Source organism: Petromyzon marinus, chromosome 59 (assembly GCF_048934315.1).
Source record: "Petromyzon marinus isolate PM22_M1 ecotype Great Lakes invasive population chromosome 59, UKy_Petmar_22M1.pri1.0, whole genome shotgun sequence".
Taxonomy (NCBI): Eukaryota; Metazoa; Chordata; class Hyperoartia; order Petromyzontiformes; family Petromyzontidae; genus Petromyzon; species Petromyzon marinus.
In genome coordinates this window covers 14,264,788-14,336,876 of record NC_133725.1, presented here as the reverse complement: position 1 = coordinate 14,336,876, position 72,089 = coordinate 14,264,788, and the positions used below count along the sequence as shown (strand labels likewise).

The window sequence follows — 72,089 nt, the reverse complement described above, 5'->3', positions numbered from 1 at the left end:
CGTGAAGAACCAGTGACATCTACATCTAAAGAACGTGAAGAACCAGTGGCATCTACGTCTACAGAATGTGAAGGACCAGTGGCATCTACTTCTACAGAACGCGAAAAACCAGTGACATCTATATCTCCAGAACGTGAAGAACCAGTGGCATCAACATCTGTAGAACTTGACGAACCAGTGACATCTACATCTACAGAACGTGAAGAACCAGTGGCATATTCGTCTACAGAATGTGAAGGATCAGTGGGATCTACAGCTACAGAACGTGAAGAACCAGTGGCATCTACATCTACAGAAAGTGAAGAACCAGTGGCATCTACATCTGCAGAACGTGAAGAACCAATGGCATATTCGTCTACAGAATGTGAAGGACCAGTGGCATCTACATCTACAGAACGTGAAGAACCAGTGGCATCTACATCTACAGAAAGTGAAGAACCAGTGGCATCTACATCTAAAGAAAGTGAAGAACCAGTGGCATCTATGTCTACAGAACGTGAAGGACCAGTGGCATCTGCGTCTACAGAATGTGAAGAAGCAGTGGCATCTAAATCTACAGAAAGTGAAGAACCAGTGGCATCTACATCTGTAGAACGTGATGAACCAGTGGCATCTACATCTACAGAACGTGAAGAACCAGTGGCATCTTCATCTACATAACGTGAAAAACCAGTGGCATATACATCTGCAGAACGTGAAGACCCAGTGGCATTTACATCTACAGAACATGAAGAACCAGTGGCATCTTCGTCTACAGAACGTGAAGGAACAGTGGCATCTACATCTGCAGAACGTGAAGAACCAGTGGCATCTACATCTACAGAACGTGAAGAACCAGTGGCATCTACATCTGCAGAACGTGAAGAATCAATGGCATATTCGTCTACAGAATGTGAAGGACCAGTGGCATCTACATCTACAGAACGTGAAGAACCAGTGGCATCTACATCTACAGAAAGTGAAGAACCAGTGGCATCTACGTCTACAGAACGTGAATGACCAGTGGCATCTGCGTCTACAGAATGTGAAGGACCAGTGGCATCTACATCTACAGAACGTGAAGAACCAGTGGCATCTACATCTACAGAAAGTGAAGAACCAGTGGCATCTACATCTAAAGAAAGTGAAGAACCAGTGGCATCTACGTCTACAGAACGTGAATGACCAGTGGCATCTGCGTCTACAGAATGTGAAGAACCAGTGGCATCTGCGTCTACAGAATGTAACGAACCAGTGGCTTATACATCTACAGAATGTGAAGAACCAGTGGCGTCTACATCTACAGAACGTGAAGAACCAGTGACATCTACATCTGCAGACCGTGAAGAACCAGTGGCATCTACATCTGTAGAACGTGAAGAACCAGTGGCATCTACATCTACAGAACGTGAAGAACCAGTGGCATCTACGTCTACAGAATGTGAAGAATCAGTGGCATCTACATCTGCAGACCGTGAAGAACCAGTGGCATCTACATCTGTAGAACGTGAAGAACCAGTGGCATCTACATCTACAGAACGTGAAGAACCAGTGACATCTACATCTAAAGAACGTGAAGAACCAGTGGCATATTCGTCTACAGAATGTGAAGGATCAGTGGCATCTACAGCTACAGAACGTGAAGAACCAGTGGCATCTACATCTACAGAAAGTGAAGAACCAGTGGCATCTACATCTACAGAAAGTGAAGAACCAGTGGCATCTACATCTAAAGAAAGTGAAGAACCAGTGGCATCTACGTCTACAGAACGTGAATGACCAGTGGCATCTGCGTCTACAAAATGTGAAGAACCAGTGGCATCTGCGTATACAGAATGTAACGAACCAGTGGCTTCTACATCTACAGAATGTGAAGAACCAGTGGCGTCTACATCTACAGAACGTGAAGAACCAGTGGCATCTACATCTGCAGAACGTGAAGAACCAATGGCATATTCGTCTACAGAATGTGAAGGACCAGTGGCATCTACATCTACAGAACGTGAAGAACCAGTGGCATCTACATCTACAGAAAGTGAAGAACCAGTGGCATCTACATCTAAAGAAAGTGAAGAACCAGTGGCATCTATGTCTACAGAACGTGAAGGACCAGTGGCATCTGCGTCTACAGAATGTGAAGAAGCAGTGGCATCTAAATCTACAGAAAGTGAAGAACCAGTGGCATCTACATCTGTAGAACGTGATGAACCAGTGGCATCTACATCTACAGAACGTGAAGAACCAGTGGCATCTTCATCTACATAACGTGAAGAACCAGTGGCATATACATCTGCAGAACGTGAAGACCCAGTGGCATTTACATCTACAGAACATGAAGAACCAGTGGCATCTTCGTCTACAGAACGTGAAGGAACAGTGGCATCTACATCTGCAGAACGTGAAGAACCAGTGGCATCTACATCTACAGAACGTGAAGAACCAGTGGCATCTACATCTGCAGAACGTGAAGAATCAATGGCATATTCGTCTACAGAATGTGAAGCACCAGTGGCATCTACATCTACAGAACGTGAAGAACCAGTGGCATCTACATCTACAGAAAGTGAAGAACCAGTGGCATCTACGTCTACAGAACGTGAATGACCAGTGGCATCTGCGTCTACAGAATGTGAAGGACCAGTGGCATCTACATCTACAGAACGTGAAGAACCAGTGGCATCTACATCTACAGAAAGTGAAGAACCAGTGGCATCTACATCTAAAGAAAGTGAAGAACCAGTGGCATCTACGTCTACAGAACGGGAATGACCAGTGGCATCTGCGTCTACAGAATGTGAAGAACCAGTGGCATCTGCGTCTACAGAATGTAACGAACCAGTGGCTTATACATCTACAGAATGTGAAGAACCAGTGGCGTCTACATCTACAGAACGTGAAGAACCAGTGACATCTACATCTGCAGACCGTGAAGAACCAGTGGCATCTACATCTGTAGAACGTGAAGAACCAGTGGCATCTACATCTACAGAACGTGAAGAACCAGTGGCATCTACGTCTACAGAATGTGAAGAATCAGTGGCATCTACATCTGCAGACCGTGAAGAACCAGTGGCATCTACATCTGTAGAACGTGAAGAACCAGTGGCATCTACATCTACAGAACGTGAAGAACCAGTGACATCTACATCTAAAGAACGTGAAGAACCAGTGGCATATTTGTCTACAGAATGTGAAGGATCAGTGGCATCTACAGCTACAGAACGTGAAGAACCAGTGGCATCTACATCTACAGAAAGTGAAGAACCAGTGGCATCTACATCTACAGAAAGTGAAGAACCAGTGGCATCTACATCTAAAGAAAGTGAAGAACCAGTGGCACCTACGTCTACAGAACGTGAATGACCAGTGGCATCTGCGTCTACAGAATGTGAAGAACCAGTGGCATCTGCGTATACAGAATGTAACGAACCAGTGGCTTCTACATCTACAGAATGTGAAGAACCAGTGGCGTCTACATCTACAGAACGTGAAGAACCAGTGGCATCTACATCTGCAGAACGTGAAGAACCAATGGCATATTCGTCTACAGAATGTGAAGGACCAGTGGCATCTACATCTACAGAACGTGAAGAACCAGTGGCATCTACATCTACAGAAAGTGAAGAACCAGTGGCATCTACATCTAAAGAAAGTGAAGAACCAGTGGCATCTATGTCTACAGAACGTGAAGGACCAGTGGCATCTGCGTCTACAGAATGTGAAGAAGCAGTGGCATCTAAATCTACAGAAAGTGAAGAACCAGTGGCATCTACATCTGTAGAACGTGATGAACCAGTGGCATCTACATCTACAGAACGTGAAGAACCAGTGGCATCTTCATCTACATAACGTGAAGAACCAGTGGCATATACATCTGCAGAACGTGAAGACCCAGTGGCATTTACATCTACAGAACATGACGAACCAGTGGCATCTTCGTCTACAGAACGTGAAGGAACAGTGGCATCTACATCTGCAGAACGTGAAGAACCAGTGGCATCTACATCTACAGAACGTGAAGAACCAGTGGCATCTACATCTGCAGAACGTGAAGAATCAATGGCATATTCGTCTACAGAATGTGAAGGACCAGTGGCATCTACATCTACAGAACGTGAAGAACCAGTGGCATCTACATCTACAGAAAGTGAAGAACCAGTGGCATCTACGTCTACAGAACGTGAATGACCAGTGGCATCTGCGTCTACAGAATGTGAAGGACCAGTGGCATCTACATCTACAGAACGTGAAGAACCAGTGGCATCTACATCTACAGAAAGTGAAGAACCAGTGGCATCTACATCTAAAGAAAGTGAAGAACCAGTGGCATCTACGTCTACAGAACGGGAATGACCAGTGGCATCTGCGTCTACAGAATGTGAAGAACCAGTGGCATCTGCGTCTACAGAATGTAACGAACCAGTGGCTTATACATCTACAGAATGTGAAGAACCAGTGGCGTCTACATCTACAGAACGTGAAGAACCAGTGCCATCTACATCTGCAGACCGTGAAGAACCAGTGGCATCTACATCTGTAGAACGTGAAGAACCAGTGGCATCTACATCTACAGAACGTGAAGAACCAGTGGCATCTACGTCTACAGAATGTGAAGAATCAGTGGCATCTACATCTGCAGACCGTGAAGAACCAGTGGCATCTACATCTGTAGAACGTGAAGAACCAGTGGCATCTACATCTACAGAACGTGAAGAACCAGTGCCATCTACATCTAAAGAACGTGAAGAACCAGTGGCATATTCGTCTACAGAATGTGAAGGATCAGTGGCATCTACAGCTACAGAACGTGAAGAACCAGTGGCATCTACATCTACAGAAAGTGAAGAACCAGTGGCATCTACATCTACAGAAAGTGAAGAACCAGTGGCATCTACATCTAAAGAAAGTGAAGAACCAGTGGCATCTACGTCTACAGAACGTGAATGACCAGTGGCATCTGCGTCTACAGAATGTGAAGAACCAGTGGCATCTGCGTATACAGAATGTAACGAACCAGTGGCTTCTACATCTACAGAATGTGAAGAACCAGTGGCGTCTACATCTACAGAACGTGAAGAACCAGTGGCATCTACATCTGTAGAACGTGAAGAACCAGTGGCATCTACATCTACAGAACGTGAAGAACCAGTGACATCTACATCTAAAGAACGTGAAGAACCAGTGGCATCTACGTCTACAGAATGTGAAGGACCAGTGGCATCTACTTCTACAGAACGCGAAAAACCAGTGACATCTATATCTCCAGAACGTGAAGAACCAGTGGCATCAACATCTGTAGAACTTGACGAACCAGTGACATCTACATCTACAGAACGTGAAGAACCAGTGGCATATTCGTCTACAGAATGTGAAGGATCAGTGGGATCTACAGCTACAGAACGTGAAGAACCAGTGGCATCTACATCTACAGAAAGTGAAGAAGCAGTGGCATCTACATCTGCAGAACGTGAAGAACCAATGGCATATTCGTCTACAGAATGTGAAGGACCAGTGGCATCTACATCTACAGAACGTGAAGAACCAGTGGCATCTACATCTACAGAAAGTGAAGAACCAGTGGCATCTACATATAAAGAAAGTGAAGAACCAGTGGCATCTATGTCTACAGAACGTGAAGGACCAGTGGCATCTGCGTCTACAGAATGTGAAGAAGCAGTGGCATCTAAATCTACAGAAAGTGAAGAACCAGTGGCATCTACATCTGTAGAACGTGATGAACCAGTGGCATCTACATCTACAGAACGTGAAGAACCAGTGGCATCTTCATCTACATAACGTGAAGAACCAGTGGCATATACATCTGCAGAACGTGAAGACCCAGTGGCATTTACATCTACAGAACATGAACAACCAGTGGCATCTTCGTCTACAGAACGTGAAGGAACAGTGGCATCTACATCTGCAGGACGTGAAGAACCAGTGGCATCTACATCTACAGAACGTGAAGAACCAGTGGCATCTACATCTGCAGAACGTGAAGAATCAATGGCATATTTGTCTACAGAATGTGAAGGACCAGTGGCATCTACATCTACAGAACGTGAAGAACCAGTGGCATCTACATCTACAGAAAGTGAAGAACCAGTGGCATCTACATCTAAAGAAAGTGAAGAACCAGTGGCATCTACGTCTACAGAACGTGAATGACCAGTGGCATCTGCGTCTACAGAATGTGAAGGACCAGTGGCATCTACATCTACAGAACGTGAAGAACCAGTGGCATCTACATCTACAGAAAGTGAAGAACCAGTGGCATCTACATCTAAAGAAAGTTAAGAACCAGTGGCATCTACGTCTACAGAACGTGAATGACCAGTGGCATCTGCGTCTACAGAATGTGAAGAACCAGTGGCATCTGCGTCTACAGAATGTAAGGAACCAGTGGCTTATACATCTACAGAATGTGAAGAACCAGTGGCGTCTACATCTACAGAACGTGAAGAACCAGTGACATCTACATCTGCAGACCGTGAAGAACCAGTGGCATCTACATCTGTAGAACGTGAAGAACCAGTGGCATCTACATCTACAGAACGTGAAGAACCAGTGGCATCTACGTCTACAGAATGTGAAGGACCAGTGGCATCTACTTCTACAGAACGCGAAAAACCAGTGACAACTATATCTCCAGAACGTGAAGAACCAGTGGCATCAACATCTGTAGAACTTGACGAACCAGTGACATCTACATCTACAGAACGTGAAGAACCAGTGGCATATTCGTCTACAGAATGTGAAGGATCAGTGGCATCTACAGCTACAGAACGTGAAGAACCAGTGGCATCTACATCTACAGAAAGTGAAGAACCAGTGGCATCTACATCTGCAGAACGTGAAGAACCAATGGCATATTCGTCTACAGAATGTGAAGGACCAGTGGCATCTACATGTACAGAACGTGAAGAACCAGTGGCATCTACATCTACAGAAAGTGAAGAACCAGTGGCATCTACATCTAAAGAAAGTGAAGAACCAGTGGCATCTACGTCTACAGAACGTGAAGGACCAGTGGCATCTGCGTCTACAGAATGTGAAGAAGCAGTGGCATCTAAATCTACAGAAAGTGAAGAACCAGTGGCATCTACATCTGTAGAACGTGATGAACCAGTGGCATCTACATCTACAGAACGTGAAGAACCAGTGGTATCTTCATCTACATAACGTGAAGAACCAGTGGCATATACATCTGCAGAACGCGAAAAACCAGTGACAACTATATCTCCAGAACGTGAAGAACCAGTGGCATCTACATCTGCAGAACGTGAAGAACCAATGGCATATTCGTCTACAGAATGTGAAGGACCAGTGGCATCTACATCTACAGAACGTGAAGAACCAGTGGCATCTACATCTACAGAAAGTGAAGAACCAGTGGCATCTACATCTAAAGAAAGTGAAGAACCAGTGGCATCTACGTCTACAGAACGTGAAGGACCAGTGGCATCTGCGTCTACAGAATGTGAAGAAGCAGTGGCATCTAAATCTACAGAAAGTGAAGAACCAGTGGCATCTACATCTGTAGAACGTGATGAACCAGTGGCATCTACATCTACAGAACGTGAAGAACCAGTGGTATCTTCATCTACATAACGTGAAGAACCAGTGGCATATACATCTGCAGAACGTGAAGACCCAGTGGCATTTACATCTACAGAACATGAAGAACCAGTGGCATCTTCGTCTACAGAACGTGAAGGAACAGTGGCATCTACATCTGCAGAACATGAAGAACCAGTGGCATCTACATCTACAGAACGTGAAGAACCAGTGGCATCTACTTCTGCAGAACGTGAAGAACCAGTGACATCTACATCTACAGAACGTGAAAAACCAGTGGAATCTGCATCGACAGAACGTGAAGGACCAGTGGCATCAACATCTGTAGAACTTGACGAACCAGTGACATCTACATCTACAGAACGTGAAGAACCAGTGGCATATTCGTCTACAGAATGTGAAGGATCAGTGGCATCTACAGCTACAGAACGTGAAGAACCAGTGGCATCTACATCTACAGAAAGTGAAGAACCAGTGGCATCTACATCTGCAGAACGTGAAGAACCAATGGCATATTCGTCTACAGAATGTGAAGGACCAGTGGCATCTACATCTACAGAACATGAAGAACCAGTGGCATCTACATCTACAGAAAGTGAAGAACCAGTGGCATCTACATCTAAAGAAAGTGAAGAACCAGTGGCATCTACGTCTACAGAACGTGAAGGACCAGTGGCATCTGCGTCTACAGAATGTGAAGAAGCAGTGGCATCTAAATCTACAGAAAGTGAAGAACCAGTGGCATCTACATCTGTAGAACGTGATGAACCAGTGGCATCTACATCTACAGAACGTGAAGAACCAGTGGTATCTTCATCTACATAACGTGAAGAACCAGTGGCATATACATCTGCAGAACGTGAAGACCCAGTGGCATTTACATCTACAGAACATGAAGAACCAGTGGCATCTTCGTCTACAGAACGTGAAGGAACAGTGGCATCTACATCTGCAGAACATGAAGAACCAGTGGCATTTACATCTACAGAACGTGAAGAACCAGTGGCATCTACTTCTGCAGAACGTGAAGAACCAGTGACATCTACATCTACAGAACGTGAAAAACCAGTGGAATCTGCATCGACAGAACGTGAAGGACCAGTGGCATCTACATTTACAGAACGTGAAAAACCAATGGCGTCTACATCTGAAGAACATGAAGAACCAGTGGCATCTATATCTGTAGAACGTGAAGAACCAGTGGCATCTGTGTCTACAGAACGTGAAGGACCAGTGGCATCTACATCTGCAGAACGTGAAGAACCAGTGGGATCTACATCTGTAGAACGTGACGAACCGTTGGCATCTACATCTGCAGGACGTGAAGAACCAGTGGCATCTACATCTACAGAACGTGGAGAACCAGTGGCATCTACATCTGCAGAACTTGAAGAACCAGTGGCATCTACATCTAAAGAAAGTGAAGAACCAGTGGCATCTACGTCTACAGAACGTGAATGACCAGTGGCATCTGCGTCTACAGAATGTGAAGAACCAGTGGCATCTGCGTCTACAGAATGTAACGAACCAGTGGCTTATACATCTACAGAATGTGAAGAACCAGTGGCGTCTACATCTACAGAACGTGAAGAACCAGTGACATCTACATCTGCAGACCGTGAAGAACCAGTGGCATCTACATCTGTAGAACGTGAAGAACCAGTGGCATCTACATCTACAGAACGTGAAGAACCAGTGGCATCTACGTCTACAGAATGTGAAGAATCAGTGGCATCTACATCTGCAGACCGTGAAGAACCAGTGGCATCTACATCTGTAGAACGTGAAGAACCAGTGGCATCTACATCTACAGAACGTGAAGAACCAGTGACATCTACATCTAAAGAACGTGAAGAACCAGTGGCATATTCGTCTACAGAATGTGAAGGATCAGTGGCATCTACAGCTACAGAACGTGAAGAACCAGTGGCATCTACATCTACAGAAAGTGAAGAACCAGTGGCATCTACATCTACAGAAAGTGAAGAACCAGTGTCATCTACATCTAAAGAAAGTGAAGAACCAGTGGCATCTACGTCTACAGAACGTGAATGACCAGTGGCATCTGCGTCTACAAAATGTGAAGAACCAGTGGCATCTGCGTATACAGAATGTAACGAACCAGTGGCTTCTACATCTACAGAATGTGAAGAACCAGTGGCGTCTACATCTACAGAACGTGAAGAACCAGTGGCATCTACATCTGCAGAACGTGAAGAACCAATGGCATATTCGTCTACAGAATGTGAAGGACCAGTGGCATCTACATCTACAGAACGTGAAGAACCAGTGGCATCTACATCTACAGAAAGTGAAGAACCAGTGGCATCTACATCTAAAGAAAGTGAAGAACCAGTGGCATCTATGTCTACAGAACGTGAAGGACCAGTGGCATCTGCGTCTACAGAATGTGAAGAAGCAGTGGCATCTAAATCTACAGAAAGTGAAGAACCAGTGGCATCTACATCTGTAGAACGTGATGAACCAGTGGCATCTACATCTACAGAACGTGAAGAACCAGTGGCATCTTCATCTACATAACGTGAAGAACCAGTGGCATATACATCTGCAGAACGTGAAGACCCAGTGGCATTTACATCTACAGAACATGAAGAACCAGTGGCATCTTCGTATACAGAACGTGAAGGAACAGTGGCATCTACATCTGCAGAACGTGAAGAACCAGTGGCATCTACATCTACAGAACGTGAAGAACCAGTGGCATCTACATCTGCAGAACGTGAAGAATCAATGGCATATTCGTCTACAGAATGTGAAGCACCAGTGGCATCTACATCTACAGAACGTGAAGAACCAGTGGCATCTACATCTACAGAAAGTGAAGAACCAGTGGCATCTACGTCTACAGAACGTGAATGACCAGTGGCATCTGCGTCTACAGAATGTGAAGGACCAGTGGCATCTACATCTACAGAACGTGAAGAACCAGTGGCATCTACATCTACAGAAAGTGAAGAACCAGTGGCATCTACATCTAAAGAAAGTGAAGAACCAGTGGCATCTACGTCTACAGAACGGGAATGACCAGTGGCATCTGCGTCTACAGAATGTGAAGAACCAGTGGCATCTGCGTCTACAGAATGTAACGAACCAGTGGCTTATACATCTACAGAATGTGAAGAACCAGTGGCGTCTACATCTACAGAACGTGAAGAACCAGTGACATCTACATCTGCAGACCGTGAAGAACCAGTGGCATCTACATCTGTAGAACGTGAAGAACCAGTGGCATCTACATCTACAGAACGTGAAGAACCAGTGGCATCTACGTCTACAGAATGTGAAGAATCAGTGGCATCTACATCTGCAGACCGTGAAGAACCAGTGGCATCTACATCTGTAGAACGTGAAGAACCAGTGGCATCTACATCTACAGAACGTGAAGAACCAGTGACATCTACATCTAAAGAACGTGAAGAACCAGTGGCATATTTGTCTACAGAATGTGAAGGATCAGTGGCATCTACAGCTACAGAACGTGAAGAACCAGTGGCATCTACATCTACAGAAAGTGAAGAACCAGTGGCATCTACATCTACAGAAAGTGAAGAACCAGTGGCATCTACATCTAAAGAAAGTGAAGAACCAGTGGCACCTACGTCTACAGAACGTGAATGACCAGTGGCATCTGCGTCTACAGAATGTGAAGAACCAGTGGCATCTGCGTATACAGAATGTAACGAACCAGTGGCTTCTACATCTACAGAATGTGAAGAACCAGTGGCGTCTACATCTACAGAACGTGAAGAACCAGTGGCATCTACATCTGCAGAACGTGAAGAACCAATGGCATATTCGTCTACAGAATGTGAAGGACCAGTGGCATCTACATCTACAGAACGTGAAGAACCAGTGGCATCTACATCTACAGAAAGTGAAGAACCAGTGGCATCTACATCTAAAGAAAGTGAAGAACCAGTGGCATCTATGTCTACAGAACGTGAAGGACCAGTGGCATCTGCGTCTACAGAATGTGAAGAAGCAGTGGCATCTAAATCTACAGAAAGTGAAGAACCAGTGGCATCTACATCTGTAGAACGTGATGAACCAGTGGCATCTACATCTACAGAACGTGAAGAACCAGTGGCATCTTCATCTACATAACGTGAAGAACCAGTGGCATATACATCTGCAGAACGTGAAGACCCAGTGGCATTTACATCTACAGAACATGACGAACCAGTGGCATCTTCGTCTACAGAACGTGAAGGAACAGTGGCATCTACATCTGCAGAACGTGAAGAACCAGTGGCATCTACATCTACAGAACGTGAAGAACCAGTGGCATCTACATCTGCAGAACGTGAAGAATCAATGGCATATTCGTCTACAGAATGTGAAGGACCAGTGGCATCTACATCTACAGAACGTGAAGAACCAGTGGCATCTACATCTACAGAAAGTGAAGAACCAGTGGCATCTACGTCTACAGAACGTGAATGACCAGTGGCATCTGCGTCTACAGAATGTGAAGGACCAGTGGCATCTACATCTACAGAACGTGAAGAACCAGTGGCATCTACATCTACAGAAAGTGAAGAACCAGTGGCATCTACATCTAAAGAAAGTGAAGAACCAGTGGCATCTACGTCTACAGAACGGGAATGACCAGTGGCATCTGCGTCTACAGAATGTGAAGAACCAGTGGCATCTGCGTCTACAGAATGTAACGAACCAGTGGCTTATACATCTACAGAATGTGAAGAACCAGTGGCGTCTACATCTACAGAACGTGAAGAACCAGTGCCATCTACATCTGCAGACCGTGAAGAACCAGTGGCATCTACATCTGTAGAACGTGAAGAACCAGTGGCATCTACATCTACAGAACGTGAAGAACCAGTGGCATCTACGTCTACAGAATGTGAAGAATCAGTGTCATCTACATCTGCAGACCGTGAAGAACCAGTGGCATCTACATCTGTAGAACGTGAAGAACCAGTGGCATCTACATCTACAGAACGTGAAGAACCAGTGCCATCTACATCTAAAGAACGTGAAGAACCAGTGGCATATTCGTCTACAGAATGTGAAGGATCAGTGGCATCTACAGCTACAGAACGTGAAGAACCAGTGGCATCTACATCTACAGAAAGTGAAGAACCAGTGGCATCTACATCTACAGAAAGTGAAGAACCAGTGGCATCTACATCTAAAGAAAGTGAAGAACCAGTGGCATCTACGTCTACAGAACGTGAATGACCAGTGGCATCTGCGTCTACAGAATGTGAAGAACCAGTGGCATCTGCGTATACAGAATGTAACGAACCAGTGGCTTCTACATCTACAGAATGTGAAGAACCAGTGGCGTCTACATCTACAGAACGTGAAGAACCAGTGACATCTACATCTGCAGACCGTGAAGAACCAGTGGCATCTACATCTGTAGAACGTGAAGAACCAGTGGCATCTACATCTACAGAACGTGAAGAACCAGTGACATCTACATCTAAAGAACGTGAAGAACCAGTGGCATCTACGTCTACAGAATGTGAAGGACCAGTGGCATCTACTTCTACAGAACGCGAAAAACCAGTGACATCTATATCTCCAGAACGTGAAGAACCAGTGGCATCAACATCTGTAGAACTTGACGAACCAGTGACATCTACATCTACAGAACGTGAAGAACCAGTGGCATATTCGTCTACAGAATGTGAAGGATCAGTGGGATCTACAGCTACAGAACGTGAAGAACCAGTGGCATCTACATCTACAGAAAGTGAAGAACCAGTGGCATCTACATCTGCAGAACGTGAAGAACCAATGGCATATTCGTCTACAGAATGTGAAGGACCAGTGGCATCTACATCTACAGAACGTGAAGAACCAGTGGCATCTACATCTACAGAAAGTGAAGAACCAGTGGCATCTACATATAAAGAAAGTGAAGAACCAGTGGCATCTATGTCTACAGAACGTGAAGGACCAGTGGCATCTGCGTCTACAGAATGTGAAGAAGCAGTGGCATCTAAATCTACAGAAAGTGAAGAACCAGTGGCATCTACATCTGTAGAACGTGATGAACCAGTGGCATCTACATCTACAGAACGTGAAGAACCAGTGGCATCTTCATCTACATAACGTGAAGAACCAGTGGCATATACATCTGCAGAACGTGAAGACCCAGTGGCATTTACATCTACAGAACATGAACAACCAGTGGCATCTTCGTCTACAGAACGTGAAGGAACAGTGGCATCTACATCTGCAGGACGTGAAGAACCAGTGGCATCTACATCTACAGAACGTGAAGAACCAGTGGCATCTACATCTGCAGAACGTGAAGAATCAATGGCATATTTGTCTACAGAATGTGAAGGACCAGTGGCATCTACATCTACAGAACGTGAAGAACCAGTGGCATCTACATCTACAGAAAGTGAAGAACCAGTGTCATCTACATCTAAAGAAAGTGAAGAACCAGTGGCATCTACGTCTACAGAACGTGAATGACCAGTGGCATCTGCGTCTACAGAATGTGAAGGACCAGTGGCATCTACATCTACAGAACGTGAAGAACCAGTGGCATCTACATCTACAGAAAGTGAAGAACCAGTGGCATCTACATCTAAAGAAAGTTAAGAACCAGTGGCATCTACGTCTACAGAACGTGAATGACCAGTGGCATCTGCGTCTACAGAATGTGAAGAACCAGTGGCATCTGCGTCTACAGAATGTAACGAACCAGTGGCTTATACATCTACAGAATGTGAAGAACCAGTGGCGTCTACATCTACAGAACGTGAAGAACCAGTGACATCTACATCTGCAGACCGTGAAGAACCAGTGGCATCTACATCTGTAGAACGTGAAGAACCAGTGGCATCTACATCTACAGAACGTGAAGAACCAGTGGCATCTACGTCTACAGAATGTGAAGGACCAGTGGCATCTACTTCTACAGAACGCGAAAAACCAGTGACAACTATATCTCCAGAACGTGAAGAACCAGTGGCATCAACATCTGTAGAACTTGACGAACCAGTGACATCTACATCTACAGAACGTGAAGAACCAGTGGCATATTCGTCTACAGAATGTGAAGGATCAGTGGCATCTACAGCTACAGAACGTGAAGAACCAGTGGCATCTACATCTACAGAAAGTGAAGAACCAGTGGCATCTACATCTGCAGAACGTGAAGAACCAATGGCATATTCGTCTACAGAATGTGAAGGACCAGTGGCATCTACATCTACAGAACGTGAAGAACCAGTGGCATCTACATCTACAGAAAGTGAAGAACCAGTGGCATCTACATCTAAAGAAAGTGAAGAACCAGTGGCATCTACGTCTACAGAACGTGAAGGACCAGTGGCATCTGCGTCTACAGAATGTGAAGAAGCAGTGGCATCTAAATCTACAGAAAGTGAAGAACCAGTGGCATCTACATCTGTAGAACGTGATGAACCAGTGGCATCTACATCTACAGAACGTGAAGAACCAGTGGTATCTTCATCTACATAACGTGAAGAACCAGTGGCATATACATCTGCAGAACGCGAAAAACCAGTGACAACTATATCTCCAGAACGTGAAGAACCAGTGGCATCTACATCTGCAGAACGTGAAGAACCAATGGCATATTCGTCTACAGAATGTGAAGGACCAGTGGCATCTACATCTACAGAACGTGAAGAACCAGTGGCATCTACATCTACAGAAAGTGAAGAACCAGTGGCATCTACATCTAAAGAAAGTGAAGAACCAGTGGCATCTACGTCTACAGAACGTGAAGGACCAGTGGCATCTGCGTCTACAGAATGTGAAGAAGCAGTGGCATCTAAATCTACAGAAAGTGAAGAACCAGTGGCATCTACATCTGTAGAACGTGATGAACCAGTGGCATCTACATCTACAGAACGTGAAGAACCAGTGGTATCTTCATCTACATAACGTGAAGAACCAGTGGCATATACATCTGCAGAACGTGAAGACCCAGTGGCATTTACATCTACAGAACATGAAGAACCAGTGGCATCTTCGTCTACAGAACGTGAAGGAACAGTGGCATCTACATCTGCAGAACATGAAGAACCAGTGGCATCTACATCTACAGAACGTGAAGAACCAGTGGCATCTACTTCTGCAGAACGTGAAGAACCAGTGACATCTACATCTACAGAACGTGAAAAACCAGTGGAATCTGCATCGACAGAACGTGAAGGACCAGTGGCATCAACATCTGTAGAACTTGACGAACCAGTGACATCTACATCTACAGAACGTGAAGAACCAGTGGCATATTCGTCTACAGAATGTGAAGGATCAGTGGCATCTACAGCTACAGAACGTGAAGAACCAGTGGCATCTACATCTACAGAAAGTGAAGAACCAGTGGCATCTACATCTGCAGAACGTGAAGAACCAATGGCATATTCGTCTACAGAATGTGAAGGACCAGTGGCATCTACATCTACAGAACATGAAGAACCAGTGGCATCTACATCTACAGAAAGTGAAGAACCAGTGGCATCTACATCTAAAGAAAGTGAAGAACCAGTGGCATCTACGTCTACAGAACGTGAAGGACCAGTGGCATCTGCGTCTACAGAATGTGAAGAAGCAGTGGCATCTAAATCTACAGAAAGTGAAGAACCAGTGGCATCTACATCTGTAGAACGTGATGAACCAGTGGCATCTACATCTACAGAACGTGAAGAACCAGTGGTATCTTCATCTACATAACGTGAAGAACCAGTGGCATATACATCTGCAGAACGTGAAGACCCAGTGGCATTTACATCTACAGAACATGAAGAACCAGTGGCATCTTCGTCTACAGAACGTGAAGGAACAGTGGCATCTACATCTGCAGAACATGAAGAACCAGTGGCATCTACATCTACAGAACGTGAAGAACCAGTGGCATCTACTTCTGCAGAACGTGAAGAACCAGTGACATCTACAGAACGTGAAAAACCAGTGGAATCTGCATCGACAGAACGTGAAGGACCAGTGGCATCTACATTTACAGAACGTGAAAAACCAATGGCGTCTACATCTGAAGAACATGAAGAACCAGTGGCATCTATATCTGTAGAACGTGAAGAACCAGTGGCATCTGTGTCTACAGAACGTGAAGGACCAGTGGCATCTACATCTGCAGAACGTGAAGAACCAGTGGGATCTACATCTGTAGAACGTGACGAACCGTTGGCATCTACATCTGCAGGACGTGAAGAACCAGTGGCATCTACATCTACAGAACGTGGAGAACCAGTGGCATCTACATCTGCAGAACTTGAAGAACCAGTGGCATCTACATCTACGGAACGTGAGGGACCAGTGGCATCTACATCTACAGAACGTGAAGAACCAGTGGCGTCTACATCTACAGAACGTGAAGACCCAGTGACATCTACATCTAAAGAACGTGAAGAACCAGTGGCATCTACGTCTACAGAATGTGAAGGACCAGTGGCATCTACTTCTACAGAACGCGAAAAACCAGTGACATCTATATCTCCAGAACGTGAAGAACCAGTGGCATCTACATCTGTAGAACTTGACGAACCAGTGACATCTACATCTACAGAACGTGAAGAACCAGTGGCATATTCGTCTACAGAATGTGAAGGACCAGTGGCATCTACATCTGTAGAACGTGACGAACCGTTGGCATCTACATCTGCAGGACGTGAAGAACCAGTGGCATCTACATCTACAGAACGTGGAGAACCAGTGGCATCTACATCTGCAGAACGTGAAGAACCAGTGCCATCTACATCTACGGAACGTGAGGGACCAGTGGCATCTACATCTACAGAACGTGAAGAACCAGTGGCGTCTACATCTACAGAACGTGAAGACCCAGTGACATCTACATCTAAAGAACGTGAAGAACCAGTGGCATCTACGTCTACAGAATGTGAAGGACCAGTGGCATCTACTTCTACAGAACGCGAAAAACCAGTGACATCTATATCTCCAGAACGTGAAGAACCAGTTGCATCTACATCTGTAGAACTTGACGAACCAGTGACATCTACATCTACAGAACGTGAAGAACCAGTGGCATATTCGTCTACAGAATGTGAAGGACCAGTGGCATCTACATCTACAGAACGTGAAGAACCAGTGGCATCTACATCTACAGAAAGTGAATAACCAGTGGCATCTACGTCTACCGAACGTGAAGGACTAGTGGCATCTGCGTCTACAGAATGTGACGATCCAGTGGCTTCTACATCTACAGAATGTGAAGAAGCAGTGGCATTTAAATCTACAGAACGTGAAGAACCAGTGGCATCTACATCTGTAGAACGTGATGAACCAGTGGAATCTACATCTACAGAACGTGAAGAACCAGTGGCATCTTCATCTACATAACGTGAAGAACCAGTGGCATATACATCTGCAGAACGTGAAAAACCAGTGGCATCTACATCTACAGAACGTAAAGAACCAGTGGCATCTTCGTCTACAGAACGTGAATAACCAGTGGCATCTACATCTACAGAACGTGAAGAACCAGTGACATCTACATCTAAAGAACGCGAAGAACCAGTGGCATCTACATCTGTAAAACGTGACGAACCAGTGGCATCTACATCTGCAAAACGTGAAGAACCAGTGGCATCTACATCTACAGAACGTGAAGAACCAGTGGCATCTACATCTGGAGAACGTGAAGAACCAGTGGCATCTACATCTGTAGAACGTGACGAACCAGTGGCATCTACATCTACAGAACGTGAATAACCAGTGGCATCTACATCTACAGAACGTGAAGAACCAGTGGCATATACATCTGCAGAACGTGAAGAACCAGTAGCATCTACATCTGTAAAACGTGACGAACCAGTGGCATCTACATCTGCAAAACGTGAAGAACCAGTGGTATCTACATCTCCAGAACGTGAAGGACCAGTGGAATCTACATCTACAGAACGTGAAGAACCAGTGGCATCTACATCTGCAGAACGTTAAGAACCAGTGGCATCTACATCTGTAGAACGTGACGAACCGTTGGCATCTACATCTGCAGAACGTGAATAACCAGTGGCATCTACATCTACAGAACTTGGAGAACCAGTGGCATCCACATCTGAAGAACGTGAAGAACCAGTGGCATCTACATCTACGGAACGTGAGGGACCAGTGGCATCTACATCTACAGAACGTGAAGAACCAGTGGCGTCTACATCTACAGAACGTGAAGAACCAGTGACATCTACATCTAAAGAACGTGAAGAACCAGTGGCATCTACGTCTACAGAATGTGAAGGACCAGTGGCATCTACTTCTACAGAACACGAAAAACCAGTGACATCTATATCTCCAGAACGTGAAGAACCAGTGGCATCTACATCTGTAGAACTTGACGAACCAGTGATATCTACAGAACGTGAAGAACCAGTGGCATATTCGTCTACAGAATGTGAAGGACCAGTGGCATCTACAACTACAGAATGTGAAGGACCAGTGGCATCTACGTCTACAGAAAGTGAAGAACCAGTGGCATCTACGTCTACAGAACGTGAAGGACTAGTGGCATCTGCGTCTACAGAATGTGAAGAAGCAGTGGCATTTAAATCTACAGAACGTGAATAACCAGTGGCATCTACATCTGTAGAACGTGATGAACCAGTGGCATTTACATCTACAGAACGTGAATAACCAGTGGCATCTTCATCTACATAACGTGAAGAACCAGTGGCATATACATCTGCAGAACGTGAAAAACCAGTGGCATCTACATCTACAGAACGTAAAGAACCAGTGGCATCTTCGTCTACAGAACGTGAATAACCAGTGGCATCTACATCTACAGAACTTGAAGAACCAGTGGCATCTACATCTGCAGAACGTGAAGAACCAGTGGCATCTACATCTGTAAAACGTGACGAACCAGTGGCATCTACATCTGCAAAACGTGAAGAACCAGTGACATCTACATCTACAGAACGTGAAGAACCAGTGGCATCTACATCTGCAGAACGTGAAGAACCAGTGGCATCTACATCTGTATAACGTGACGAACCAGTGGCATCTACATCTACAGAACGTGAATAACCAGTGGCATCTACATCTACAGAACGGGAAGAACCAGTGGCATCTACATCTGCATAACGTGAAGAACCAGTAGCATCTACATCTGTAAAACGTGACGAACCAGTGGCATCTACATCTGCAAAACGTGAAGAACCAGTGGTATCTACATCTCCAGAACGTGAAGAACCAGTGGCGTCTACATCTACAGAACGTGAAGAACCAGTGACATCTACATTTAAAGAACGTGAAGAACCAGTGGCATCGACGTCTACAGAATGTGAAGGACCAGTGGCATCTACATCTACAGAACGCGAAAAACCAGTGACATCTATATCTCCAGAACGTGAACAACCAGTGGCATCTACATCTGTAGAACTTGATGAACCTGTGACATCTACATCTGCAGAACGTGAAGAATCAATGGCATATTCGTCTACAGAATGTGAAGGACCAGTGGCATCTACATCTAAAGAACGTGAAGAACCAGTGGCATCTACATCTACAGAAAGTGAAGAACCAGTGGCATCTACATCTACAGAAAGTGAAGAACCAGTGGCATCTACGACTACAGAACGTGAAGGACCAGTGGCATCTGCGTCTACAGAATGTGAAGAACCAGTGGCATCTGCGTCTACAGAAAGTGACGAACCAGTGGCTTCTACATCTACAGAATGTGAAGAAGAAGTGGCATCTAAATCTACAGAACATGAAGAACCAGTGGCATCTACATCTGTAGAACGTGATGAACCAGTGGCGTCTACATCTACAGAACGTGAAGAACCAGTGGCATCTTCATCTACATAACGTGAAGAACCAGTGGCATATACATCTGCAGAACGTGAAAAACCAGTGGCATCTAAATCTACAGAACGTGAAGAACCAGTGGCATCTTCGTCTACAGAACGTGAAGGACCAGTGGCATCTACATCTGCAGAATGTGAAGAACCAGTGGCATCTACATCTTTCGAACGTGACGAACCAGTGGCATCTACATCTACAGAATGTGAAGGACCAGTGGCATCTACATCTACAGAACGCGAAAAACCAGTGACATCTATATCTCCAGAACGTGAAGAACCAGTGGCATCTACATCTGTAACCAGTGACATCTACATCTGCAGAACGTGAAGAAGCAATGGCATATTCGTCTCCAGAATGTGAAGGACCAGTGGCATCTACATCTACAGAACGTGAAGAACCAGTGGCATCTACATCTACAGAAAGTGAAGAACCAGTGGCATCTACATCAACAGAAAGTGAAGAACCAGTGGCATCTACATCTACAGAACGTGAAGAACCAGTGACATCTACAACTACAGAATGTGAAGAACCAGTGACATCTACATTTAAAGAACGTGAAGAACCAGTGGCATCGACGTCTACAGAATGTGAAGGACCAGTGGCATCTACATCTACAGAACGCGAAAAACCAGTGACATCTATATCTCCAGAACGTGAAGAACCAGTGGCATCTATATCTGTAGAACTTGATGAACCTGTGACATCTACATCTGCAGAACGTGAAGAATCAATGGCATATTCGTCTACAGAATGTGAAGGACCAGTGGCATCTACATCTAAAGAACGTGAAGAACCAGTGGCATCTACATCTACAGAAAGTGAAGAACCAGTGGCATCTACATCTACAGAAAGTGAAGAACCAGTGGCATCTACGTCTACAGAACGTGAAGGACCAGTGGCATCTGCGTCTACAGAATGTGAAGAACCAGTGGCATCTGCGTCTACAGAAAGTGACGAACCAGTGGCTTCTACATCTACAGAATGTGAAGAAGCAGTGGCATCTAAATCTACAGAACATGAAGAACCAGTGGCATCTACATCTGTAGAACGTGATGAACCAGTGGCGTCTACATCTACAGAACGTGAAGAACCAGTGGCATCTTCATCTACATAACGTGAAGAACCAGTGGCATATACATCTGCAGAACGTGAAAAACCAGTGGCATCTAAATCTACAGAACGTGAAGAACCAGTGGCATCTTCGTCTACAGAACGTGAAGGACCAGTGGCATCTACATCTGCAGAATGTGAAGAACCAGTGGCATCTACATCTTTCGAACGTGACGAACCAGTGGCATCTACATCTACAGAATGTGAAGGACCAGTGGCATCTACATCTACAGAACGCGAAAAACCAGTGACATCTATATCTCCAGAACGTGAAGAACCAGTGCATCTACATCTGTAACCAGTGACATCTACATCTGCAGAACGTGAAGAAGCAATGGCATATTCGTCTCCAGAATGTGAAGGACCAGTGGCATCTACATCTACAGAACGTGAAGAACCAGTGGCATCTACATCTACAGAAAGTGAAGAACCAGTGGCATCTACATCAACAGAAAGTGAAGAACCAGTGGCATCTACATCTACAGAACGTGAAGAACCAGTGACATCTACAACTACAGAATGTGAAGAACAGTGGCATCTGCGTCTACAGAACGTGAAGAACCAGTGGCATCTACATCTACAGAACGTGAAGGACCAGTGGCATCTACATCTACAGAACGTGAAGGACCAGTGGCATCTACATCTACAGAACGTGAAGGACCAGTGGCATCTACATCTACAGAGCGTGAAGAACCAGTGGCATCTACATCTGGAGAACGTGAAGGACCAGTGGCATCTACATCTACAGAACGCGAAAAACCAGTGACATCTATATCTCCAGAACGTGAAGAACCAGTGGCATCTACATCTGTAACCAGTGACATCTACATCTGCAGAACGTGAAGAAGCAATGGCATATTCGTCTCCAGAATGTGAAGGACCAGTGGCATCTACATCTACAGAACGTGAAGAACCAGTGGCATCTACATTTACAGAAAGTGAAGAACCAGTGGCATCTACATCAACAGAAAGTGAAGAACCAGTGGCATCTACATCTACAGAACGTGAAGAACCAGTGACATCTACAACTACAGAATGTGAAGAACCAGTGACATCTACATTTAAAGAACGTGAAGAACCAGTGGCATCGACGTCTACAGAATGTGAAGGACCAGTGGCATCTACATCTACAGAACGCGAAAAACCAGTGACATCTATATCTCCAGAACGTGAAGAACCAGTGGCATCTACATCTGTAGAACTTGATGAACCTGTGACATCTACATCTGCAGAACGTGAAGAATCAATGGCATATTCGTCTACAGAATGTGAAGGACCAGTGGCATCTACATCTAAAGAACGTGAAGAACCAGTGGCATCTACATCTACAGAAAGTGAAGAACCAGTGGCATCTACATCTACAGAAAGTGAAGAACCAGTGGCATCTACGTCTACAGAACGTGAAGGACCAGTGGCATCTGCGTCTACAGAATGTGAAGAACCAGTGGCATCTGCGTCTACAGAAAGTGACGAACCAGTGGCTTCTACATCTACAGAATGTGAAGAAGCAGTGGCATCTAAATCTACAGAACATGAAGAACCAGTGGCATCTACATCTGTAGAACGTGATGAACCAGTGGCGTCTACATCTACAGAACGTGAAGAACCAGTGGCATCTTCATCTACATAACGTGAAGAACCAGTGGCATATACATCTGCAGAACGTGAAAAACCAGTGGCATCTAAATCTACAGAACGTGAAGAACCAGTGGCATCTTCGTCTACAGAACGTGAAGGACCAGTGGCATCTACATCTGCAGAATGTGAAGAACCAGTGGCATCTACATCTTTCGAACGTGACGAACCAGTGGCATCTACATCTACAGAATGTGAAGGACCAGTGGCATCTACATCTACAGAACGCGAAAAACCAGTGACATCTATATCTCCAGAACGTGAAGAACCAGTGGCATCTACATCTGTAACCAGTGACATCTACATCTGCAGAACGTGAAGAAGCAATGGCATATTCGTCTCCAGAATGTGAAGGACCAGTGGCATCTACATCTACAGAACGTGAAGAACCAGTGGCATCTACATCTACAGAAAGTGAAGAACCAGTGGCATCTACATCAACAGAAAGTGAAGAACCAGTGGCATCTACATCTACAGAACGTGAAGAACCAGTGACATCTACAACTACAGAATGTGAAGAACAGTGGCATCTGCGTCTACAGAACGTGAAGAACCAGTGGCATCTACATCTACAGAACGTGAAGGACCAGTGGCATCTACATCTACAGAACGTGAAGGACCAGTGGCATCTACATCTACAGAACGTGAAGGACCAGTGGCATCTACATCTACAGAGCGTGAAGAACCAGTGGCATCTACATCTACAGAACGTGAAGGACCAGTGGCATCTACATCTACAGAACGTGGAGGACCAGTTTCATCTACATCTGTCAGAGTGCCGAGCGTCGAAGCGAGCGTCCGCGCCCCCAGCCTGCCCTCCGCTCACCAGCTTTATGTCCCCGTGGACGATGCCCCGGGACTTGGCATAGGCGAGGAAGCGGAGGATGCCCCTGGTGTAGGCCCTCGCGATGTCCTCGTCGATGTGCCCCTGCCCCATGTCTCTGAGCAGCCAATGGAGGTTCGTGCTGTGACGGGGAGACAGAGGCGTCAGCGATGCCCCTCTCTGTGGGTCTCTGTGGGTGGTGGTGTGGTGGTGGTGAGTGGGTGGTGATGGTGGTAGTGGTGATGGTGAGTGGTGGTGATGGTGGGTGAGTGAGTGGTGGTGGTAGTGGTGAGTGAGTGAGTGAGTGGTGGTGAGTGAGTAGGTGGTGGTGGTGGTGGTGGTGATGGTGGTGATGGTGGTAGTAGTGATGGTGAGTGAGTGGTGGTGCTGGTGGTAGTGGTGATGGTGAATGAGTGAGTGAGTGGTGGTGGTGTTGGTGGTAGTGGTGATGGTGAGTGAGTGAGTGGTGGTGCTGGTGGTAGTGGTGATGGTGAGTGAGTGAGTCGTGGTGGTAGCGGTGATGATGGTGGTAGTCGTGATGGTAAGTGAGTGGTGGTGATGGCGGTAGTGGTGATGGTGAGTGAGTGAGTGGTGCTGGTGCTGGTGCTGTTCGTACCTCAACAGCTCCATGACAAGGCATTTATGTCCTCGGAAGGAGAAAGTCTCCAGGACTCTGGCAACGTTGAAGTCCACGTCGCTACGGTGGCTCTGCAGCTCCATGGACATCTGCATCTCCCTCAGCTGGTTCTCCTCTTGCATGGAGCTGCGCGCGAGTGAGCGAGTGCACAGAGAGAGACACAGAGACAGAGAGACAGAGAGTTTAGACATAACGTAGAGGAGGGATGGTGGTGATGGTGGGGAAGGGTGGTGGTGGTGTGGGGGTGGTGGTGGTAGTAGTCGTGATGGTGGTGGTAGTGTGGGGGTGGTGGTGGTGGTAGTGTGATGGTGATGGTGGTGGTAGTGTGATGGTGATGATGGTGGTGGTGGTGGTAGTGTGATGGTGGTCCGGCAAAACAACCCCCTACCTCCGTGCGGTGCCGGACGGGCAACTCTGTCGTGGAGAGTGCTGTGGGGAGAGGTCCAATTTTGATTGGCTCCTCCCCTCATGGCATATGTGTCCACCACAGGGGCTAAACGGGGGCTCTGGACGGGTGCGAGGGGCTGGTAACCCCTCCACCTTCAATTAATTACCACTAAACCACGAGTTAAACTGAAATATGTAACTAATAAGCTTGTGCCGGAGGCCCCGGGGGGCCAGGCATCTATGACGTCTCCTGGCCAAACCCCAATTGGCGGAGCCAGGAGATTGAATATCTACCCTCGGGGCTCCTCCAGAAACAACGAAAAGTCATTACGGGTGGCCACGTGGAATGTTCGAACGCTCACTGCGGAGGAGAGGCTGCCACTCCTCTGTCGGGAGCTGGACCGGTACCGCCTGGATCTCTGTGGCATTCAGGAGGTCCGGTGGACCGGCTCTGGCTCCTGCCACCATGAGGGGTGGACAGTCCTCTACTCGGGGCAGCAGACTGCCAAACAACAGGGTGTGGCTCTTCTTTTGAACAAAAGAATGAAGGGGGCGTGGGAGCGTGGCGGTGAGGTGTGGGAAGCTGTAAGTCCCAGGCTACTTTGGGCTCGCCTTCCCATCAACCGGAGGCGAGGAATGGTGGTCGTCGTTACTTATGCCCCCATTGAAGATGAACATCCGTGGAGGGATGCAGGCAAAGCCGATGAGTCAGATGCCTTCTATGACCTCCTGTCGCAGGTGCTGGCTAAAGTGGCCCCTCGGGATAGAGTCATCATGCTGGGTGAATTCAATGCCCGAGTTGGTCATGATACTGGCACCTGGTCTGGAGTGATTGGAGGGCAGGGGCCAGATCAGCTCAATAACAACGGTAGGAGGCTGCTAGATTGTTGTGCAGCCCATGGGCTTGTAATTACCAACACGCTGTTCCGGCATCGGCGCATCCACACAACATCATGGATGCATGCCGGGTCCAAGCAAGAACATCTGCTGGACTACATAGTGACGGACAAGCGGATGCGAGCCCATGTCCTTGACACCAGGACCTACCGTGGAGCTGATCTGCCCCCTGACCATCGACTAGTCATCTGTAAGATGCGCCTGCCATTCTTCCACTCCGATGGTGGGTATTCACCCAGGACCCCATTCCAACCTAAAGTGGCCTGGTCTCAGTTATCTGATGAAAGTTGCAAGCGAGAATTTCATCATCGCTTGCGGCTGGGATTGGCATCGTCCCTGACTCCTCCTGATGTCGAGGATAAATGGGCGAGGTTTAGGACTGTGACTCATGCAGCTGCAATGGCTGCTTTGGGTACGCGGTCCAGACCTCCCCAGAGACCCTGGCTGACAGAGGAGGTGTTCAGGATGGTTGAGAAAAAGCGACAGGCCCACTGTCATCGGCTACAGAATCCCACGTCAGAGAATGAGGAGGCTTACCGCAGCCTTCACTCGGAGGTTCGGAGAGCCGTGAGGCGCTGCAAGGATGGGTGGTGGTCGCGGGTTGCTGAGGAGATGGAGTCTGCCTCAGTGGCCCGTGATCACAAATCTCTATTTAACTCCATCAAAAAAGTAATCTGCAGCGCCACACCTATTACCATCATTAGGGGAAAAAACGGTGACCCAATCTCGAACCCCCAGGAACAGGTTTGCAGATTTGCTGAGCATTTCTGTGAGGTCCTGGGGGAGGGAAAATCCCTCAGCCAGGAAAACATTGTGGCACAAAGTGAGGATGACCCTGCTGAGACTGCGGTGCCTCAAATATTGGAAGAAGTCACCCCCTGTGAATGGCTGGCTGAGGTGCCATCTGTTGAGGAAGTACTGAAGGCAATCCGAAGTCTGAGACGAGGAAAGGCAGCGGGCAGAGATGATCTCCCAAGCGAAATGCTGAGGGAGGGCGGCGTTTGTGCACAGACTGCCCTATATGACATCATAACAACAGTCTGGACCACTGGACGGGTTCCGCAGGATTGGAAGGATGCCCTGGTGGTCCCCCTTTTTAAGAAGGGGGACCGCACAGACTGTAACAACTACAGGGGCATCTCACTCCTCAGTGTGCCGGGAAAGGTCCTGGCAAGGATTATTCAACATCGCCTTGCCAGGCACGCTGAGGAGAGGCTTGCGGAGTCCCAATGTGGTTTCAGGAAAGGGCGGTCCTGCACAGATGCCATATTTTCTGTCCGTCTGCTACAGCAGAGGTGTAGGGAATTCCAACAAGACCTACATCTCTGCTTTATTGACCTGGTCAAGGCCTATGATACCATCAGTAGGCCTGGGCTCTGGGTTATTCTTCGTGCTTTTGGAGTACCTGACGCTCTGCTCACGATCATTAAGGACCTTCATGATGGTGAGCGGGCCCGGGTAAAACTACGTGGCCGGGAGTCAGAGCCATTCCCTGTTAACCTTGGGGTGCGACAGGGATGTCCTCTGGCTCCCCCATTATTTAACATCTATTTTGACCACGTAGTTCGTGAAGCCTGCAATAGCTGTACCGGGGGAATCTCCATATAGTACAGATATAATGGGAGGCTGATCGACGCCCGGGTGCGGTCAAGGGATGGCTCCCTATAGCTCAACCACGTTATGTATGCTGATGATTTGGTAATAGCTGCTCATTCAGAGGAGGAGTTGGAGACGCTGCTGCTGAGACAGGAGCGTGCCACTAAGAGGTGGGGCCTTACCATCAGCCCCACCAAAACTAGCACCTGCCTGGGTATTTTGTGCCATCGGACACTCCACCCCCACAACTCTCAATCGGTGATGGGGCAGTTGTGGAGAGAGTGGAGAGTTTCCCATACCTGGGCAGTGTGCTTATGACTGGCTCCAGTTTAACAGCAGAGGTCTCTCTCCGAATCAGTCGAGCGGCAATATATTTTCATCGGTTGCATAACGCTGTGAGGAAGCTACCTGGTCTGTCGCTCCGCACTAAGCTTCAGGTCTTCTCAGCCACGGTCATTCCCTCCCTTCTCTATGCTTGCGAAACGTGGAACCCCTAATGGAACATCTTCGCCGGTTAGAAACATTTAGGCTGACCTGCCTACGATCCATCCTGGGTTTAACCAGACTGGATTGTGTGAGGAGCTCACAAATCCTTGAAAGATCTGGGCAAGGTCCCATCGGTGAGCTCCTCCGGCGGGGAAGGCTGCGATGGCTGGGTCATGCCGAAACAGCTTTTGTTCGGCCGGATTGAGGGGGCTAGGCGGGCGCGGCACGGGCTAGAGAAGAGATGGAGTGATGTGGTACAGGAGGACGTGGAGCTGAGTGGACTTGCCAATGACTGGTACCAGCGGTGTCAAGATCGGCCTCTGTGGAGGAGGCTCGTGAAGGACGCTACTGGGCAGTTGGAGGTAGTCGCCCTCCAACAACAACGGAGGGCGGAGGAGCGACACTCAGAATAACGAGCGGAGTGCCGGGTGGCTAAAGCACAGCAGGTTGGCACAGTAGGGGGCAAAGGTGGTGCATCAGCCAGTCATCTCAGTCAGTCCACCCGTGGCACCTGGGTCTGCCCCGTGACCTCCTGCCAGCGGGCGTTCGACACTTCACGTGGCCTCAGGGTGCACATAGCCTGGCACAAGCGTCGTGGTGACGTCACCGCCACTTAGTGGCGAATGGCGGTTGTTGTTGTTGTGATGGTGGTGGTGGTAGTGTGATGGTGGTAGTGTGGTGGTGGTAGTGAGAGAGGGGTGGTGGCAGTGGTCGTGATGGTGGTGGTAGTGTGATGGTGGTGGTGGTAGTGTGATGGTGGTGGTGATGGTGGTGGCAGTGGTCGTGATGGTGGTGGTAGCGAGAGAGGGGTGGTGGTAGTGTGATGGTGGTGATGGTGGTGGCAGTGGTGGTGGTGATGGGGGTGGCAGTGGTCGTGATGGTGGTGGGTGCTCGAGCGAGTCAAGTAAAGGATGTTTCAGCCATAGTTTGTTATTGTTGTCACTGTGAGTGTTAGCTCACAGTGACAACAGCAGTCCCATAGTTGGCCCATTGTTGTTGTTGACATCGTTGTTGTTGTTGTTGTTGGTGCTGCTGCTGCTGCTGTTGACTGCACCGCTGCACCAGGGCCCACTCACTTGGAGGGCGAGGCGAGGATCTTGAGCGCCACCATTTTCCGAGTCTTGTGGTCCAGACACTGCACCACCACGCCCTGTCCGCCATGCCCAATCGTCTCGTTCAGCTCGAAGCGGTAGTAGAAGTGCTCGTTCTGGACCTTGCAGGGGTCACGAGGGAGGTCACGCGGAGTGGTCATGGTGAAGGTCAAAGTGGGGTCACGGGGAGGTCACGGAAAGCATCAGGGTGAAGGTCAAATTGGGGGTCTGTGTGTGTCTGTGTGTGTGGGGAGTGGTGGTGCAGCGGTTAGCGTTACGCTGCGTTATCAACCTGGCGACCCGGGGTTCGATTCCCACTCACGGCCAACACCAACAGTGACGATTATCTGAACCGGTCCCGGGCCTCCCCTAGGTCGACTCAGCCTCAAATGAGTAGCTGGTGCGGTGTGTAAACATCGCCACTGGGGAGACAAAGGCGGTCGGGCGTGGTGCTGGCCACCCACCCCCTCGTGTAACGTTCTGGCCTTCATAGGTGCTCGCTAACAGCACTTGCCCCTACAGTCTGTGAAGGCTATATAGGGGATCTTTGTCTTTGTCTTGTGTGTGAGTCTCACAGGGATGTAGTTGTGTGTGTGTCTGTGTGTGTCGGTGTGTGTCTGTGTGTGTCTGTGTGTGTCTGTGTGTGTGTCTGTGTGTGTGTGTCTGTGTGTGTGTGTCTGTGTCTGTGTGTGTCTGTGTGTGTCTGTGTCTGTGTGTATGTGTCTGTGTGTGTCTGTGTGTGTCTGTGTTTGTGTGTGTGGCTGTGTGAGTGTCTGTATGTGTCTGTGTGTGTCTGTGTGTATGTGTGTGTCTGTGTGTGTCTGTGTGTGTGTGTCTGTGTGTGTCTGTGTGTGCGTGTGTGTCTGTGTGTCTGTGTGTGTGAGTCTCACAAGGATGTAGTTGTGTGTGTCTGTGTGTGTGTGTCTGTGTATGTGTGTGTCTGTGTGTGTGTGTGTGACTGTGTGTGTGAGTCTCACAAGGATGTAGTTGTTATCGTCGTCGTCATATCCTCCATTGGCCACGCCCCCTCGGCTTTCCTCCTCCCCCTCGTCCAAAGTAAAAAACCAAACCGCGTCCATGGCGGCGAGCTCCAGCTTCTGGCGCTTCGTCAGGGAAGTCTTGAAGATACGCTGGATCGCTGCACACGTGACAACAACAACATCAGCCACAACAACTGAAGCTATCAACTTGTTTTGTATACACAAACCGCGCTATGCCCCCCCCCCCCCCAAAGTGGCTGGTGTCATCATCATCGTCGTCATCATCACCGTCGTCATCATCGTCATCATCATCATCGTTATCATCACGTGGCAGACAAATGCTCTAAACGCATTTTTCTACAGACTCAAAGAGACCCACAGAGACTCATTGAGACCCACAGAGACCCACAGAGACTCATAGAGACCCACAGAGAGCCACAGAGACCCACTGACACCCACAGAGACTCACAGAGACTCACCAGAGACCTTTACTAATGCAGAGGAGTCAAATGGAAACGTGTCGTCAGGTGTGCCGTCCGGCGCGATGGCGTCACGAAACGTGACGTCATGCGCGCCGGGCGGCTCCATGACGTCACGTCTCCCCTTGGTATAAAAAGGGGAACCCCGTGACGTAGGCGGGGTCGTTGCTGGAGCCAGGGCTCGGAGTAGGGTGGAACGGGGGGAGCCAGGGGCAAGAGGGTAGGAGTAGGGGATAGCACAGCGTACAGGGCTGGAGGTGACCGCGCTCCTCGGTCGGCCGGGTTGGCTGAACCCACGGTCGGACGCAGAGGAGGCAGCACGGGGCAGCCGGCTGTGACGGGGGGGCTAGTGGGACGTAGCCCGGGACCCCTGGGGAAGTTGTTACACCCTCGTGTACTGTAATAAGCTTCGAGTAAACTTACGGCGAAAGCCCCTAAACCTCCGAGTCGTCGGGAACCCTTCAACGCTAATGTAGACCCACGTGGCGGTACAGGTTGCATCTACGAAAGTTAAACTTCTTTTTGGGTCTGGGTGTCTCTGTGGGTCTCTGTGTGTCTACGGGTGTATCTGTGTGTCTCTGTGTGTCTATGAGTGTCTATGGGTGTATGTGGGTGTCTATGAGTGTCTCTGTGTGTCTATGGGTGTCTCTGTCTATGGTTGTCAGTGTATGTCTATGGGTGTCTCTGTGTATCTATGGGTGTCTCTGTGAGTATCTCCCCGCTCAACATTTAGAGGAATCAACATCACCACGCTTGTATCCAAGTGTTATTTGGCTGCTGCTATGCATTTCCACGCGACAGCGACAATGATGATGACGACGATGATGATGATGACGACGATGATGACGGCGATGATGATGACGACGATGATGATGACGATGATATCAGCCCACTTGGTTGAGCTGCTTTGATCTGAGCTGCCATCATTCTTAGACTTTGATGATTCTCCTGCTCCTCTCTCGTTCTTACCTTTGGGTGATTTGGGGCGGATTAACGTGGAGCTGGCGGTCAGCGCACTCCACCTGGTGATAGGCGGAGGCTGCCTCCCGCTCGGTCCAGCTTGCCTCGTCTACACGCACACAAATTCATACATACATACACAACAACAACCGCCATTCGCCACTAAGTGGCGGTGACGTCACCACGACGCTTGTGCCAGGCTATGTGCACCGTGAGGCCACGTGAAGTGTCGAACGCCCGCTGGCAGGAGGTCACGGGGCAGACCCAGGTGCCACGGGTCGACTGACTGAGATGACTGGCTGATGCACCACCTGTGCCCCCTACTGTGCCAACCTGCTGTGCTTTAGCCACCCGGCGCTCCGCTCGTTGTTCTGAGCGTCGCTCCTCCGTCCTCCGTTGTTGTTGGAGGGCAACTGCCTCCAACTGCCCAGTAGCATCCTTCACGAGCCTCCTCCACAGAGGCCGATCTTGACACCGCTGGTACCAGTCATCGGCAAGTCCACTCAGCTCCACGTCCTCCTGTACCACATCACTCCATCTCTTCTCTAGCCCGTGCCGCGCCCGCTTAGCCCCCTCAATCCGGCCAAACAAAAGCTGTTTCGGCATGCGGTGGCTGGGCATGCGGGCTACATGACCCAGCCATCGCAGCCTTGCCTACCGAAGGAGCTCACCGATGGGACCCTGCCCAGATCTTTCAAGGATTTGTGAGCTCCTCACACAATCCAGTCTGGTTAAACCCAGGATGGATCGTAGGCAGGCCAGTCTAAATGTTTCTAACCAGCGAAGATGTTCCATTAGGGGGGTCCACGTTTCGCAAGCGTAGAGAAGGGAGGGAATGACCGTGGCCGAGAAGACCTGAAGCTTAGTGCGGAGCGACAGACCAGGTAGCTTCCACACAGCGTTACGCAACCGATGAAAATATATTGCCGCTCGACTGATTCGGAGTGAGACCTCTGCTGTTAAACTGGAGCCAGTCATAAGCACACTGCCCAGGTATGGGAAACTCTCCACTCTCTCCACAACTGCCCCATCACCGATTGGGAGTTGTGGGGGTGGAGTGTCCGATGGTACAAAATACCCAGGCAGGTGCTTAGTTTTGGTGGGGCTGATGGTAAGGCCCCACCTCTTAGTGGCACGCTCCTGTCTCAGCAGCAGCGTCTCCAACTCCTCCTCTGACTGAGCAGCTATTACCAAATCATCAGCATACATAACGTGGTTGAGTAATAGGGAGCCATCCCTTGACCGCACCCGGGCATCGATTAGCCTCCCATTATATCTGTACCATATGGAGATTCCCCCGGTACAGCTATTGAAGGCTTCACGAACTACGTGGTCAAAATAGATGTTAAATAATGTGGGAGCCAGAGGACATCCCTGTCGCACCCCAAGGTGTACAGGGAATGGCTCTGACTCCCGGCCACGTAGTTTTACCCGGGCCCGCTCACCATCATGAAGGTCCTTAATGATCGTGAGCAGAGGGTCAGGTACTCCAAAAGCACGAAGAACGACCCAGAGCCCAGGCCTACTGATGGTATCATAGGCCTTGACCAGGTCAATAAAGCAGAGATGTAGGTCTTGTTGGAATTCCCTACACCTCTGCTGTAGCAGACGGACAGAAAATATGGCATCTGTGCAGGACCACCCTTTCCTGAAACCGCATTGGGGCTCCGCAAGCCTCTCCTCAGCGTGCCTGGCAAGGCGATGTTGAATAATCCTTGCCAGGACCTTTCCCGGCACACTGAGGAGTGAGATGCCCCTGTAGTTGTTACAGTCTGTGCGGTCCCCCTTCTTGAAAAGGGGGACCACCAGGGCATACACACACACATACACACACACATACACATATACACACATATATACACATACACGCATACACACACATTCATACATACTTACACACACATACACACATACACATTCATACACACACACATATACACAGACATACACACATACATACACACATACATACACATTCCTACACACATACACATTCATAGATACATATATACACACACATACACACATACACACACATACATACACATTCATACACACACACACACATACACATTCATACATACATATATACACACACATACATATATATGTATATATGTATACATATATGGGTGGTGTTTGTAAGTGTGAGTGGTGTTCACAGGTGTGGGTGGTGTTTGTAAGTGTGGGTGGTGTTTGTAAGTGAGGGTGGTGTTTGTAATAGTGGATGGTGTTTGTAAGTGTGAGTGGTGTTTGTAAGTGAGGGTGGTGTTCGTAAGTGAGGGTGGTGTTTGTAAGTGAGGGTGGTGTTCGTAAGTGAGGGTGGTGTTTGTAAGTGAGGGTGGTGTTTGTAATAGTGGATGGTGTTTGTAAGTGAGGGTGGTGTTCGTAAGTGAGGGTGGTGTTCGTAAGTGAGGGTGGTGTTTGTAAGTGTGGATGGTGTTTGTAAGTGAGGGTGGTGTTTGTAAGTGAGGGTGGTGTTCGTAAGTGAGGGTGGTGTTTGTAAGTGAGGGTGGTGTTTGTAAGTGAGGGTGGTGTTGTAAGTGTGGGTGGTGTTCGTAAGTGTGGGTGGTGTTTGTAAGTGAGGGTGGTGTTTGTAAGTGTGGGTGGTGTTTGTAAGTGTGGGTGGTGTTTGTAAGTGTGGGTGGTGTTTGTAAGTGAGGGTGGTGTTTGTAAGTGAGGGTGGTATTTGTAAGTGTGGGTGGTGTTTGTAAGTGAGGGTGGTCTATGTAAGTGAGGGTGGTGTTTGTAAGTGTGGGTGGTGTTTGTAAGTCTGAGTGGTGTTTGTAAGTGTGGGTGGTGTTTGTAAGTGAGGGTGGTGTTTGTAAGTGTGAGTGGTGTTTGTAAGTGTGGATGGTGTTTGTAAGTGTGGGTGGTGTTTGTAAGTGAGGGTGGTGTTCGTAAGTGAGGGTGGTGTTTGTAAGTGAGGGTGGTGTTTGTAAGTGTAGGTGGTGTTTGTAAGTTAGGGTGGTGTTCATATGTTGAGTGGAGGGGGCCACGCCTACCTGCATGGCGTTGCTGTGCTCCGTAAATCTCTCGGCGTCTCTGCGTGGAGAGTGGAGAGTGGGGAGAGTCAGGCAGAGTTCAGTAGAGGGCGATTGCACCGCTACCACGTGGACTCACATTGTTAGCACGGACTCACGCACCACAAACCCACATCCTCACCACGAACCCACCAACCCTCACCAAGAACCCACATCCTCACCACGAACCCTCACAACTCACCACAAACCCACATCTACACCACAAACCCTCACAACTCACCACAAACCCACATCCTCACCACGAACCCTCACAACTCACCACAAACCCAAACCTACACCACGAACCCTCACAACTCGCCACAAACCCACATCCTCACCACGAACCCACACAACTCACCACAAACCCACATCCTCACCACGAACCCACACAACTCACCTCAAACCCACATCCTCACCACTAACCCACACATCAAACCAAGAACCCACATCCTCACCACGAACCCACACAACTCACCACGAACCCACATCCTCACCACGAACCCACACAACTCACCACGAACCCACACAACTCACCACAAACCCACATCATCACCACGAATCCACACAACTCACCACGAACCCACATCCTCACCACGGACTCTCACAACTCACCATGAATCCTCACCACGGACACCCACACTCACCAATAAGCCACAATAAGGACCCACACAACTCACCACGAACCAACACTCTCACCAAGAACCCACACAACTCACCACGGATCCACAACACGGACCCACACAACTCACCACAGACCCAGACAACTCACCACAGACCCACAACACTGACCCACACAACTCACCACGTCAATGGCTTCAGCAGAAGGTGCTCAGCGATTAGGATGATGAAGAATCTGAAGATGTCGACGCTAAAGACGAAAAAGCAGCCGCCTCCTTCACGTCCGTCTCGAACTGTGACGAGCCACGTGGCCACGTGACGTCACCGATGACGTTCAGTGCGAGGGAAGTGACCACGCCCACGCCAAGCCACGCCCACGCGGAGCCACGCCCCTGCCGAATGACGTGGATAACGCGGCCACGCCCCCGGCAGCCGGGCGCCCCCAAATCTACAGCTTCTACTTCCGCTTCCGGGTCGGGACGAGTGGAGGCGGTGGCGGGAAAATCTGAACCCTGTCTGGGCCTCCTCAAGGTCGACTCAGCCTGAAGGTGCCCACACGGGGCTCTGTGTGGTGAGTCTGTGGGTCTCTGTGTGGTGAGTCTGTGGGTCTCTGTGTGGTGAGTCTGTGGGTCTCTGTGTGGTGAGTCTGTGGGTCTCTGTGTGGTGAGTCTGTGGGTCTCTGTGTGGTGAGTCTGTGGGTCTCTGTGTGATGAGTCTGTGGGTCTCTGTGTGGTGAGTCTGTGGGTCTCTGTGTGGTGAGTCTGTGGGTCTCTGTGTGGTGAGTCTGTGGGTCTCTGTGTGGTGAGTCTGTGGGTCTCTGTGTGGTGAGTCTGTGGGTCTCTGTGTGGTGAGTCTGTGGGTGTCTGTGTGGTGAGTCTTTGGGTCTCTGTGTGGTGAGTCTGTGGGTCTCTGTGTGGTGAGTCTGTGGGTCTCTGTGTGGTGAGTCTGTGGGTCTCTGTGTGGTGAGTCTGTGGGTCTCTGTGTGGTGAGTCTGTGGGTCTCTGTGTGGTGAGTCTGTGGGTCTCTGTGTGATGAGTCTGTGGGTCTCTGTGTGGTGAGTCTGTGGGTCTCTGTGTGGTGAGTCTGTGGGTCTCTGTGTGGTGAGTCTGTGGGTCTCTGTGTGGTGAGTCTGTGGGTCTCTGTGTGGTGAGTCTGTGGGTCTCTGTGTGGTGAGTCTGTGGGTGTCTGTGTGGTGAGTCTTTGGGTCTCTGTGTGGTGAGTCTGTGGGTCTCTGTGTGGTGAGTCTGTGGGTCTCTGTGTGGTGAGTCTGTGGGTCTCTGTGTGGTGAGTCTGTGGGTCTCTGTGTGGTGAGTCTGTGGGTCTCTGTGTGGTGAATCTGTGGGTCTCTGTGTGGTGAGTCTGTGGGTCTCTGTGTGGTGAATCTATGGGTCTCTGCGTGGTGAGTCTGTGGGTCTCTGCGTGGTGAGTCTGTGGGTCTCTGCGTGGTGAGTCTGTGGGTCTCTGTGTGGTGAGTCTGTGTATCACTGTGTGGTGAGTCTGTGTATCACTGTGTGATGAGTCTGTGGTTATCTGTGTGGTGAGTCTGTGGGTCTCTGTGTGGTGAGTCTATGGGTCTCTGTGTGGTGAGTCTGTGGGTCTCTATGCGGTGAGTCTGTGGGTGTCTGTGTGGTGAGTCTGTGGGTCTCTGTGCGGTGAGTCTGTGGGTCTCTGTGTGGTGAGTCTGTGGGTCTCTGTGTGGTGAGTCTATGTGTCTCTGTGTGATGAGTCTATGTGTCTCTGTGTGATGAGTCTGTGGGTCTCTGTGTGGTGAGTCTGTGTGTCTCTGTGTGATGAGTCTGTGGGTCTCTGTGTGATGAGTCTGTGGGTCTCTGTGTGGTGAGACAGTGGGTCTCCGTGTGGTAAGTCTGTGGGTCTCTGTGTGGTGAGTCTATGGGTCTCTTTGTGATGAGTCTATGTGTTTCTGTGTGATGAGTCTGTGGGTCTCTGTGTGGTGAGTCTATGGGTCTCTGTGTGATGAGTCTATGTGTCTCTGTGTGATGAGTCTGTGGGTCTCTGTGTGGTGAGTCTGTGGGTCTCTGTGTGGTGAGTCTGTGGGTTTCTGTGGTGAGTCAGTGGGTCTCCGTGTGGTGAGTCTGTGGGTCTCTGTGTGGTGAGTCTATGGATCTCTGTGTGGTGAGTCTGTGGGTGTCTGTGTGGTGAGTCTGTAGGTCTCTGTGTGGTGAGTCTGTTGGTGTCTGTGTGTGGTGAGTCTGTGGGTCTCTGTGCGGTGAGTCTCTGGGTGTTTGTGGTGAGTCTATGGGTCTCTGTGTGGTGAGTCTGTGTGTCTCTGTGTGATGAGTCTGTGGGTCTCTGTGTGATGAGTCTGTGGGTCTCTGATGAGTCAGTGGGTCTCTGTGTGGTGAGTCTATGGGTCTCTTTGTGATGAGTCTATGTGTCTCTGTGTGATGAGTCTGTGGGTCTCTGTGTGGTGAGTCCGTGGGTCTCTGTGTGGTGAGTCTGTGGGTCTCTGTGTGGTGAGTCTATGGGTCTCTTTGTGATGAGTCTATGTGTCTCTGTGTGGTGAGTCTGTGGGTCTCTGTGTGGTGAGTCCGTGGGTCTCTGTGTGGTGAGTCTGTGGGTCTCTGTGTGGTGAGTCTGTGGGTCTCTGTGTGATGAGTCTATGGGTCTCTGTGTTGTGAGTCTGTGGGACTCTGTGTGGTGAGTCTGTAGGTCTCTGTGTGGTGAGTCTGTGGGTCTCTGTGTGGTGAGTCTGTGGGTCTCTTTGTGGTGAGACTGTGGGTCTCTGTGTGGTGAGTCTATCGGTCTCTGTGTGGTGAGTCTGTGGGTCTCTGTGTGGTGAGTCTGTGGGTCTCTGTGTGGTGAGTCTGTGGGTCTCTGTGTGGTGAGTCTGTCTGTCTCTGTTTGATGAGTCTATGGGTCTCTGTGTGGTGAGTCTCTGGGTATCTGTGTGGTGAGTCTGTGTGTCTCTGTGTGGTGAGTCTGTGGGTCTCTGTGTGGTGAGTCTGTGGGTCTCTGTGTGGTGAGTCTGTGGGTCTCTGTGTGGTGAGCCTGTGGGTCTCTGTGTGGTGAGTCTGTGGTTCTCTGTGTGGTGAGTCCGTGGGTCTCTGTGTGGTGAGTCTGTGGGTCTCTGTGTGGTGAGTCTGTGGGTCTCTGTGTGGTGAGTCTGTGGGTCTCTGTGTGGTGAGTCTGTGGGTCTCTGTGTGGTGAGTCTGTGGGTCTCTGTGTGGTGAGTCTGTGGGTCTCTGTGTGGTGAGTCTGTGGGTCTCTGTGTGGTGAGTCTGTGGGTCTCTGTGTGGTGAGACTGTGGGTCTCTGTGTGGTGAGTCTGTGGGTCTCTGTGTGGTGAGTCTGTGGGTCTCTGTGTGATGAGTCTGTGGGTTTCTGTGTGGTGAGTCTGTGGGTCTCTGTGGTGAGTCAGTGGGTCTCTGTGTGGTGAGTCTGTGGGTCTCTGTGTGGTGAGTCTGTGGGTGTCTGTGTGTGGTGAGTCTGTGGGTCTCTGTGTGGTGAGTCTGTGGGTCTCTGTGTGGTGAGTCTGTGGGTGTCTGTGTGTGGTGAGTCTGTGGGTTTCTGTGCGGTGAGTCTCTGGGTGTTTGTGGTGAGTCTATGGGTCTCTGTGTGGTGAGTCTGTGGGTATCTGTGTGGTGAGTCTGTGGGTCTCTGTGTGGTGAGTCTGTGTGTCTCTGTGTGATGAGTCTGTGGGTCTCTGTGTGATGAGTCTGTGGGTCTCTGTGTGGTGAGTCTGTGGGTCTCTGTGTTGTGAGTCTATGGGTCTCTGTGTGGTGAGTCTGTGGGTCTCTGTGTGGTGAGTCTGTGGGTCTCTGTGTGGTTAGTCTGTGGGTCTCTGTGTGGTGAGTCTGTGTGTCTCTGTGTGATGAGTCTATGGGTCTATGTGTGGTGAGTCTGTGTGTATCTGTGTGGTGAGTCTGTGGGTCTCTGTGTGGTGAGTCTGTGGGTCTCTGTGTGATGAGTCTATGGGTCTCTGTGTGGTGAGTCTGTGGGACTCTGTGTGGTGAGTCTGTAGGTCTCTGTGTGGTGAGTCTGTGGGTCTCTGTGTGGTGAGTCTGTGGGTCTCTTTGTGGTGAGACTGTGGGTCTCTGTGTGGTGAGTCTATCGGTCTCTGTGTGGTGAGTCTGTGGGTCTCTGTGTGGTGAGTCTGTGGGTCTCTGTGTGGTGAGTCTGTGGGTCTCTGTGTGGTGAGTCTGTGTGTCTCTGTTTGATGAGTCTATGGGTCTCTGTGTGGTGAGTCTCTGGGTATCTGTGTGGTGAGTCTGTGGGTCTCTGTGTGGTGAGTCTGTGGGTCTCTGTGTGGTGAGTCTGTGGGTCTCTGTGTGGTGAGTCTGTGGGTCTCTGTGTGGTGAGTCTGTGGGTCTCTGTGTGGTGAGTCTGTGGGTCTCTGTGTGGTGAGTCTGTGGGTACTCTTTGGTTCTATTGGGTAAAGTCAAGTAGGTAAAAAAATAAAATAACAAAAATCACGACGTTTCGGCCACAACACAAGCGGCCTTCATCAGGTGAAGGGACGAGACTGTCTGGAGGACAGCGCTGGAGTGAAAAAAGCCACGCTCAGATCACGACCTTTAAGCTGTGTGAGAAGAAACAAAGTGCCTTGACAAAGGAATTAGCATATAATTTAGCATTGAAATGGCTGAGTGATTAGCTTGTGGCTGGTGACAGAAATGACTATGTTAAAGTTAAAGCATACACATCCGCAAAGGCACCCCTTGACAAAGGAATTAGCATAGAATTTAGCAATGAAATAGCTAAGTTAAAGTATACACATCCGTAGAGGCACCTTTTGACAAAGGAATTAGCATAGAATTTAGCATTGAAATAGCTGAGTGATTAGCTTGTAACTGGTCGCAGAAATAGCTATGTTAAAGTCAGAGCATATACATTCACCGAGGCACCTAGTACAAATCAAACAGGAGAATTAAGCAACCATTGGAAAGATGTTCTAAATCGAACTAAACATTAAAGTAACTTCAATGGTACAGTATATTTTTCAAGTAGTGGTACCCCAAACTTTCGCAGCTCTTATAAATTCCCTTTTCACACCATCAATAGGTAAACTCCCCCCACGCGCCAAACGGCCAGTCCACCGGCACGTACACCACCTCTTTTCTATAATCGGCCAATCAAATGCTAATTTTTATGCTAATTTCTTTGTCAGGACACCTTGTTTGCTCGCACACAGCTTAAAGGTCCGCGGTCTGAGCATGGTTGTGTTTCGCTAAATTCTCCTGTTTGATTTGTACTAGGTGCCTCGGTGAATGTATATGCTCTGACTTTAATATAGCTATTTCTGAGTCCAGTTACAAGCTAATCACTCAGCTATTTCAATGCTAAATTCTATGCTAATTCCTTTGTCAAGGGGTGCCTCTGCGGATGTGTATACTTTAACTTAGCTATTTCAATGCTAAATTCTATGCTAATTCCTTTATCAAGGGGTGCCTTTGCGGATGTGTATGCTTTAACTTTAACATAGCCATTTCTGTGACCAGCCACAAGCTAATCACTCAGCCATTTCATTCCTTTGTCAAGGCGCTTTGTTTCTTCTCACACGGCTTAAAGGTCGTGATCTGAGCGTGGCTTTTTTCACTCCACCAGAACTCACACAGCCAGCCCCAAACACTGACCCAGAACTCATACGGCCTGCACCAAACACTCACCCAGAACTCACACAGCCACCCCCAACACTCATGCAGAACTCACACAGCCAGCCCCAAACACTCACCCAGAACTCACAAGGCCAGCACCAAACACTCACCCAGAACTCACTGTCACCCCCAAACACTCACCCAGAACTCACACAGCCACCCACAAACACTCACCCAGAACTCACACAGCCAGCCCCAAACCCTCACCCAGAACTCACACAGCAAGCACCAAACCATCACCCAGAACTCACACAGCCAGCCCCAAACACTCACCCAGCACTCACACAGCCAGCCCCAAGCCCTCACCCAGCACTCACACAGCCAGCCCCAAACACTCACCCAGAACTCACACAGCCAGCCCCAAACCCTCACCCAGAACTCACACAGCCAGCTCCAAACCCTCACCCAGCACTCACACAGCCAGCCCCAAACACTCACCCAGAACTCACACAGCCAGCCCCAAACACTCACCCAGAACTCACACAGTCAGCCCCAAACACTCACCCAGAACTCAAACAGCCAGCCCCAAACACTCACCCAGAACTCACACAGCCAGCCCCAAACACTCACCCAGAACTCACACAGCCAGCCCCAAACACTCATCCAGAACTCACACAGCCATCCCCAAACACTCACCCAGAACTCACTGCCACCCCCAAACACTCACCCAGAACTCACACAGCCACCCACAAACACTCACCCAGAACTCACACAGCCAGCCCCAAACCCTCACCCAGAACTCACACAGCAAGCACCAAACCATCACCCAGAACTCACACAGCCAGCCCCAAACACTCACCCAGCACTCACACAGCCAGCCCCAAGCCCTCACCCAGCACTCACACAGCCAGCCCCAAACACTCACCCAGAACTCACACAGCCACCCACAAACACTCACCCAGAACTCACACAGCCAGCCCCAAACCCTCACCCAGAACTCACACAGCAAGCACCAAACCATCACCCAGAACTCACACAGCCAGCCCCAAACCCTCACCCAGCACTCACACAGCCAGCCCCAAGCTCTCACCCAGCACTCACACAGCCAGCCCCAAACACTCACCCAGAACTCACACAGCCAGCCCCAAACCCTCACCCAAAACTTACACAGCCAGCTCCAAACCCTCACCCAGCACTCACACAGCCAGCCCCAAACAATCACCCAGAACTCACACAGCCAGCCCCAAACACTCACCCAGAACTCACACAGTCAGCCCCAAACACTCACCCAGAACTCAAACAGCCAGCCCCAAACACTCACCCAGAACTCACACAGCCAGCAGCAAACCCTCACCCAGAACTCACACAGCAAGCACCAAACCATCACCCAGAACTCACACAGCCAGCCCCAAACACTCACCCAGAACTCACACAGCCAGCCCCAAACCCTCACCCAGAACTCACACAGCCAGCTCCAAACCCTCACCCAGCACTCACACAGCCAGCCCCAAACACTCACCCAGAACTCACACAGCCAGCCCCAAACACTCACCCAGAACTCACACAGTCAGCCCCAAACACTCACCCAGAACTCAAACAGCCAGCCCCAAACACTCACCCAGAACTCACACAGCCAGCCCCAAACACTCACCCAGAACTCACACAGCCTGCCCCAAACACTCATCCAGAACTCACACAGCCATCCCCAAACACTCACCCAGAACTCACAAGGCCAGCACCAAACACTCACCCAGAACTCACTGCCACCCCCAAACACTCACCCAGAACTCACACAGCCACCCACAAACACTCACCCAGAACTCACACAGCCAGCCCCAAACCCTCACCCAGAACTCACACAGCAAGCACCAAACCATCACCCAGAACTCACACAGCCAGCCCCAAACACTCACCCAGCACTCACACAGCCAGCCCCAAGCCCTCACCCAGCACTCACACAGCCAGCCCCAAACACTCACCCAGAACTCACACAGCCACCCACAAACACTCACCCAGAACTCACACAGCCAGCCCCAAACCCTCACCCAGAACTCACACAGCAAGCACCAAACCATCACCCAGAACTCACACAGCCAGCCCCAAACCCTCACCCAGCACTCACACAGCCAGCCCCAAGCCCTCACCCAGCACTCACACAGCCAGCCCCAAACACTCACCCAGAACTCACACAGCCAGCCCCAAACTTACACAGCCAGCTCCAAACCCTCACCCAGCACTCACACAGCCAGCCCCAAACAATCACCCAGAACTCACACAGCCAGCCCCAAACACTCACCCAGAACTCACACAGTCAGCCCCAAACACTCACCCAGAACTCAAACAGTCAGCCCCAAACACTCACCCAGAACTCACACAGCCAGCAGCAAACCCTCACCCAGAACTCACACAGCAAGCACCAAACCATCACCCAGAACTCACACAGCCAGCCCCAAACACTCACCCAGAACTCACACAGCCAGCCCCAAACCCTCACCCAGAACTCACACAGCCAGCTCCAAACCCTCACCCAGCACTCACACAGCCAGCCCCAAACACTCACCCAGAACTCACACAGCCAGCCCCAAACACTCACCCAGAACTCACACAGTCAGCCCCAAACACTCACCCAGAACTCAAACAGCCAGCCCCAAACACTCACCCAGAACTCACACAGCCAGCCCCAAACACTCACCCAGAACTCACACAGCCTGCCCCAAACACTCATCCAGAACTCACACAACCATCCCCAAACACTCACCCAGAACTCACAAGGCCAGCACCAAACACTCACCCAGAACTCACTGCCACCCCCAAACACTCACCCAGAACTCACACAGCCACCCACAAACACTCACCCAGAACTCACACAGCCAGCCCCAAACCCTCACCCAGAACTCACACAGCAAGCACCAAACCATCACCCAGAACTCACACAGCCAGCCCCAAACACTCACCCAGCACTCACACAGCCAGCCCCAAGCCCTCACCCAGCACTCACACAGCCAGCCCCAAACACTCACCCAGAACTCACACAGCCAGCCCCAAACCCTCACCCAAAACTTACACAGCCAGCTCCAAACCCTCACCCAGCACTCACACAGCCAGCCCCAAACAATCACCCAGAACTCACACAGCCAGCCCCAAACACTCACCCAGAACTCACACAGTCAGCCCCAAACGCTCACCCAGAACTCAAACAGCCAGCCCCAAACACTCACCCAGAACTCACACAGCCAGCCCCAAACCCTCACGCAGAACTCACACAGCCAGCAGCAAACACTCACCCAGAACTCACACGGCCAGCCCCAAACACTCACCCAGAACTCACACAGCCAGCCCCAAACCCTCACGCAGAACTCACACAGCCAGCCCCAAACACTCACCCAGAACTCACACAGCCAGCACCAAACACTCACCCAAAACTCACACAGCCAGCCCCGAGCACTCATCCAGAACTCACACAGCCAGCCCCAAACACTCACCCAGAACTCACACAGCCAGCACCAAACACTCCCCCAGAACTCACACAGCCAGCCCCAAACACTCACCCAGAACTCACACAGCCAGCCCCAAACACTCACCCAGAACTCACACGGCCAGCCCCAATCCCTCACCCAGAACTCACCCAGCCAGCCCCAAACACTAACCTATAACTCACACAGCCAGCCCCAAACACTCACCCAGAACTCACACAGCCAGCCCCAAACCCTCACCCAGAACTCACACAGCCAGCCCCATACCCTCACGCAGAACTCACACAGCCAGCCCCAAACACTCATCCAGAACTCACACAGCCAGCCCCAAACACTCACCCAGAACTCACACAGCCAGCCCCAAACACTCACCCAGACCTCACACAGCCAGCCCTATACCCACCTAGCAATCAAACAGCCAGATAGTCTAATCTACAGCCCATACACCCAACTCGAATACAAACACCCATCCTCGTACACACCTTGCACACCCCCAACTCCTATACCCAGCCTCATACACACCTAGCAACATACGATCAGCCTCTTTGTCCGGTCCACATACCACCGACCACTCGCCCCAACACTCAGCGCACACAGCCTACCCAAACCTCCACATTATCTCAGAGCCAGGATCTCCAATACACAACCTTCTTCCTGCCCACATCCCACATTCCATGTATCTGGCCCCAGACTCTTCTTCCCCCTACATGCACATCACGCCCTACACCTTGTTGGTGGCAGAAGCAAAGTTAGTTTGTGGTGCAAAGCAGGGCCCTTGTGGTGCGGGACACCACGCTGCACAGTCCACAAGCTGCAAGACGGATTTATAGCGCTGATATGGCTCCCCACGTGGGTAATTAACGGTGTGCATATTCATTAATTATTCTTATTTTAGGGAGAATGGTGGGAGGAAGTGCATGGATTGATAATAAAGGCTAGATTCCTTTGCCTATGCCCAAATCCATGGCATTCATTATACAGACAAAGATCACCCGTATAGCCTTAACAGACTGTTGGGGCAAGTGCTATAAGCAAGCACCTATGAAGGCCTGAACGGCACACGAGGGATGGGTGGCCAGCACCACGCCCGCCCGTCTTTATCTTGCCAGTGACGATATTTACACATCGCACCAGGTAAGAATTTGAGGTTGAGTCAACCTTAGCCTCATCACATCTCACAACTTCCCTCCTTCCACATGCCCTGCCTTCCACACCGCGTTTGCTTTCCCGGGCAACAGGAAACTTCTCATCGCCCCTACCTTGTCTCTCACTCTATACAGGTATCCCTCGATTTACGAACGTTCAGTTTCACGAAATTTCGCGGATTCTTAAGTACTAGTGTTCGTCAGTCGGGTGTTCCTAAGGCGGGTATTCTTAAGTCGGGTGTTCGTAAGTCGAGGGCTGCCTGTAATTTTCATTTTGCAGGTCCAGCTGATTTTTACCAGAAACCGATAACCTATGGCACTGGTAATGACCTATAACAACTGCTTATAGCCTCTAAACTAGATTAAAGAAACATCTGTGGTTCATGTGGTGGATGGAGCTGAACAGGGCCCGCTGGTGGAGGAGCGAGGCCAAGGGAAGGAGTGGGGACAGCCTCTGGAGAGAGAGGCAACAAGGAAAACACGTGTGTGAGTTATGGCGCAGATTATGAATCGGCTCACATAAGCCGGTGTGTTTTGGCAGCATTAATTTGAGTAGTTGCCAACGTACAGAGCCGAAAGATAACTCATTTTGACCGTATTAATCCAGCTGGCTATGGTATTAAATGTGAACTTTGTACGACGTATGAATTTTATCTCAGATTTAAAAAAAAAATAGAATCCAGTGCGTGACACAGGTAGGGTGTTTGATGGCAATCTGAAACACCCACCATAATCATCCATGGGGGTCTTTGGAATTGCACATTGCCTATGTTATGACTCTTGACCTAGATACAATAAAAAAGTCACGTGCTGCAGTGCAATGACTACTCAGAGAAAATTCGTAAATAAAAAACTGTGGTCTTAAAAGTATTTATTTTTTAATACGCGACATTTGGTCAATTGTTCTTCTTCATAGCACGTGAAGCCAACACGTGCGTCAACAACATTGCCGCAGCACCCCCTGCTGGACTAAACACGCTACTGTGCCGCGGAGACAATACGCATCAGACGGCCACAAGCGAGTGGTGTCAAGTGTGATCATGATGATTAACACATTCCTGCGGAGGGAGCTGGTAGGAACGTTGGGTTGCTCGGTCAATGGCCAGGGTCAACGGCGGCACCACGTGGTGTATTCCGCAAATATGCCCGACTGTGAGGGCGGGCACAAGCCGGCGTGAGTAGGTTAAACGTTGAGTTTTATAAGGGCACCACAGGGTGACCAGCCCCTCCCCACCCAGCCCCACCCCTCCCACCCCCCACCCAGCCCCACCCTCACCACCCTCCCCACTCAGCCCCTCCCCACCCTCCCCACCCAGCCCCACCCTCCCCATCCAGCCCCTCCCCACCCTCCCCTCCCCACTCAGCCCCTCCCCACTCAGCCCCTCCCCACCCTCCCCTCTCCACCCAGCCCCACCCCTCCTATTTTTTGATGCACGACGGATGGACGGACACAATAATCCCCTGTGGGCTGGTGTAACCAGGAGGTTCCTACCAGTATGAGGCTTGTTTACCCAGGAAAGCCTCACTGCAGGCGCGACACGTCCATGTAGGCTATCTAGGCGGTCGTCTAGGGAGCCAAGTTAAGTGGGGTGCCAAATTCGAGGAAAAAAAATAATTTCTCAACATTTCTGACAATTGATTGATTGGACAGACGGACAAATCGAATAAATATGCCTCTTTAAAAACCATTAAACGGAAAATAGGGGCAAAATGTTTCCCAGTTTACCAAAAAACTCAGCCTCGATCTGCCCCTGGGGTTTGGGGGGCGCCGATTGCTGGCAACAGCGGGTCCAGGGCCACCGCTGCCTCACTGAGTGAGTCTCGTGGCTCTTTTTCAGGAGGGTCCTGCCAGTTTTCACAGTAAGGGGTGGCTATCTATAATCCCAATTGAGTAATGTGTGCTGTATATCAGAATCTATTACAGTACAGTATACCATTTTGCGTGAAAACTCGGACCCATTATCTTGAAGTTATCGGGGGTGGGGCGTCTTTGCTTATTAGCATCTTTAGTATCTTGCGATTCACCAATGTTGGTTGGGGCAAGCCTGACTGCTGATGAGACGCTGAATGTCTAATCGAGCCCATAGCTTGCTTTGTATTGAACTAATACTGCTGATATTATGCACTCCACGAAGACCTTGGGGCCGATGGGATAAAAAAAAACATTGATTTTTTTGTTTTATGCGATGAGACAGATACAGGATTGTGAATGAGACGTGTTTTTTGTCAATGTTATGGACGAATAGGTGAGAATGGTGTGAGTTTGTGTGCGAGTGAATGGCAAATGCCTGGAATGTGTGGTTCGGATCAGGTGAGTGGTGCGTGGTGGTTGATGAGTATATCATGTGTGTGCCAGGTGAATGATATCTGGTGAGTGGTGAGTGCCCGCATGGTGAGCGGTGTCTGGCGATGGGTCAGTTGTCATGCATGTGAGGTCACGCCACCTTATCCGTCCTCTAGTGTGTGTGTCAATAATAACAATGTCAACTTGCAACACGCCGCTACCGCACATCACTCGCTCGCTCTCGCAGAGAGGACAACGACTCGGAGGCGCGAGGAGGAACCACAGATGAGCGGGAAGGCAGCAGCCAGGTGACGAGTCGGCGCCAACGATTGCCCAAGCTCTGCGGTCCTCTACAGTTTGAGGTGGTGTGGGCCAATTAATGTGGGAGGAAACCGGAGCACCTGAAGAATAACCAAATAAAAAAATGTTCACCACGTGAAGCTCACTCAGCTATACAGCTCTTTTTTGCAGAAACGACCTGGCCTCAAATGATAGCTCAACGAAGTGGCTTATCTTGTGGAAATTTACAGCAGTCAAATACTCAAAACGCTCGTTTATTCTGTATCTGCGGAGGTAAAAACCGGAGGACCCGGAAAAAATCCACGCGACCACGGGGAGACAGAGACATGCAAACTCCAAATATACAGCAGGCGTCTGGGTCGGGATCGAATCCATGACCTGTATACCAGGCGAGGTAGTTAACATCTCACCACCGTGGCGCCCATGCGTGCGAAGGGGGCAAACGATCAATCCCATGCAGTCCACATTCTTCCTTTACCGCCTTCTCCTGGCATAGCCAGAGCATGGCACCTCCTCGACGCCCACGGCAAGGGAGTTTCACAACATCGAAGTGCGGTGATCCACCGACCCTCGCTGCTGCCTCCACAGTGCAGCAGCCACGTGCAGCAGCGTAGCCGCCACCGCCCAGCTTTTGTTGTGTGCGTGTGTACACAGGAGACGGTAAAAACGAGGCATGAGCAAGTAATAAATGAAATTGTAAATTCTGAATCGTGACGAATTAAATTACTGGTGGACTACATAACTGCGTCCCTACGAACCATCCGCCAGCAGCAGGTCTAGCGATGTTTTCAATCTCAGATCATTCTAATGTTTTACATTTCCATGCATTCGTTTTCCTTCAGCACGCAGATGCTTATACATTAATCCAGAGATCATATGTCAATGTCTTCCTCGTCCAAGTATTAGCTGCACTCATTTGATATGTCGGTGTGTCTGAGCCATACATCACAGCAGGTGATAGATGCACCGTTTGTTAACGTGATTCCCTGAGCACATAGCTATGTTGATATTCAGAAGCACTCCGATCTAACGTCGTCCCCCTCTCTTATATCCTGTCTATGATCCCGGTCTGCCTTCAATAACTCCCCTAGGTATACATATGAGCATGCATATTCTAGTTCCTCTAACATTGATTCCACAGGGAGCTACAATTACTTTTTAATATTTTCCCACAGAAACTTTCACCACTCTACATGGTCAATAGGCCTGATTAGGTACGTCTTCATGCTAAGTATATGGTACAGTATTTACATGAGGTGGATGTGACTGTGATTCTCGTATTGTAAAATGTTTTAGCACTAAAGTCAGGACTGGACTTAGGAATGGACGATCGGGGCAGCTACTCATGGGCGAAAATTTGTAATGAAAATAATGAGGGCATCGCCATGGGCAAATAGGGGTAGAGAGAAAGACACGGAGAGAAACACACACAGCGAAAGATAGACACAGAAATAGGCAGTGAGAGACGTAGGAGTAAAGTGAGAAACAAACACAACAACAACCGCCATTCGCCACTAAGTGGCAGTGACATCACCATGACGCTTGTGCCAGGCTATGTGCACCTTGAGGTCACGTGAAGTGTCGAAAACCCGCTGGCAGGAGGTCACGGGGCAGACCTAGATGCCACGGGTCTACTGACTGAGACTACTGGCTGATGCACCACCTGTGCCCCCTACTGTATCAACTTGCTGTGCTTTAGCCACCCGGCACTCCGCTCGTTGTTGTGAGCGTCGCTCCTCCGCCGTCTGTTGTTGTTGGAGGGTGACTGCCTCCAACTGCCCAGTAGCAGCGTCCTTCACGAGCCTCCTCCACCGAGGCCGATCTTGACACCGCTGGTACAAGTCATCGGCAAGTCCACATCCTCATGTACCACATCAATCCATCTCTTCTCTAGCCCGTCCGCGCCCGTTTCACCACCTAGATCCGGCTGAACAAAAGCTGTTTAGGCATGCGGTGGCTGGGCATGCGGGCTACATGATCCAGCCAACGAAGCCTTGCCTGCCGGAGGAGCTCACCAATGGGACTTTGTCCACATCTTTCAACGATTTGTGAGCTCACACAATCTAGCCTGGTTAAACCCAGGATGGATCGTAGGCAGGCCAGCATAAATGTTTCTAACCGGCGACGATGTTCCATTAGGGGGGTCCACGTTTTGCAAGCGTAGAGAAGGGAGGGAATGACCGTGGCCGAGAAGACCTGAGGCTTTGTGCGGAGTGAAAGACCAGGTAGCTTCCACACAGCGTTACGCAACCGATGAAAATATAATGCCGCTTGACTGATTTGGAGTGAGACCTCTGCTGTTAAAGCGGAGCCGGTCATGAGCACATTGCCAAGGTATGGGAAGCTCTCCACTCTCTCCACAACTACCCTATCACCAATTTGGAGTTGTGGGGGTGGAGTGTCCGATGGTACAAATACCCAGGCAGGTGCTTAGTTTTGGTGGGGCTGATGGTAACGCCCCACCTCTTGGTGGCAAGCTCCAGGTTCGGCAGCAGAGCCTCCAACTCCTCCTCTGAGTGAGCAGCAATTACCCGGGCATCGATCAGCCTCCCATTGTATCCGTACCAAATGGAGATTCCTCCGGTACAGCTATTGAAGGCTTCACGAACCACGAGGTCAAAATAGATGTTAAATAATGTGGGAGCCAGAGGACATCCCTGTCGCACCCCAAGGTGTGCAGGGAATAGCTCTGACTCCCAGCCACGTAGTTTTACCCAGGCCCGCTCACCATCATGAAGGTCCTTAATGATCGTGAGCAGAGGGACGGACTCCGAAAGCATGAAGAACAACCAGAGCCCAGGCCTACAAATACACACACAAAGGGACACAGACACAGAGAAAAACCATCATGCAGACTCCGGTCATCCTCACAGTGGCTTTTGGCTGGCCACAGAACAAAGATGGCCACCGCATCACGTGTTTTCTGATGCAGTTTTACGGCCGTCTGGAACGCTGTCCCGATATTAGGAAGCCACTGGAGCTATGCAATTTTAAATATAGATTGAAAACTAATTTCTTTATAACTTATTTTTGTGTTTAGTAGGCTGTCTTTCCCCCGCACCTCCGATTAGCACGGTTGGCAATGTATGGAACGAAAGAACTTCCACAGATATATAGAGACAGACACAGAAATAGAGAGGGACATTCAAAAAAAGCAGTGCAGAGAGAGACACGAAACATTAATACAGAGACATAGGGAGAGAGAGACAGACACAGAGAGATACACAGACTGAGATAGAAACAGATAGAGAGACAGAGACATAAAGAGAGATGCAGAGAGAGGGACAGTGACATACAAGTTTTGTGGCCCGAACTAACCACACGGAGACATCTGCTGGAGGCAACGCGTTTATTGTAACAACTCTTAACACTCTGTTAAGACTACTCTGTTAAACACTACTGTAACACCCGATAGCCTAAGGGAGAGACAGCCTCCCTTCTAGCGTGTCCTACACACGCCGGGCTTCGCTACACGCCGGTCCCTTGCGACGGCGGCTAGGGGAAGACTGGACCGACCGACCCACCCCGGGGTACGGGACTCGCCCTGGTCCGCTGCAACCCCGGCTCTAGCGAGAGCCTCGGGGAGGGTCCCCGGGTGCTGGTCCAGTCTTCAGGTCTTCAGATGTCTTCAAGCTTGAGTTGGCGAACACTCCCTGGCCCGTCCCGAGGGCCGGCCTTTTATCCCCAGGTCGAGGTCACCCCTCCCCTCATGATCCCCCCTACAGAACCTTCTAGAAGGTCTTAGTAGGTCTTAATTCTTAAGGGGTTTTAGGAAGTGGTGGGGGTCCCCATCCCCCTCAGCCCCCAGCCCCTGGGGGGTCTGGGGTGTCAACCTCCGGTCACGGAGGGGCGGGGGTTTGACCTTCGGTCAACCCCTACACACCTCGCTCTCTCTCGGCTGCCCCCTGTCGGTCCATTGGCGTGGTGGCAGCTCAGCTGCCTACAGCGCCTTATTATGGCGCATTAAAGTAATTATTATGGCGCATTAAAGTAATGATCAGCCACAGCAGAAGTATTGGTCCTGCCGTGTTTCAGATCTGCCTTATGTTCACGAACACGGCCCGAGACATGTCGTTTGGTTTCCCCAATGTAACTGCTGCCGCAGATACAGCTTAGTTTGTAGACACCGCGATATTGCATGTCAGGAATTTTGTCCTTCACAGATGGGATCAGATCACGAATTTTATGTACTGTGTTAAATCGGACCTGGATCTTGTATTTCTTCATGATTTTATAAATATTTGTGGTTACCCCTGCTATGTATGGCAGGGTGATGGTTTTGATTGGATCCTCAGATGGCTCCTTCCTCACGCTTGGGGTGAAGGCTTTGCGGATTGTTTAATCAGAATATCCATTCGCCTTGAGAGCTTGGTGTACGTGTTTTACTTCACTGGTTAGGTGTTCATGGTCGGAGATACACTGAGCTCTATGTGTAGCGTTTTGATGAGGGGATTCTTCTGGGATGGATGGTGGTGGGAATCAGGTTTTAGGTAGGCGTCAGTATGGGTTACTTTCCTGTAGACAGAGTGGCTCATTGAGCCATCTGGTCTCTTTTTGATTAAGACATCCAAGAAAGTTAGCATGCCATCCTTTTCTACCTCCATCGTGAATTTGATGGCTGGGTGTATGGAATTGATGTAGTTGAGCCGGTCGGCCATGTGGCCAGATGACAAACGTGTCATCCACGTACCTCTTCCACAAGGACAGGCGTAGAGTGGATGCCTGGATGGCGTCCGTCTCAGATATTTCCATGAAAATATTGGCCACAACCGGAGATAAGGGAGAACCCATTGGGTGCCTTCAATTTTTTTTTGTAAAATGATGGTGAATATGTATGTCTTAGCATTTGCTATTAAAATATGAAATAATTATTCTTTATTAGATTAAGTAATTATTTTTTATTAGATATTAAATAATGTGGGATCTGTAGAACATCCCTGTCACACATACAGAGGGAAAAAAAGCATTTGATCCCCTGCTGATTTTGTACGTTTGCCCACTGACATGATCAGTCTATAATTTTAATGGCAGGTTTATTTGAACAGTGAGAGACAGAATAACAACAAAAAAATCCAGAAAAACGCATGTCAAAAATGTTATAAATTGATTTGCATTTTAATAAGGGATATAAGTATTTGAGCCCTCTTCAAAACATGACTTAGTACTTGGTGGCAAAACCCTTGTTGGCAATCACAGAGGTCAGACGTTTCTTGAAGTTGGCCACCAGGTTTGCACACATCTCAAGAGGGATTTTGTCCCACTCCTCTTTGCAGATCTTCTCCAAGTCATTAAGGTTTCGAGGCTGACGTTTGGCAACTCGAACCTTCCCCATCCACGACCCATTTTCAATGCCCTGGCTGAGGGAAGGAGGTTCTCACCCAAGATTTGATGGTACATGGTCCCCACCATTGTCCCTTTGATACGGTGAAGTTGTCCTGTCCCCTTAGCAGAAAAACACCCCCAAAAATAATGTTTTTACCTCCATGTTTGACGGTGGGCATGGTGTTCTTGGGGTCATAGGCAGCATTCCTCCTCCTCCTCCTCCAAACACGGCGAGTTGAGTTGAAGCCAAAGAGCTCCATTTTGGTCTCATCTGACCACAACACTTTCACCCAGTTGTCCTCTGAATCATTCAGATGTTCATTGGCAAACTTCAGACGGGCATATATATGTGCTTTCTTGAGCAGGGGGACCTTGCGGGTGCTGTAGGATTTCAGTCCTTCACGGCATAGTGTGTTACCATTTGTTTTCTTGATGACTATGGTCCCAGCTGCCTTGAGATCATTGACAAGATCCTCCTGTGTAGTTCTGGGCTGATTCCTCACCGTTCTCATGATCATTGCAACTCCACGAGGTGAGATCTTGCATGGAACCCCAGGCCGAGGGAGATTGACAGTTCATTTGTGTTTCTTCCATTTGCGAATAATCGCACCAACTGTTGTCACCTTCTCACCAAGCTGCTTGGCAATGGTCTTGTAGCCCATTCCAGCCTTGTGCAGGTCTACAATCTTGTCCCTGACATCCTTGCAGAGCTCTTTGGTCTTGGCCATGGTGGAGAGTTTGGAATTTGATTGATTGCTTGTGGACAGGTGTCTTTTATAGAGGTAACAAGCTGAGATTAGGAGCACTCCCTTTAAGAGTGTGCTCCTAATCTCAGCTCGTTACCTATATAAAAGACACCTGGGAGCCAGAAATCTTTCTGATTGAGACGGGGTCAAATTCTTATTTCCCTCATTAAAATGCAAATCAATTTATAACATTTTTGACATGCGTTTTTCTGGATTTTTGTTGATGTTATTGTCTCTCACTGTTCAAATCAACCTACCATTAACATTATAGACTAATAATTTCTTTGTCAGTGGGCAAACGTACAAAATCAGCAGGGGAACAAATACTTTTTTCCCTCACTTTATACATACGCTCACACGTACACTCAACACACACTCTCAGTGGTGATGTTAGGACTCATCACAGCTGGCTCCGCCAAACCAAAGAGTTTTGGTGGTTCGTTTCGCCAGTGCGAGTCGGCGTTTTCAAGCTGTTACTGTAAGTTTTTTTCTCATGGAATGTGTTATCTCCGTGTTGTCATAAGTGGGGCTTTCGTCCACTGAGTGTCAACTTACAAATGAGTTGGATCAATGAACGGGCCTCAGGAACGCAGCCTGTTCGTGAAGCGGGGACTGGCCGTAAAGTGTTATGACGGCGAGTTGAAAAATAACGTAGCTTTTTTGCAGCACAGGATTATTAATTATTTCATGGATAGGGTCTCACCTTTATTTATCGGAAGTTTGTATCTTCACGTTTACAGGGCATGCATACGTGACGTAACACTCAGCAAGCAGCCACTCAGCCTGTGCGATGGCGCCAAGTATAACATTGTTAATGAGCCCCGTTGCAAGAGGTCAATTTGCCTCTTGCCTGTGAGCTGCTGGTGTCAAATATTTTACCGTGTTTAACCCGTTCGTGATGTATAACATTTTTCCCACTCAAATTCACGTGGGCCTTTTTGATCAAATAGCTTTTCAATTTCACTTTCAAGGAAAATCCAAGGCGACTCATTTTTCAGTCACTTCCGTTTATTCGTGTTGTTCAATAAAGTGATTTCTATTTCATGTTACCGGTAACTACCTTGTGATCCCTCCCCCCACACTCCCTCAAACTCTCGAAATTCCTAAGCTTACCCTCCTCTTAAAAATGTCCAACAAAGTCACCGTCATTTATAAACTTGATGATAAAAATGCCCAGAATGAGTCAAATGTGCAAGAGTGACTGGGTTGGTGCCGTGATGATGCAGCAGAGAAGCCCCAAGGGCCTGAGTAGCAATGCAAAAAGAATAGCAATGCAAATTGCTATTCTGATTAGCACGGTTGGCGATGCGAAACAAATTCAACATACATACAAACAAACGAAGTCGAGTCAATGTGAATTATCAAGACAATTTATTCACAGTTGGTAATACATAATATAGGTTTTATACTGGTAGGAACGAAGTTGTAAACTGAGTGTACCAGCCTGCAATAGATTAATGTGTCCGTCCGTCCCCTTTCAATACTTTAACGAAGTGAAATCTCGTGCTGTTCTTAAACATTTACTTATCTTAAACATCGACTTATCTTAATCATTGACTTATCTTAAACATCTACATATCTTAAACATTTACTTATCTTAAACATCTACATATCTTAAACATTTACTTATCTTAAACATCGATTTATCTTAAACATCGACTTATGTTAAACATCGACTTATCTTCAACATTTACTTATGTTAAACATCGACTTATCTTCAACATTTACTTATCTTAAACATCCACTTATCTTAAACATTTACTTATCTTAAACATCGACTTATCTTAATAATTGACTTATCTTAAACATCTACTTATCTTAAACATTTACTTATCTTGAACATCGACTTATCTTAAACATCGACTTATCTTGAACATCGACTTATCTTGAACATCGACTTATCTTAAACATCGACTTATCTTAATCATTAACTATTCTTAAACATCGACTTGTCTTTAACATTTACTTATCTTAAACATCGACTTCTCTTAATCATTGACTTGTCTTAAACATCGACTTGTCTTAAACATCGACTTATCTTGAACATTTACTTATCGTAAATATCGACTTATCTTAAACATCGACTTATCTTTAACATTTACTTATCTTAAACATTGACTTGTCTTAATCATCGACTTGTCTTAAACATCGACTTGTCTTAAACATCGACTTGTCTTAAACATTTACTTATCTTAAACATCGACTTATCTTAAACATCGACTTATCTTTAACATTTACTTATCTTAAACATCGACTTATATTAAACATCGACTTATCTTAAACATCGACTTATCTTGAACATTTACTTATCTTAAACATCGACTTATCTTGAACATTTACTTATCTTAAACATCGACTTATCTTAAACATCGACTTATCTTAAACAACGACTTATCTTAAACATCGACTTATCTTAAACATCGATTTATCTTAACATTTACTTATCTTAAACATCGACTTATCTTAAACATCGACTTATACTGGTAGGAACGAAGTTGTAAACTGAGTGTACCAGCCTGCAATAGATTAATGTGTCCGTCTGTCCGTCCCTTTCAATACTTTAAGAAGTGAAATCTCGTGCTGTTGGGTGTAATAAATTTGCGCAAAATTCCAATGTTTCTACCAGCCCACCCTGCAGGGACCTGTTAAGTTAGATTTCGTAAATATAAATGTGTCATGCAACACACCACCACCCGACACAGTAAGGTTTGTCACATAAACAGAACATGCCAACACACTGGTATGCTGTACTAGTAACAAATTGCCATGTTCTGTTTACGTGATAAACCTTTGTCGGGTGGTGGCGGGTTTAACGACAGATTTATATTTACGAAGCCATCTCCCAGAGGTCCCCAGCGGAAGAACCGTGTTCAGAGGAGGTGCCGAGCCAGCAGCACACTCAATCTCCCATCTCGCTGGCGGTGGGGTCGGGGTGGGGCGGACGCTCGTGCCTGCTCATCACAGTTGGTTGGCACAAGGTGTAACGTTGATAAACCTGCGGAAGAAAACGAGCGTTAAGCCGCGCAGTCCTTTGGTACCCGCCCCTCCCATCTTTCCCACCTGGCACACGCAAGCTGAGTCAGCGCAGGGGGCCACGGCGCGTGGGTGAGACAGAAAGAGGTCCGTGTCCGTGCCTGGACGGGATGTGGCGCCGGGTGTTAACGGCGATGCTCTCGTGACCGTGCGTTCGTTTGTGTGTATGCGCGCGTGCGTCTCACCTGTGACCGTCCTTCTGCTGCACGAACCCCGGTGGCTGTTGGTTCTCATACATTGGAGAAACATTTCCCCCCCGGGGCTGGGAGACCTGTGAAGGAGACCGCCATGAACATCAGCTCGTCGAGAACGCCCGAGGCAAACGAGCGATTCGCTCGCACATCCTAAACCCATGCTCTGGGCTTTACAGCGAACACCTTAACATGGCTGTCATTGCATGTGTGTGTACGCATATGTTGGTACTTGTACGCGTGTGTATGTACGTGCGGAGCAGTAGTGTAGCGGATAGCGCGCTGCTCTACGAACCCGGTGACCCGACTTCTATGGCCGCTTATGGACAATACCAGTGACGATTATCTGAATGGGTCCTGGGGCTTCCCTAAAGTCGAATGAGCCTCAAATGAGTACTTTGTGAAGTGTGTAAACATTGCCATTGGGAAGACAAAGGCGGCCGGGCGTAGTGTCGGCCACCTACCCCCTTGTGTGCCATAATTACGGCCTTCATAGATGCTTGCTAACAGCACTTGCTCCAAAAGTCTTTTTAGGCTCTATAGGGGATCTTTGTCTTTTTTACAGTTCTGTATGTGTTTGCATCTGCAAGTCACTCCCTACCGATTCATGGCCGAACTTCCAATCAGCTAGCCGTGGCTTGCTGGAAGTGTCCACGACCGTGCTGTCCGTGTTCACAAGTTCCTGCAGTAAGGAGAATAGGAAATCAGCAGGCGGTGAACATATGGCCACGGGCCACTTGCCAAAGTGCCATTCTTCACGAGGGCCCGATGATACTTTGCCTCTTGAGAAGAAAAATTAACTCACACTCATAAACGATACTGTGGCCTTGAAATAAAAAAAACATAAAATACATATACAGTGAGGGAAAAAAAGTATTTGATCCCCTGCAGGTTTGTACGTTTGCTCACTGACAAAGAAATGATCAGTCTATAATTTTAATGGTAGGTTTAGTTGAACAGTAAGAGACAGAATAGCAACAATAAAATCCATGTTTGACGGTGGGGATGGTGTTCTTGGGGTCATAGGCAGCATTCCTCCTCCTCCAAAGACGGCGAGTTAAGTTGATGCCAAAGAGCTCCATTTTGGTCTCATCTGACCACAACACTTTCACCCAGTTGTCCTCTGAATCATTTAGATGTTCATTGGCAAACTTCAGACGGGCATGTATATGTGCTTTCTTGAGCAGGGGGACCTTGCGGGCGCTGCAGGATTTCAGTCCTTCACGGCGCAGTGTGTTACCAATTGTTTTCTTGGTAACTATGGTCCCAGCTGCCTTGAGATCATTGACAAGATCCTCCCGCGTAGTTCTGGGCTGATTCCTCACCGTTCTCATGATCATTGCAACTCCACGAGGTGAGATCTTGCATGGAGCCCCAGGCCGAGGGAGATTGACAGTTCTTTTATGTTTCTTCCATTTGCGAATAATCGCACCAACTGTTGTCACCTTCTCACCAAGCTGCTTGGCAATGGTCCTGTAGCCCATTCCAGCCTTGTGTAGGTCTACAATCTTGTCCCTGACATCCTTGCAGAGCTCTTTGGTCTTGGCCATGGTGGATAGTTTGGAATCTGATTGATTTGTTGCTTCTGTGGACAGGTACCTGTTACACAAGCTGAGATTAGGAGCACTCCCTTTAAGAGTGTGCTCCTAAATCTCAGCTCGTTACCTGTATAAAAGACACCTGGGGGCCAGAAATCTTTCTGATTGAGAGGGGGTCAAATACTTATTTCCATCATTAAAATGCAAACCAATTTATAACATTTTTGACATGCGTTTTTCTGGATTTTTGTTGTTGTTATTGTCTCTCACTGTTCAAATAAACCTACCATTAAAATTATAGACTGATCATTTCTTTGTCAGTGGGCAAACGTACAAAATCAGCAGGGAATCAAATACTTTTTTCCCTCACTGTATATCATGTGTGTGCCAGGTGAATGATATCTGGTGAGTGGTGAGTGCCCGCATGGTGAGCGGTGTCTGGCGATGGGTCAGTTGTCATGCATGTGAGGTCACGCCACCTTATCCGTCCTCTAGTGTGTGTGTCAATAATAACAATGTCAACTTGCAACACGCCGCTACCGCACATCACTCGCTCGCTCTCGCAGAGAGGACAACGACTCGGAGGCGCGAGGAGGAACCACAGATGAGCGGGAAGGCAGCAGCCAGGCGACGAGTCGGCGCCAACGATTGCCCAAGCTCTGCGGTCCTCTACAGTTTGAGGTGGTGTGGGCCAATTAATGTGGGAGGAAACCGGAGCACCTGAAGAATAACTAAATAAAAAAATGTTTACCAGGTAAACATTTTTACCTGGTAACGTCGTGAGAATATTATTTTGTTATTTTATATTATCAATTTATTATTTTATTCTCATTTTACGTGACTTTACCGAAATAATCAAAGAAGATGTATGCTTTAACTTTAACATAGCCATTTCTGTGACCAGTCACAAGCTAATCACTCAGCCATTTCAATGCTAAATTATATGCTAATTCCTTTGTCAAGGCGCTTTGTTTCTTCTCACACAGCTTAAAGGTCGTGATCTGAGCGTGGCTTTTTTCACTCCAGCCCTGCCTCCAGACAGTCTCGTCCCTTCACCTGATGAAGGCCGCTTGTGTTGTGGCCGAAACGTCGTGATTTTTGTTACTTTATTTTTTACCTACGTGACTTTACCCAATAGAACCAGAGTATAGCGTGTGTTGCTTTTACGTCCAACAGATGGCGCTGTTTTTCAAAAAAAGCATATTTTTACCGAAAAAGCCAATGAGTATATTTTTACCTGTCACAGGTGTGACATCTATATAATAGTAGGTATATAACAACATAGTATGTATATAAAAACATGCGTGTATTCGAATGCAACGTTGTGTCAAAATTTCAAAGCAATCGGTGAAGAACTTTCGGAGATTTAAGATTTTGAACAAACGAACATTTACATTTTTATTTATATAGATTGTTATTCTGTTTATTTGCTTCCCGTATGAATAGAGATTACTTAAATACAGTTTTTTTTTCAATCACTGCAACTTTATAGTCAAGACAATAATGCTCGTAGAGTAATACCCCGATGTATGTCTTCCCCCTTTTTACGTCGTTTGGCAAATACGTGGTAACGTGATGATTAACACCGCCGCTTGATTGATTTGCGTCGCATCAAGACACATCTACGTCGCTGACAGCATCACCGTGCGTCCTTTCTCGTTGTTGTCAGTGTGAATTCATGAATTAAGAAAATTACGACAGAGACAAGCAGACACAATGTCTCCATTTATCACCACAATTTATTTAGATTCACACTATCAGACTGGAGAGGTGACCGAGTGGTTCAGAGGTCCACAGTGGTGAGATGTTAACTTCCTCGCCTGGTAATGCAGGAGGTCGTGGGTTTGACCCCGACCCTGATGCATGTATTTTTTTGGAATTTTAGTGTCTCTCTCCCCGTGGTTGCATGGACTTTTCTCCAATTCCTCCGTTTTTTTTTTCTCTCTCCACATTTACAAGCGCGCGTTTAGAGTATTTAGCCGCTCAAAATTTCCACGTGATAAGCCACTTTGTCGAATTATTGTTTGGGACCAGGTCACTTCTGAAAAAGAGCTACATAGCTCAGTGGGCCTTACCTGGTAAAATCAAACATCGTTTATAGGTTGAAAATAGTTGATGGGTCCCGAGAACTCAGCCAGTACTGCTGCGATCATGAGTGTGAATCAGGGCAGTGAGCAGGATGATCTCATCCCGCTCGAAAAAAGGATACAAACTAAGCCTCATTGTGTTACGTTCATGTTTTACACTTGGTACGGTTAAATCCCATCTCTGAGCATTATAAATATAATTTTTGACTGTTACATGACAAAAAAAAATTCTCCAGCAGGGTGCGTGTGAAGATGCTGCCTCCTCGTGTGCTGATTGAGACATTGCCAAAACCGGTCCTGAGTTTGCTTGTATTGAACCAAAGTTGCTGCAATTATTAAATTCCTAGATGGTCGTGATACTTAAGCGATGTGTAAAACTAAACGTTTACATTGTTATGCAGAGGGACAGATATATGAAACGAAGCTTCTTAATGTTTTGACTTGTAATCTCCACAATAAAAACATAATTATTGTGTTATATGTATTACTGTATACAATTATGCGTTCAATTAGTACCCATATCGAACAGAGAGGGTCCTCGCCTCTACACATTTGGCAGTTTACCACCATTGCTTCAAGCGATGTTGGCTCTGCTGATGAGACACTGCATGTCGAAAACGCTCCAGAGGCTGCTTGTGTTGAACTTACAATGCTGTGGGTTGTGCAGTCGCAGAAGGTCACGTGTCTGATGGCATGTGTAAACAAAAAAACATTTAGACAAATGAAGCAACTGTTGTGTCAACCTACTTATGGTGTGGATAAAATGGCTACTTGATATATCAGATACATATTCTTAGCTCTTTCGGTAAAGTCACGTTGAAGGGAAACAATAAAATATATATAAAACAATAAAAATTCTCACGACGTTTCGACCATAACACAAACGGTCGTCATCAGGTGTGTCGGTTTGCATAAATGTATTTTTAAACGGTGTATTTATTTATTTATAACAAAAAACGTCAGCGCCACGCGCAGCGATTTGGCAGTTTATTTAGGACTAGTCCATCTATGTTCTGAAAAGAGGAGGGGGGAGACGAAAAATTAATGTATGCTGTCTGAAAGCCACTGTAAGCGTGAACAATCAATTAAGACCTGAAATGGTTTATCAAATCTTTCCAATGACATCAGATACAGTCGTGGTATCTCCTTCCGAGGGATATTTTGTAACACGAGGCGATGGTGATGACGTTATTCTGCTCTGTGAGCGTTCTGAATGGATTATTAATCTCATGATAGTTAAATATGTTTGGGGGAAGAAATAACAGAAAGATTAATCAGATTGGTCTGAGTAATGTCATATTAAAGTGTGTATTACAGATGCGATGCGTCCCATCCTCAAAGTAAGTGTAGTGATATTTATATTCATAATAACAATTATTCTTATTAATAGAGTGCCCTTTTCGCCCAGGCTTATCGGAGTGCTTCAGACAAGATAAGTGACGTACATCAACAACAACCGCCGTTCGCCACTAAGTGGCGGTGGCGGAACTCCAATGGCTGGTTGTGGAATAGGGGTTATGATGAGAGATGTATCTTAGGCGAATAGATTGGATGACCTATATCTAAATCACCCGGTATGTGCTCGATTTCGCTAGGCCTTAGAAGCTCGGCAGAGTTGAGCGTGGATATACTGTAGCCTGGATGTATGACTGATTAATTGCCAGCACGCACAAAGACGGTGCCGTAGCCAGCGTGAGCAGGAAAGGACAGTGCAGAAAAATCCATTGTTGTTCTGCAGTCCCCCCCCCCCTCCATCTGCACCAACGCACTACTGACCAGCGTGGTGAAGTATGGTCATATATACCTCACGACCCGCAAGACTTTGGGAGGCCCTCATCCAGCAGTGGATTGATAAATTCTGGGCTGTTTATGTACATGCACATCTGGATTAGGGGTTGCAGTGTGGGGTAAGTATCTGCATTTGGGCTTAATGGTGGGGGTTATGACTGGGGATTATACAGGTAGGAACAACAGGTTCCACACACGAAAAAGATGGCAAGCTACCCTTTTTAGATGTCCTAATTAAAAGGAGACCTGATGGTTCAATGAGCCACTCTGTCTACAGGAAAGCTACCCATATGGATGCTCACTTAAAACCGGATTCCCACCACCATCCATCCCAGAAGAATTCCCTCATCAAGACTCTATACCATAGAGCCCAATGCATTTCCGACCAGGAACACATTGCCAGTGAACTCAAGCACGTACACCAAGCTCTCAAGGCTAATGGTTACTCGGACTACACAATCCGCAAAACCATCACTCCAACCATGAAGTAGGATCCTCTTGACGAGCCATTCAAAACCATCACCTTGCCCTACATTGCGGGGGTCACAAAAAATATCTCCAAAATCCTGAATAAACACAAGATCCAGGTCCGATTCAACACAGTACATAAAATCCGTGATCTGGTTCCGTCTGTAAAAGATGTGTTCCAGACATACAGTACCCGGGCGTCTACAAACTAAGTTGCCTCTGTGGAAGCAGCTACATTGGAGAAACCAAACGACATATCTCAGACCGCATCCGTGAACATAAAGCAGACTTGAAACACGGTAGGACGAACACCTCAGCCGTGGCAGATCACTTTTATTATTCAGTGGGCTCACATGACATTGACTTCTCCAAGACGGAGGTTCTCTGCAAGCCACCTGGCTACCATGAGAGATCCGTTCATGAGGCTATCCACATATACAAACACAGAGACAATTTCAACCGAGAAGATGGATTCCGGCTTAGTAACCATTGGAAAGACGTTATAAACCATTTCGGTTTTTGATTGATTGTATTTTACGGTGACTTTCAGACTGCAATCCATTTGCTGGCATTGCCTCTTAGTACCTTTCACACGACGGTCAATAGTTTAGTTTATAGCATTTTGTATAATAATAAATAGTATAACAGTGTAATGTTAAATATAATTGATAAGGCAATATATAGTACCGTAATTGTATAGTGAATATACAGCAGTGTGGTATACAGTAGGGTTAGTAGAATAATACATAGTGTAATACTACAAGTCTAATATTTTATAGTCTAAAGTATAGGGTAGTGTATAGTAACGCATTGTATAATTCAAGGGTGGGGTTTGTCTATGTATACGATATCATACAATGTAGTTTAGATTGGAAGGTATAATATTGTAATGTATAGTAGTCTAGTTTGTAGCATAGTTATAACGCAACACAGGACAGAGCAGCGCACCGTGGCTGTTTCCCCCTCTTCCCCCCCCCTCCTCCGTTCCGAACATAGATAGACTCGTCCGTCTGAACCAAGCTCGTCGCTCTCCGTGGTGTTAATCCCTCATACTAACATCATGCTAATCCCCCAGTTACATGCTAATTTACTGTTGATATGTAAACTCCTCTCCCCCCTTCCTCCGTTCCGTACATAGATGAACTCGTCCGTCTGAACAAAACTCGTCGCTCTCCGTGGTGCTCATCCATCACACCAACATCATGCTAATCCCCCAGTTACATGCTAATTCATATGTAAACTCCTTTGTCAAGACGCTCTGTTCCTCCCACACAGCTTAAAAGACGCTTCCAAGCTTGGCAGGGTTCACTCAAGCGCTGTCTTCCGGACAGTCCTGTTTCTTCACCTGAGGAAGGCTACTTGTGTTGTGGCCGAAACGTCGTGAGAATTTTATTCTGCTATTATTTGTATTATTTTATCTCCATTCTACGTGAATTTACCGAAAGAACCCATAAGAGATTCCACACTGCCCACCAGGGATTATTTGTCTATCTGTCTGTCGTGCATAGCCGGAATTACATCCGCATAATTTGACTGCCATCTAGCGGGTAATGACAGTTTTGTGCTCTATAACAGTCAAGTATGGCTAATGATTCTGAGCACATACGTACATCATCAAACACTTGCATCAGTGACTTCAAACTTTATTTGACTGCAGGAATTCATATTATTTGGTTCTTTCGGTAAAGTCACGTAGATGGAAAATAAAAAAAATGTTTCATAAGAGCCAAAAACTTGGAGTGCATAATGTCAGCAGTATTAGTTCAATACAAAGCAAGCTATGGGCTCGCTTCGACATTCAGTGTCTCATCAGCAGTCAGGCTTGCCCCAACCATCGTTGGTGAATCGCAAGATACTAAAGATGCTAATAAGCAAAGACGCCCCACCCCCGATAACTTCAAGATAATGGGTCCGAGTTTTCACGCAAAATGGTATAGTGTACTGTAATGTATTCTGATATAAAGTACACATTACTCAATTGGGATTATACATAGCCACCCCCTACTGTGAAAACTGGCAGGACCCTCCTGAAAAAGAGCCACGAGGCTCACTCAGTGAGGCAGCGGCGGCCCTGGACCCGCTGCTGCCAGCAATCGGCGCCCCCCAAACCCCAGGGGCAGATCGAGGCTGAGTTTTTTGGTAAACTGGGAAACATTTTGCCCCTATTTTCCGTCCAATATTAATTATTTATTTAAAGAGGTATAATTAATCGGTTTGTCCGTCCGTCTGTCCAATTAATCAATTGTCAGAAATGTTGAGAAATTAATTACAGGTTTTTTTTCCTCGAATTTGGCACCCCACTTAACTTTACGCCCTAGACGACCGCCTAGATAGCCTACATGGACGTGTCGCGCCTGCAGTGAGGCTTTCCTGGGTAAACGAGCCTCATAATTCTAGATTTAAAGCTTTAGTGACTGCTAGGATCCATACTCTTTGGTTCTATTGGGTAAAGTCACGTAGGTGAAAATAAAATAACAAAAAATTACAACGTTTCAGCCACAACACAAGCGGCCTTCATCAGGTGAAGAGACGAGACTGTCTGGAGGACAGCGCTGGAGTGGAAGAAGCCACGCTTAGAGCACGACCTGTAAGCTGTGTGAGAAGAAAAAGACCAAGCGCCTTGACAAAGGAAATAGCATATAATTTAGCATTGAAATGGCTCATTGAAATAGCTAAGTTAAAGTATACACATCTGCAGAGGGAGCCCTTGACAAAGGAATTAGCATCGAATTTAGCATTGAAATAGCTGAGTGATTAGCTTGTAACTGGTCACAGAAATAGCTATGTTAAAGTTAGAGCATATACATTCACCGAGGCACCTAGTACTCATCAAACAGGAGAATTTAGCGAAACACAACCACGCTCAGACATCGGACCTGTGTGCGAGCAAACAAGGTGTTCTGATAAAGAAATTAGCATAAAAATTAGCATTTGATTGGCGGATTTTAGGAAAGAGGTGGTGTACGTGCCGGTGGACTTGCAGTTTGGCGCGGGGGGGGGGGGGAAGGGGGGAGGGGGAGTTTACCTATTGATGGTGTGAAAAGGGGGAATTTATAAGAGCTGCGAAAGTTTGGGGTACCACTACTTGAAAAAATATACTGTACCATTGAAATTAGTTTAATGTTTAGTTCGATTTAGAACATCTTTCCAATGGTTGCTTAATTTGAAACCATCCTCTCGGTTGAAATTGTGTCTGTGTTTGTAGATCTGAATTGCTTCATGAACAAATCTCTGATAAAAGCCCGTGGGTTTGCAAAGAACCTTGGTATCGGAGAAAATTATATCGTGATCCCCTACAGCGTTGTAACAGTGATCAGCCACGGCAGAAGAATTCGTTTTGCCGTGTTTCAAATCTGATTTGTGCTCGCGAATTCGGTCAGAGACATGTCGCTTTGTCTCACCGATGTAGCAATCACCGCAGGTACAACTCAATTTGTAAACCCCGGGGTACTGTAAATCAGGAATGACATCCTTCACGGATGGGATCAGATCACGAATTTTGTGTACTGTATTGAGCCGGACCTGGATCTTGTGTTTGTTTAGAATTTTGGAAATCTTTTTAGTAACGCCTGCTATATATGGAAGTGTGATGGTTTTGACCGGAGTATCAAGTGGTTGTTTCTGTATGGAGGGAGAGACAGCTTGGCGGATGGTACGGTCAGAGTAACCATTCCTTTTGAGGGCCAGGTGTACATGTTTTAATTCACTGGTCAGGTTGTGTTGGTCCGAAATGCAATGAACCCAATGGTATAAAGTTTTGATGAGATAATTCTTTTGGGCTGGGTGGTGGTGGGAATCAGGTTTCAAGTAGGAATCTGTGTGGGTGGGTTTCCTGTAGACAGAATGCCCCAATGAGCCATCAGGTCTCCTCTCAAACAGAACATCGAAGAATGGTAGCTTGCCATCTTTCTCCACTTCCATGGTGAATTTGATGGCGGGATGTCTGGAATTGATGGGGTGTAGGAAAAGGTTCAAAGCTGGGAGGCTTTGTGGCCAAATGACGAAAGTGTCATCCACATATCTCTTCCCCTGGGAAGGTCTGAGGGTGGAAGTCTGGATGGCATCTGATTCAAATTTCTCCATGAAAATATTGGCTATCACTGGTGACAAGGGGGAACCCATGGGGGTACCCTCATTTTGTTTGTAGAAGGAGCCATTCCAAGTAAAGTAGGTATTGTTGAGGCAGTGCCTAACCAGTGCAGGTGTATCGGCGTCTAGTCCATGTTGGACCAAATTTTCAATTATTTCAATGGTATCAGGTACTGGGACCTTGGTGAACAAAGAGACCACATCGAAGCTGACAAGGATATCGTCAGGGGACAGTACAACGTCTTTGACCATAGAGACCAATTGGGCTGAGTTAAGTACTGCTGAGGTGGTCTTGTCAGTGAAAGGCAGCAAGGAATATGACAGAAAACGGGCTAGTCTATAGGTAGGGGAGTTGATCGTGGATACGATGGGTCGTAGTAGGAGCCTTCTTTATGGATCTTGGGAAGACCATAGAATCTAGGGAGTCTTGCAGCAGAAGGTTTTAGGGAGGGACGTTTAGTTGGGTCGATTAGGGAGGTCGAACTTGTGATGATCTTGTTGGTTTTCATCGCTAGGCTATTGGTAGGGTAATTTTTAATTTTTGAGTAACTTCCATCGTTGAGCAGATTCTGGATTTTGTTGTTGTATGAATCTTTATCCATAATTACAGTAGCGTTGCCTTTATCGGCTGAGAGGATGACTATATCACTTCTGTTTTTTTTTAATTCGCGAGTTCAGAGCATTCATTTTTGCTGATGTTACTAATGGGTTTCTTAGCATTCTTAAGAATAGGGGCTATTTCAGCTCTCACAACATCTGCTTGGATGTGTCCCACGCCTTTGAGGGCTACATCGACCTGAGAGATGATATCATCTACTGGTATGTGTTTTGGGGTGACAGCAAAATTCAGTCCCCTAGCCAGTACTGTTTTCAGATTGTCCGAAATCGGCGTGCTACTCTGATTAATGACGATTTTGTTGACGTCGAGTTTTGTTATATGTGGAACTGGGTTCTTCTTTAATAGCTGGTTGAATTTAGAAATCAGGTTAGCTTTACATTTGACTGACAGTGAATCAGCAGAAGCAGTCATGTTGTCTATGTGATTTCAATCCGCACCAACCGGCATGTGCACCCGCATGTACACCACCTCTACACCGTTCATCATGCTAAGTCGGCCAATCAAATGCTAATTTTTATGCTAATTCCTTTGTCAAGGCACCTTGTTTCCTCGCACACAGCTTAACGGTCGCGGTCTGAGCGTGGCTGTGTTTCACTCCAGCGCTGTCCTCGAGACAGCCTGGTTCCTTCACCTGATGAAGGCCGCTTGTGTTGTGGCTGAAACGTCGTGATTTTTGTTGTTTTATTATTTACCTACGTGACTTTACTGAATAGAACCAAAGAGTATGGATCCTTGCAGTCACGAAAGCTTTAAATCTAGAATTGATAACCTCTACGGGGAGGGCTTTCACCTATCTGTTAGAGCTTTAAACAGACAACGGGACAAGAAGTCACAGCTCATCGAGACTCTGACCTTCCTCAAAAGATGCCGCGATCACAAGGTAATACCCATCGCTTTCACACTCATTTCTGCTGTATCTTCTCCAAATTCTAAACAGATTCTGTTTAAGGCCAGCCTATCTTAAATCTCAGAGAGGATAAGGCTACACCGATTTGAACTCGATACTTTAGACAGGACTCTCCTACAAGCTAATTTAATGTTAACACAAAAAATGTCACCTTCTGATTGGAATCACATAGACAACATGACTGCTTCTTCTGCTGATTCACTGTCAGTCAAATGTAAAGCTAACCTAATTTCTTTCTGATTGAGAGGGGGTCAAATATATAACATTTTTGACATGCGTTTTTTCTGGATTTTGTTGTTGTTATTCTGTCTCTCACTGTTCAAATAAACCTACCATTAAAATTATAGACTGATAATTTCTTTACCAGTGGGCAAACGTACAAAATCAGCAGGGGATCAAATACTTTTTTCCCTCACTGTATATATAAATAAATAGTGCATATTTAGTGTATTATTGAGTGCATGTTTACGTGCTCTAACCCAAATATCCCGATTATGGACTCAAAAAACCGCTGGGAGACTTCTCACTCAGACCCGTAGCAAGACGATATCGCCCCAATATTCAAATTGTTCAAATATCCCCTGACTGAGTCCAGGATCAATTTAAAGATCATACTCGGCATTCTGAAGGTCCTCCGTGGTCTGACAATGATCACGTTGCCATGTTTACGCTTCTTATAAATATTTTTGCCCGTTGAATCAATCACCAAACCCAAGTGACGGTAATGTTACGGTAAAAAAAATCTCAGTGGGTGACCTCTGGGCAGAGCATGACCTTGCAAACAGACGACCAATCGAGTGAAATAAACATGGGAAACGCACCTCGATGAACAGGCTGACTTCCCTGTGTGTTTGGACAAACTCATTCATCACAGGCAAAACGAACATGTCCCGAATGCCCACGTCCTTCAGGAACTGCATCTGGAGGTGTTGGCACACCAATTGCATCACCTAGCAAAAGAGGAAAACAGCAGGAACGACGTGAATACATCATCGCCATGGAGCAGTCTACGCCCGTCAATTTCTCACAGCGGTAATAAGGTCCTTAGGTGTCTGGGAGCACAAGGCAGGTGCAGGTGGGTGAGTCATAATTTCCATCCCTGACGCCAAAACTTATTTCAGGCTGTGCAAGAGATAATGACATGGGTTAATTGTCACACAAGCCACTTAGAAAGCTGCCATGCTGTTAATGGTTAGTAAACTGAACTCACAGACCAGAGGTCGCTAAATGGGCACACCACAGTTAGCTGATCGGCAAGTCACGTGTGATCCAGCAAAGTGTGGCTTTCAGCCGGCTCTTCCAACACATCTGGTCAACGTGGAAAAGTAGAATATGGGACCTTCCTGGTGTGGACTAATCAGTTTCAAAGACAATGCATATATTATCAGAGCATGTTTCCATGTTCACCACAAGTACGTGGTTAATCCAGACAGGATTCCTTGAATGAGGATTCTGTTTGGTGTTTTAACATCTTGACACCTGTTGTATTGCCAGAATGGGTAAAACCTATTGCTAAATGGAAAATTAGACCAAATACTCGTAAAGAGTTCGCTCTCATGAAGGTCTTTTCACCAGCGGTCGTGTGACCAAGCAATTGCAGAACTGCACTTTTATATAAGTCAGGTCAGAGCCAGATACACATTGGAGGATAAACATCCCACGGTGGCTGGGCAATTGTTGTGCAATAATGTCAGGTCAAACTTACTTAGGATATTTACAGGTGCGTTTTATTCATGCCGTATATATTAATGCACACATTGTGTAGTGGTATTATTATTAAACTCACCTTTAATGACGATGACCATAAACATGATTAAGAGTGTGACTATTAATGAATGTGCGACTGTACGATGTGGACGTAGCGGAGGGGCCCCCCACGGTGAGCGGTGACGCAACGCGCGCAGTGGCCCGCGTCACGTGGTTGGCACCTCACGTGCACAGAGCGATGCAGGTAGAGCCAGAGGGGGGGGGGGTTGGCGTTGCCTAGGCGACGTTGGCGTCCTCGCGGTCTACTCCACGGTCAAGCTGCGTGTCACTTGGTGACCCCCCCACCGCCTCTTACTGGACACCTGTGAGTGAGAGCTTGATAGCGCTTCGGATTTTGATTCCGAGTACAGTGTGCACAGCACCTGTACGGCGAATCCTCGTTTAACGCAGTAGATGCGTTCCTGAAAAGTGCCGCGTTAAGCGAAAACTATTTCCCCCGTAATGAATGTCCAAGCGTAGTCAGAATTGGGTTACAAACAACTTGAGGGGACGCCGCCGCGTCACCGTCTCGTCTCGCTCAACCGCGCAGCTCAAGAAAGTAGTTCGGCGTCGACCGCTCACAAGTCGCCTTATGGCGGTGCGCGTTCCCTAAATGAAGGCAGCCGCGTTATAGCGTGAACACACGGGGCAGACCCAGTTGTCGTGTGCGGGTCAACTCCCTGAGATAAACTTGCTGCCGACTTCATGCGTTGTATACGCCCAGTGCTCAGCCAATTGTTGTGAGCGTCGCTCCTCTGCCCTCTGTTGTTAATGGAGGGAGACTGCACCCAACTGCCAAGTATCATCCTTCGCGAGCCTCTTCAAAATGCTCATCTTGACACCGCTGGAAGCAGTCACCGGCCTTGACCTCACCCCGCTTGCACCAATCGCACAACATCACAGCGTTGACTCTCAACTGTTACTTGTGTAGAGGGGGTCAGATTGTCCAGACATTCGGTTGATACTAATAGGGTTTATTTGCCAGTATTGTAGATTATTTGAATTACATTTGTTTGGGCGTCAGGGTGGTGCAGTGGTCACGCCCGTGCATGGCATCTTCTGAATGAGTGCCTGGTTTCACTTTCCTAATTCTGGTCCCTTTCTCTGCAAGGGTTTACTCCCATAGCAAAACAACAACAAACACATACAATGTAACTGGTACTACCCAAACATTTGGGATTGTTTTTGTTATGCTGCCTTGCCCAAAATGGCATTTGGTGATAAAAAAATTTTGGCAGGAATTGATGCACTAATGCAATTTGAACTCTTATATATTTTTATTTCATGACTTGCTTAGCGTTCATATTCTTGGTTGTTTCGGTAAAGTCACGTAAATAGAAAACAAGAAATAAAATTCAAATTAAATTAAAAAAAAAAATAACAAATAAAAAATACATTTAAAATAATAAAAGCAAAAAACCTAGGACGTTTCAATCGCAACACAAGCGGTCTTTATTTTATTGTTTTTTGTTTTCTATTTACGTGACTTTACCGAAAGAACCAAGAATATACATTCCTGCAGTCACGAAAGTTAAGTCAAAATTTGCTTCGCGTTCCTTTACTTTGCCCTCCCATCTGTTTGTACTGTTGTTTGTTGTTGTAACTTTCTGACTCGCCCCGACTGGACATCTGTGAAAAAAGAGCTTCATAGCTCATCAGATTCGTCCAGCCTAATTAAAGATTCTGATTCGGACATTA

At 47.6% G+C, this 72,089-nt stretch overlaps 1 protein-coding gene and 3 long non-coding RNA genes across 4 annotated transcripts in view; 1 reads left to right on the top strand and 3 right to left on the bottom strand.

Annotated features, from left to right (window-relative positions):
• Window positions 1–23,553: 23,553 nt before the first annotated feature.
• LOC142905878 (dual specificity tyrosine-phosphorylation-regulated kinase 2-like) lies at window positions 23,554–35,526 on the bottom strand. Its single transcript, XM_076053125.1, has 7 exons — window positions 35,286–35,526; window positions 34,466–34,505; window positions 31,470–31,569; window positions 30,019–30,179; window positions 29,027–29,163; window positions 24,564–24,710; window positions 23,554–24,089 (listed from the first exon to the last, which is right to left on the bottom strand). Exons 2-7 carry the CDS (start codon window positions 34,469–34,471, stop codon window positions 23,882–23,884), a joined length of 759 nt encoding a protein of 252 aa, XP_075909240.1. The 5' UTR covers window positions 34,472–34,505; window positions 35,286–35,526; the 3' UTR covers window positions 23,554–23,881.
• Window positions 35,527–35,565: 39 nt separating this feature from the next.
• Window positions 35,566–48,565, top strand: LOC142905879 (uncharacterized). Its single transcript, XR_012929884.1, has 2 exons — window positions 35,566–35,672; window positions 47,805–48,565. It is a non-coding gene; the product is annotated as an uncharacterized LOC142905879 (long non-coding RNA).
• An 11,843-nt stretch (window positions 48,566–60,408) lies between these two features.
• On the bottom strand, window positions 60,409–70,583 carry LOC142905877 (uncharacterized). The gene is made up of 2 exons (XR_012929883.1): window positions 69,467–70,583; window positions 60,409–61,459 (listed from the first exon to the last, which is right to left on the bottom strand). It is a non-coding gene; the product is annotated as an uncharacterized LOC142905877 (long non-coding RNA).
• A 766-nt stretch (window positions 70,584–71,349) lies between these two features.
• The window catches only part of LOC142905876 (uncharacterized), a 6,397-nt gene continuing 5,657 nt past the window's right edge, over window positions 71,350–72,089 (bottom strand). The window contains exon 4 of the long non-coding RNA XR_012929882.1: window positions 71,350–72,089. This exon is cut by the window's right edge and continues 414 nt beyond it. This is a non-coding gene — a long non-coding RNA (uncharacterized LOC142905876).

What these genes read in the sequence shown, in the direction of transcription:
- LOC142905878 (XM_076053125.1), bottom strand. An exon ending in ACGATAACAACTACATCCTT is followed by an intron (nt 29,164 to 30,018) that starts GTGAGACTCACA and finishes GACCCCTGCAAG; the next exon opens with GTCCAGAACGAGCACTTCTA. An exon ending in ATCCTCGCCTCGCCCTCCAA is followed by an intron (nt 24,711 to 29,026) that starts GTGAGTGGGCCC and finishes ACTCGCGCGCAG; the next exon opens with CTCCATGCAAGAGGAGAACC.